The sequence below is a fragment of the Haemorhous mexicanus genome, chromosome 2 (assembly GCF_027477595.1).
Source record: "Haemorhous mexicanus isolate bHaeMex1 chromosome 2, bHaeMex1.pri, whole genome shotgun sequence".
Lineage (NCBI taxonomy): Eukaryota > Metazoa > Chordata > Aves > Passeriformes > Fringillidae > Haemorhous > Haemorhous mexicanus.
The window spans coordinates 47,798,425-47,866,791 of record NC_082342.1 but is presented as its reverse complement, the minus strand read 5'-3'; the positions used below and the strand labels follow the sequence as shown (position 1 = coordinate 47,866,791).

General features: G+C 41.3%; 1 protein-coding gene across 1 annotated transcript; it reads right to left on the bottom strand.

The window, feature by feature from the left end:
• Positions 1 to 19,989: 19,989 nt before the first annotated feature.
• Positions 19,990 to 58,803, bottom strand: ZC3H12C (zinc finger CCCH-type containing 12C). The gene is made up of 6 exons (XM_059838674.1): positions 58,690 to 58,803; positions 38,626 to 39,392; positions 27,125 to 27,264; positions 24,194 to 24,428; positions 23,213 to 23,319; positions 19,990 to 22,466 (listed from the first exon to the last, which is right to left on the bottom strand). Exons 2-6 carry the CDS (start codon positions 39,318 to 39,320, stop codon positions 21,070 to 21,072), a joined length of 2,574 nt encoding a protein of 857 aa, XP_059694657.1. The 5' UTR covers positions 39,321 to 39,392; positions 58,690 to 58,803; the 3' UTR covers positions 19,990 to 21,069.
• Between the last annotated feature and the right edge of the window lie 9,564 nt (positions 58,804 to 68,367).

Sequence of the window (68,367 nt, the reverse complement as noted above, 5' to 3'; positions counted from 1 at the left end):
GGTAATTTGGCCATATAAGAGCTCTGTGGGTAATGTAAGAACTTTCAATCACTGCCTACGTATTTCTTAGCCCCAGGTTAAGTGAAATTTAGTTTAATGGGTCAATATCTTAATTATTGTTAAACCTTGATCTCTTTCTGTTTTGTGGTTTTTTTTGATACTGTTCTTATAGTAGACAGTGCTGTCAAACACATGCATGGCCACGTGTTTTAAACAACGGCAAGTTAATGGGCTTTTTCATTTCTCTAATACACTTGATAAAGACAGGAACAGTCCCATGTAAATAGGTGTACAAATAACCTGCTAAAATGTTCTCACATAAATTAGACCTTCTCTCAGGTGCCATTCCATTCTCTCTTGAATTTGTTTGGCCTTGCACTCAGTACAAGCACATTACCTTATCTGTTGCTCCATAGGGCAGAATTGCCGTGAGGAATTAAAACTTGGTACTTGTAAATGTGCATATATCTAGTTTGATACTTCCCTCTTGTTGGAGCCCCTCCTGCTGAAGCCTTAGCTCTGAGGTTTCTCACTTGTTAGAGAGGTTTGAGAGCTTCTGCATAGGTATGTAGTTTCCCAGTAGTGTGGTTGAAAGGGGAGGCAAGTGCTTTGAAAGATTATTTTTTCAAAAATATGCTTTTGAGTTGGAGAGAAAAAGATGCAAAATAGAGCTGCTATTTACAGACTATTACAATCAAATAGAATGCCTCATTGTGCAAGATGTTCTGTCTTCTTGAAGTAGTCCGTTCTACAAATCCAAACCTACATTTTCTGTCACTTGTACCAGTTTGAAAAACATTATAGTGCTTTTGCATCTTAAAACATGTTATCTAGGGTTTTTCGAATTACCTGCTTTTAGCACCTCTGAGGAAAAAGGAGGTTTGTTCTAAATGAGGTATTTCAAACTTCTGAATAAAAAGTACCACAAATATTTGCTCTAAATTTTTAATGAAAATAGAGACATTAAAATAATTAATTAAAACCTTTTGCTTTTGAAGAGGAACTTTTATGCAAACATTTTCCATGTCTGTTTACTTATGGATAATCTAAAAAGTTGTTCTGCCCAAGACGTCAGAGGTTTTAACAACGATGATGTATCCAAGTGGGCTGAGGTAGTTGATCCTGGTGTTTGTAAATATACTTAGAGTAAAAGTGGCAACATGAAATTGAAAGCTTCCTTACAAAAGAGCAAAGTTCACTTATTAGTAGAAGTTGTCTCATACACATAATTCAATTTATCTTGGCTGGGAGATAAGATTTTCCTGGAAAATATAATACGTGTCAATGTATCAGCATACAAGCTGTGGTTATTTCTTTGACCCCCTTGGGGCACATTCTGCTGTTTCTGCTTGTAGGTGGAGGGTACATGCTTCCCAGTGGCAATGCTCTGCTGCCTGGGTGGCTGAGGAGATGCTTCTGGCTGATGGCCATGAGCACCTGCCAAGCGCTGTGTCCCACTGCTTTGTTCCCAAGCAGCACAGTCCAGTGCCTTTCCTCCCCACAAAATTGGTCTGCAGGCAGGGGAGTTCTGCCTGGCTGCTCCTTTTCCCAGTTTGAGGACCCAGTCAGCAGCAAGGGGCAACTTAAAGGTGAAGGGCTGGTGTGATGGTAGAGGGCTCAGAGTGTGGAGGACTCCTTTTCAGTATAGTCCTGTGGCAGGTGTGTGACCAATAATCTACTTAGCAATATTAGCAGTCAGTTTTCTGGAGCAAGTTGTACTTTTCATTTCACTGAGCTGAGTCTTGATCCATAGGCATAGGCCAGTTGCCTGATTTTGTTTTGATTCATGGAGTTTGTCACTTGTGTTCGCTTTACTGTCTGAATTGAACTGCCACTTTCGAGTGCTATTAAAGAAGCTTTGCTTTGCTTTTTTTTTTTGTCTTCTTCCTTCCACCCAAAAGATTGCTGCCATATTAAATGTATATGTTTTGTTCAGTGTGAATGAAGTGGATTCACCAAGCCCAAAAGACTTTCTCACCAAGCTATCAAATTTTTTCAGAAGGGACCACAACACTTGCAGCAGTGCCTCAGGAAGGGACAGATTATGACCAGATAGCTCACAGTTTAGGGAACGACAAAGTTAGCAGGAGGAAACAGAGCATTTTGAATTGCTGGTATTCCATGAGGTATTTATATTGGCTTTTGTAAATAATATGTCAAGAGTGTTTCTGTTCACAGCAGTAGGCTTTAGGCAGCAGAAGAAACGAGGGGAGATGGAAATGCACATCAAAGGAGGCGGCCTGGTTGGTGCAAATGTTCCTAATGCACGTGTGCATAAGAGTTAATGTTTCCTGTGCTCTGGATAAGTGGATCAGGTGAAAAGAGATCAAGCTCAGAGGTAGGACAATTGCACTGCTTTTTGTGCTTATTTGTTTTTCTTTTGTGGTTTTATTTTTTTGTTGTTGTTTTATTTCTTGGTTTGCTTTTAAGGTACTTTATTTACAGAGGAGGAGTTGCCATTATTTGAAGACTTTTAGAAAGCCTGCTGCCCAGCACTAAAAGGTCTTGGAGTTCTTAAGGCCATGTGCTCCCAGCCTGGCCTCTGTGTTATAATTCAAACTTCCTCTGCAGCGTGGTAATTTCGCCCCAGCACATTTCTGCAAGGCCAGGAGCGGTGCACATGCAGGGTTCTGCTGCCCCACTGCTTGTTGCAGCAACGCGAAACCCATGTGGGCCCCTGTGAAACAGTAATCGCTCCACAGCCTGCAGCTGCCTGCACTCAGCTCAGGGGGATCTTGTATCCACAGCTCCCTACAGCCTCAGCTTTCACAGCTCCTATTCACCCTCGATTTCTTCTTTAAACTTGATACAGTATTTAACTTCTTAATCTGTGGCATCAGTAACATTCTGCTAGACTAAGTTTATGGTGAATGGTTGGCTACTGTGTCAAATGCTTTCTTAAAATATATCAATGAGCCGCAGTTTTATTCAAATAGCACTTCTGATTAATTAATAATCTCTGTGAATATGGTAATTGCAGTTGTGTTGCCAGAAAGAGATTCATTTGCATTGAGACCGAGGCACAAAACTTTTCTGCCGAGTGCAATTTAGTCTTCAGCAAAGTTGAGAAATAACATCCAGAATACACAGATGAGTCCATCCTGATCCCAACTGCCTTTATTGCTGGGAACAGATTCATTTACATCCAAGTGAGCAGATTCAGTGTTTGAGATTCAGGTAACTTTGTTCACACATTTTTAGAGAAAAGAATCTAAAAATTTAAGAAATCTTCACACCATTAATCAGCACTCCACTGTTTGCTTCATGTCCTTGATAGTGTTTCTTCAGTTTAATTCACCTTTTGAATTCTTGGATCTCTTCTGGGCATCTGTCTCACTGCTCAGTGCCAATTGTACTTTTCCATACCATTTGGAAACGCAGCTCTTTCTTCTTTTGCATTTGGGATCTTAGTGTTGTTTTCAGCAAAGCCAGTGAAATCATCTTCAAATTTAGAAGTATTACTGCTGCTTCTCAAAATAGTCTTTGGATTAATTTTGTGTGCATGTTCTCTTACCAGACATGCATATGCCACCTTATAGCATCAATAATTGTATTGATTAGTTAATAATTGCTGGTAGCTTTCTGGAGAAAATGTCAGAAAACAAATATGTTAATGTAGAATCTGAATCAGGGTGTTTATACCCATGAGGTTCAGCTTTGAGCCTAGCTCTGCTCACATGCACAAGGGAGTATGCAGGAGAGAAAGAAATTCTGTGCTTTCATTGTGTAGCTGATCTGGCTGTCTGGACTAGGCAGGAGAAGGCACTGGAGCAGGATGGTTATTCCCACTCAAACAGCAGAGCTGTCAGGCACAACTGCATGGTGCTGCAGCTTTGTTTTTCTGCACAACAGGTGTCCTGGATGTAAAAATCAAAAAAAAAAAAAAAAAAAAAAAAAAAAAAAAAAAAAAAAAAAAGCAGCCGTGAAATAGTTGGCTTTTCCTGTGGAGTCCTAATTAAGGCTTATTTATTGTTATATTCCTGTCTGGCTTGAACCTTCTCTGCAGGTCATTCTTGTAAAAGCTGAACTCCTCTATAGCATAAGCTCAGATACCTGAGAGCAGGAGTCAGGAAATCCCATGGTTCTTCAATCTGCCCTGTTGTCCTGATTTAGGCCAAATCTGGGAGAAAACCTCCAAAGGGGTTCCTCTAGAAAGCAAATTTAAGTGGCCCCTCCCCCAGCTGGTTTGGGAAAATATTTCCTTGGAGAAGTGGAGAAAACTGTTTTAACAGGCAAAGCATTCACCAGCACAAAAAAAAGAGAACAATATTAAACAATAAAATCTGTCACCATTCCCAAGAGATGACAAACTCAGAAAGTCCCCTTTGTGGGCTGTAGCTCACTAGCTAAAACTAACTAAAAAGCAACAGGAGAGCTCTGTCCCACTGTCTGTCTGTCTGTCCGCAGACAACCTAGTCCAGGAACAGGAATGTGGAGTGAGTGCAGCTTCGGAAAATAAACTGCACACTTCTTCTCTCCCCCAGCTTCACATTCAGAACCAGTCTTAAAAGTGCACAACTTATTTCTGGGCTAAACAGACAAGTGGGGATACGAGCACCACAAAGTCACCCCAGGACACCTGTCTGTAAAAAACAGTGGCTGATGTGGGGGAAAAATACCTGTCTCTGTTTCTTTGTTCCTTGTAATACAGGGCCATGAAAGGAAATTCTGGAATTCTGCTTCTTTCTAGCAGTGGCTTCTGTATGCTTTGGGATGGTTGTTTCATATGTTCTTCTCCCAGTCTTCTTTGAACTGTTTCTTGCATCTCACTTCTCTTTGCTGCTTTACTGCTTGGTTTTGGTTTGGGCTTGTCTTTGTTTTGTTGTTTTCTTTTTTTTTTTTTTTTTTCTTCTTGCTAACATGTCATGCCTTTAATTTCATCTGAAGAACAGATTTCAGTTTACATCACTGACAGTTTCAATGCAATTAAATACCTTTGTTTCAATATGAGAATGTAAATTACGACAGGGAAGGAAGATGTTGCATAATTATTAGTTTAAAAACATTGTGAGGGTAAGTTTAAGCCTGCAGTCCTAGCAAAAAAAAAAAGGTACACTTAGCTAACTAATTAGACCTTAGACTCAAGGTGAAAAATGGAGGCAGACAGCTAGGTATGGACTTCTCAAACTAAATTCACGATAGAAAAGTACTTTGGTAAAAATCACGTAGCTTTTTATTTATTTGCACTTGCTGGATTATTTTGAGAGCACTGGAGAAGAAAATATTGAATAATTCTTCAGTCATATTTCCCTTGATTACTTCTGTTGTGTCTTATTCCACCAATTTAAGAGTAAAAAGGCTTTTTTTTCCTCTCCAGCAATTTTGTAAAATTCTGTTCGGCCTATGACACTGAAATTATTTTTGCAATCTGTAGCTTAATGGAAGAAACTATTTTCTGAGGGAGAGGTATCATGATTTGTTTTGTGTTTAACTGAGCTTGATAATTTATATGTATGTATATATATGCACATATATATTAAAATACATAGCATGGTTAAACTGGAGATTTCTAATACAGCATGTGGCATCAGGCCTTGTAATGGCTGTATTACAGTGAAATGTACAAGTTGCTACTTACAGGAACTTTGTTCTTGAATAGTTTTAAAAATTAAGACTTTTTAAAACTGTCTTTAAAATACAATTTAAAAAAATATCACAGCAGAAAGAGTGTACATGGTTCAGTTTTGTTCTTGATCTCAGAATCAAATCTACTTATCTGCGTGTTTGATTTTAGCCACCTGTGAAGGCCAGCTGTTCCTGGGGATCTCTTAGTACCAGGAAACATTTCACTGGTTTCAGTGGTGCCTTCCCAGCCTACGGTTTCACTCACTGACAGAAACTTGTGTCTTCTCCCCACCCATGTCCAGGAATTGCTGTCAGACTTTTAAAACACCCGTCTTAACCACATGCCTTATTTGCTTACGGTCAAGCCCTGGAAGTTCTTGCTGACTTTCTGTGCCAGAAAATTATCTGTGAGGGAAACAGGCTGTGGTATAGAATTTTGATGTTCCTACACGTTACATGCTGTACCTGCACTCATAAATGAAAAAAAAAATTCTATTGAAGGCTTCATTGTTTTGAATAGATGCTTATTCCCCATGCTTACTAATATCAAAGAAAATTTGGTTATTTACTGTTTTTCCTGATTAATTTTGAAGTATTATGATATATTGCTTCTTACCGCTGAAGTGTTTCTTTCTCTAAAACAATCAGAACGAGATGTTCACAACAAAGGAAGGTTCACATAGGAAGGTTGAATATAAAATACTGGTTATTCTTTGCCTAGTCATAATATATTTAAGGGAGTCATTCTCTGAAAGGAAAACAATTTTCAAGGTACTTCAACAGTGTTTTTCTCTACATGGAAAATATAAATTTTTGAAATGTGTCTCCACTCAAGTAAGTTTTGACTCATTGTAAAGATTTCCAGCAGAAAACTTTAGGAGAGAAATAAATTTGAGAGAGATTTTTTTATGCTGTCCTCACCTTTTTCTCCAAAAGGCTCATGCAAAGGAGCAAACAGAATAAACGCCAGAGCTTACACAGCAACCAGCTCGTGTGCTGTGCTAAAAGGAAAATATGTCTGAAATCATACTGGCTGTGATTGAATGTTCTACAAATATGTCCTGTATTTGGTGCATTTGTGCACAGGCATTTTATTTCAGCCATTTTTGGGAGCAGTTTTAACACAATCTGTGTTGCACTCACATGGGGTTTGTGTTACCTGCAAGAGCGGATTGGTCCTTTAAAAGTACCCCCTGGGTAGATTTTCAGTTAGGTTCTTTGTGATGCTTAAATTTGGTACCAAAACTGAACTGCTTTGTGCAAAAATTTGGCATAGAAGAGTACATAGTGAGTTGGACATGCTCTTCAAGCTGAAAGCCTGTGAAGGTGGGTTCTGGGTGTCCCTGGGTGCCTTGGCCACAAGAATCATGTGTTTCTGAAGTCACTGTGTTTCTGATGTTCCCTCGTTCTGCTGACACCTTAGGAAAAAAGTTCAGTCAGGAGTTAAATATGGAATAGCTGCAGGAAGTGAAGTATGGCTCATATGATGTTGCTGCATATTTCTGTCTATTTTTTAGTATCTTTTTGCTAAATCTATTTGATCTTTCTGTGTCTTTCTGTGCAGGTTACAAAAGTACGATCTCTTGCAACCCTTAGGATAGGAGCAAGGTAAAGATCTGCAGAAGACCTGGGGTCTGCCAAGGCCTGCTATTGCACTTCTGTAAATCTGGACAGTGTACAGTGCTTTAACTTAGGTGCCTGGTCTGTGAAGAATTTTTGGAAGGACCAGGAAGTGCTGTTACAACATTTCATTAGTGTTTGATTCTCTCATGGTCTCTAAATCTTTCCTTTGTTGTCTTTTCCCAGGAGAAAATTAGCTATTTGAAATATTTAAGCTGTTGTTCTTTCCAGGAAAACAGGAAATAATACTCATGTGTTAATCTTTAATTTGTAATGGGATGTGCTAGAGTAATGTGACCTTCCAGAGTGCTTGGGGCATCCTGTAGGCTTTGTCCACAAGTGATGTAGTGTGGGAAGCCTGACTTATATCCAGCCTGGGTAAAGTGAAATGACAGTAGATACTTTCCAAGTTTTATTGGTTTTCTAAAAAATTTCTAATAGCCTTGATGATACCTGAACAGTGTCAGATAATTTTCTAATGTAAAAATCCCAGTTTAATATGTCTGTATATACATTCCCAGTGTAAGCACCCCGTTGCTCCTTGCCTTTTTGTATGCTGTCAGGATGTGCATACTGTGTATACATAATTGCTGGACTGTGCACCCTGCACAAAAGCCTGAATAAATGGGTTTTAACATTCATCCAAAGAATCACTATTCATTTGATGATCAGTGGTGCTAGTGGATTTTCTTTCACTTCTCGGAGAAGGTTTAATTCATTCTGTAGCACCGATCCAAAGTGGAGTTTCCAGGTAAATATCTGGTGCTATGACCAGGTAAGCCAATAAGAGGCTTTATTTACAAAGAATGGATTTCTCTTGAAGGAAAAGACAGCTGATATATAAGGAAGCTGTTAACTGAGTAGACAGACATCCAAATTATTCTCAAATCCAGCTAGCAGCCCCGGGAATATACCTTGGTATATTCCTCAGAATGAACTTTGTGTTCCTTTCAATGCCTTCTTGCACAATGGCCTCCTGCACTGAGAGCTGTCCCAGCTGATCCCTCAGAGGACTTGGATCCAAAGCAGCAGCTGCCAAAGCCTCCAGCATGTGCCCAAAATCATTGGATGATAACTGCCCAAGGAGGAAGCTGCCCCGGGGCTCTGCAAGCATCCCATGCACCTGGGACCTGTCTTGGAGCTGCTGCTGTGCCTCCTGTAGGCAGCACCTCTGGCAGCAGCCCTCCAGCTTGGCTGAGGGAGGAGGGGCTCTGTGCCCTGGGCCCTCCATCCTGCCAGGGTTGGAAGCCACATCCCCCACACCTCAGGGCTGCAGGTGGGTAGGGTGGGCAATGGGTTGTGGCCAACCTCCTGCTGAAACCCTTGCAGAGACAGGGGCTGTCGAGAAGGAAGACTCCCTTGCCTCTGACTGGGACACCAGCACACCACCAGCTGAAGCAAGGCCCTGGCTCAGCCCTTGGAAGACAAAGTTTGGGTTTAGGATGCCAAGAGGAACATAAAATCCAAAGCTGTGGAGTTTTCAGGGTCTGATTTGCACACATAAGCCAGCACTGGGGTCTTGGGACTGGCTTGCTCAGCATGTGAGTTATTATTTAAAATTGTTTCTGCAGCCTTCCTCTCCCTGCATGACCCATGTAGGGGCTCAGAGATGTTTCTGCTGCTCAGGGGACCAAGGCACAGTGGCCTCCATGAGTTTCATGTCTAGCAAGTGTTTCTGCATTAGCTGCTGCTTGGAGCAGCCTTCATTAGGACTGTGCTTGCTTCAGGTACCAACAGTTAAAGGTAGTAAAACCCTTTTGTGCAAGTATTTCTTTAGTACCATCACAAAATGTTCCTGAGGATTTTGTCTAGTGCTGCCCTGGCTGCTTAGGATGCTTTTTAGCTTCTCTAGTCAGCGCTGAAGTTCTCTGGTGGATGTCTTGCAGAGGGGGAATTGGGCAAGAGGAAGTGTACCTTAACAGCAGCAGTTTAAAACCAGAAGCATGAAAATAGAATTTCTGATACAAGGAAAGCTCTGGGCTCCCTCTCACTCTTGATTGTAGCGTTGCTCAAGCTGGCCTGCTTGGGCTCTGACAGGTGGGATTGGCAGCTCATTAGCTGGAACACGCAGGTTCGCACAGGCTGCTAGCTGCCAGCAGGAGCTGGTCTGGGAAGGGGTGGCAGCTCTCCCCTGGCAGCTGCTGGAGGATCCAGCCTGGGAACAGCGCTTGCCCTGCTGCAGCAGCCACTTTGGATGAGCCGGAATGGCCAGAAATGGCCACAGTCTGCCCTGCGAGGGAAGGGGAACGGGGGCGCGGTTCTGCCTCTGGTCAGACAGAGGAGCCTTTTCAGTCACCTCCGCGGCAGTCGGGATTTTGCCCTGGTGAGGATGTTGTTGGAATTGCAGATTGGTATTTACCTGTAGGTAAAGGTCTGTCTGAAATGTTGTAGCAGAATTGTACGATGAAAAATGCCATCCAGCAGAGCAAGAGAGAGCGAATTCAATCATGCCTGTGAATGGCTGGCACCAAGGAGCGGTGCCTGGTCTGTAAGGCAGGAAGCAACTTGATTGCCACTTGAAACGGTCCTGTCCTTCCTTGTCCCTCTCTCCTCCATGTTATTTCCACACTTGATGGCAGGCCAGCAGCTTTGCTTCTCCTTGTAGTTCATCCTGGGTCTTTCTTCTAAATTCACCAGTGGTCTTTGCATCTGTGCCTGCAGCAGGATTTGGATTTGGAAGCAGCCGGGCTGCAGGTGACCCTGGCCAGGTGGGCAAGCAATAGAGTGCAGACATCCCGCGTCTCACAGCTGAGCCACCTCACTGCCCTGACTGCAGTGGGCAATGTTATAAACCTGCAACCATCTGGGGGCTTCTTCCCAGTTTCTGTTCATGGTCTGGCTGAAGTTCTGCTGCTGCTTGGCTTTCCATGGTTGATGTGCACCGAGGAGTTAGAGAGTGGAAGCCTGCCTGCCTCCTACGGCAGCACTTGCTGGCCCTCAGCTGGGGGCGGGTGTTCCATTCAATTGGTTTTAAATGGTAAAAGGTGGGGTGAACAAGTTAACTTTCATTAAAAGTCTGATCCAGGTTTAGAATAGGGTAGCAGCCCCATTTCCAGGCAGCGCATGGCACACTGACACTTTCCATTTTTATCATGCTGACGTTTTCCTTTTTCTGAAATCATTCTATAGATGTAGGCCGTGCCAGCCGTGAGCAGCTTTGCCGCATCCCGTGTGCGCAGTTTCAGCATTAATTAAATCACTTTGTCGCAGAGGAACCAAGGAAAGCTCATTTAATCAGGTAATACATAAACGAACAAACAAACATAAGGTCATTCCTCTCTGGAGTTTCTGGAGCTCTCCTCGCCATCGTGACCATGATGAGACCAGGGCAGAACATTGGGGGCAGCTGAGTACTGAGGATCCCCATGGTCTGTATCTCCCAAAAACCCCGAAATGTTTAACTGGGTTTGAGCCCCAGCAGCTCTGTGCTTATAGGCACTCTGCAAACATGTGACTCATGCCAGAGTCCCCAACAACTGCTGGGGGTGGCTGCAGTGGGAGAGCAGGTAGCAAAACATTGCCTGAGACAGGCAGTTCTGTCACTGAATTCAGTTCACTTTTTTTTCCCCCGCTAGGGAAAATAGACTTGCTATTCCTGAAATTGGTAAAACATAAGTTAAAATCCAGGTCTGTGCATGCCTGAAAGTTTTGTAGAGCTGGATGAAACCCAAAAATTCCTTCTCCCAGGTACCCTGGCCAGACCCCTATGCAATTTTCCCCCTTTCAAGCCACTTCGTGAGGGTTGGAATGTTGGGTAGCCCAAACCACCGCTGCAGCTCTGTTTCCAGGGTGCAGCTGGGGATCTCTGTAAGGTGAGCCTGGCTGGCGTAAGGAACCTGCCTGGAGAACATTGCCAGCTCCTTATCCCCCACACTCCTCTTGCTTACGCTTCACCCAGCTCATGTAAATTAATAGCAGCGTTGAATTTCTGTCATATCTACCTGCTGCTCCTGGCAGTTCAGCTGGGAAAGAAAAAGCCTGACTGTTGCTATGGGGACCATCAGATGGAGTGGCACCAGAACATCTTCTGCACCACTGCCACCGAGTGCTCACCTGTGTCCCAGCACCTGACTGGTGGCCATCCTGGGAGAGGGACACCCCTGCTCCTCGAGCCACCCCTGTCCTACCCTGCAGAACCCCAGGGAGGACTGATCTCCTGGGTTTCCTACAAGCTGGATTTTATGCAGGTCTTCTTTAGTGTGACGCTTCTCCCAAGCTCTCCTTGAACAGGCTTGTGGGTTGGACATGTCCCCAGGGATGGGCAGGGAAATGCAGGGCAGCAGCTCCTTCCTGGTGCTGATTGTAGGACTGTGGGAGCCTGCTGCGAAGGCTGAGTGAAACAGGGTGTGTGACAAAGCTGGTTGGTAGAGGCAGCTACAACCATTTCCAACACTTGTGCTGCTGGCTCTACCAGGCCAGGTGTCCCAGGAGTGGGTGCCAAGGTTACTGAACACAGGTCCTCTGCTGTGACACTGAGGAGCAGGGTGATGGTGGTGTTTAATGCATGTGCTCATAATGGGCCCAGTTCTGTGCCAGCTTTTTCTTTGCAGTTACAGCAAAGGGGACACTTTATGCAGCAGGACACCAAACCTCTTAATGTCCCTTCCATTTCTTCAGCGCAGAATGAGCTCAAAGATCCTGTGAGGCTGAAGGATGCTGCCCAGAGCAGCCCAAGTGGCACTTTGTCCTGCTTGAAAATGGTGTTTCAGGGGGCATCCCTGTGTATTTGTACAGCAGCCTTTCCCTAGCTTCTCCAGACAAGGTCATGCAGGTTGTCAAGTTCAGGTTTCAGCTCCAGGATGAGTGACAGAGCCCTTTCATCTCCAGTGTCACAACACTTCAACCTGCATCAGGGGCTGCTGTGATGCCTGCTAGGCTCATGGGCATTCTGTTAAAGCTTTTGCAAGAGAAATTGGTAAACTGGTGACAGGGTCTCTAGGCCTGCCCTGCAGGTGATGTAGGCAGATCTCATGGGATTTAGAGAATTTACTGAATTGGGGTAACTCACGATCCTTGATCAGCCCAAGGGAGAAAGCAGAGCTACAGAGGAGGAGCCTCAGGTGGTAGTAGGAGCACTGTCTAAAGAGACCAAAACAGATTATACAAACACCAGCAGCTTGATGTCCTGAGGGGAAAAAAAAAAAAAAAAAAAAAAAAAAAAAAAAAAAAAAAAAAAAAAAGAGGCTGTATTTGGCATTCTTGAAGCAATCTGAAAAACTGAAATCTCACCTGTGCCAGCAAATCACCTATGAAGAAACCAGCATGTTTAGGGACATGGCAAATCAGAAATGCGCCTTTATAACTCGTAATTATTCAGCACACCAGTTTCTTCCAAAATGAGGAATGAGTGTAAGGGTGGTAGTGGCTGTGAGGTCTCACTGAAGACAAGAGTTACAGCTGGAATACAGATATTTAAAACAGTTCATTGGTCAAGATCAGCCGCAGCACTTCTACTGCCCTTCCCTCAGTGTTTAACGCTGCTGCTGCTGCTGCTGCTGCTGCTGCTGCTGCTGAACACCCTGTGTGGAACAGAGTGGGTAGATCTTTACAAACACTTGTGGCTGGAAGCTGGGCTCTGGGGGTGCTTGGCCCCCTCGCAGGAGAGAGAAGCATGATGGTCAGCCAGCATCCCACAGCTCGAACTGGAGCCTCCTACAGCTGAGAGTCAGGTAAGTGAGCAGCTACTTTTTAGAAAATAACTTCAGTGTGCAAAACAACTTAGTAACAGAGAATATAATATCAGATGATAATCTGTTCATTCCATCTTGCACTGGTTTTACAGTCCAAACTCAGGACATGGCGCAGGCCCTGCTACCTCTCACTCTTTGCAGAGACAATGAGCTGATGGCTATTGCTGGTTATCCACTCAACCCCACCATCTGCTCCTCAGCTCTCAGGAGTTACAGCTCTGAGCTTTGGAACAGCACAGTGTCAGCAGTACTGTCAGTTTCTTCTGCATCTGAAACTGATGATGTGTGTCCTTTTCTTTTGCCCTAAGCTATGCCTTTGAGAGAATAGGGACTTGCAGGGAAAGGAACACATCTACTTAACTTGCTGGAGTGGAGGCTGCAGAGCAAGTGGAGCAGGACAGAGCATCATGAGACGTGTATGGCCTTGGGATAGCTCTGCTCAGCCTGGAAATGCAGCAGAAGCGATTCATAGCTCTGAGCCCATAAAGTGAACCCATCCTTTACTTGTGATTTGAGGGATTTTCGCCCTCTGAAATTACATTTTCTTGCCAGGTGAATAATACGACTTTTAAAATTATAAGGAATTAAAGGATACACAGGAGACGTTATTTGATTTTCTTATCTACTGCAAATAAAAGGTTTCTGGATCCATCATGCAGAGGCACAACAAAAATACTTTAGAGACTTTAAGCACCTGGCCAAAGGAACCAGCAGCTCTGGGCTGTGCAGATCAGCAGCCAAGGAAATCTCACCTCAAACCATCGATCCATCTCTTTCCACCAGAGATGTGATCATCCACTCAGATTCCTTTCTGCTGAAGCTCCAAGCACTGATTTAATGAAAAGTAGCTATGACAATTCATACATGGTAATTCAGAAAAAATTATGTGTTTCCATGTGGAGAATATAAGGGCTCAGCTGAGCTGGAGGTAGTGGAAACACCTGGGCCAGCACTGCCCCAGCCTAAATTCTGACAAGAAGGCAATAGAGGTAGTCAGTGTCCAGCAGCAGATCAGAAAAATGCAATCTTTGCACTAACTAGACTAGCTCTTAACCTTTCTATTCTAAATTCTATTCTGTTCTATTTACTCCTGCAGTGTCCAGAGCTAGTCCACACTAACAATTATGCAGTGGAAGACAAGTAAATATGGAGGAGTACCTAAGAGGAGAGTAGGTACACTGGCACAGTGTCTAAGTCCAAAATTTGCTACTATAAATGAGTGATGTGTCTTCTTGACCTCAGAGCCTTTTTTCTTGGTAAGCAAAATGAAGGGAAAGAGCCTAGTAAGTACAAATTACTACATTAAAAATGAACTGATAATCTATAATCATATATGTTTATGTATGGTCCCATGTACCACTCTTCACTGTCAATTAGAGAGATGTGTATTTGATGGCTGGTCGTTTCAGGGGATAAGGAATTGGCTGGATTGGTGCAGCCAGAGGTTTGTGGTCAATGTCCAGGTGGAGGCTGGTGATGGGTGGTGCCCCTCATGGCTCTGTCCTGGGACTGGTGCTGTTTAAGATCTTGACAGCACCCTCAGCATGTTTGCATGTGGCACCACACTGGTTTGTACAGCTGACATACCTGGAGGATAGGAGGCCATCCAGAGGGAAGTTCAACAAGTCCAGGTGCAAGGCAGGTCAGAGCCACCTTAGACATGAGTACAGACCAGGAGAACTTATTGAAAGAAGCCCTGTGGAGATCTGGGGTTTCTTGTGGATGAAAAGCCGGACATGAGTCAACAACGTGGCCTCATAGCCCAGAAAGCCCCTTGTATCCTGCCTGTGGCCAGCCGGGTGATGGAGGGAATCCCGCCCCCGTGAGACCCCACCTGCAATGCTGCTGCATCCAGCTCTGGGGTCCTCAGCTCGAGAAAGATGAGCAGGTGCAGAGGGTCACAGAGATGATCAGAGGGCTGCAGCACCTCCCCTGTGAAGACAGTCTAGAGAGCTGGGTTTGTTCAGCCTGCAGAAGAGGCTCCCCGGAGGCCTTACAGCACCTTCTAGGATCCTAAGGGGGATTACAGAAAGGAGGGAATTGGACTCTTTGTATGGGCAGACAGGACAAGGGGCAATGGTTTTGAACTAAAAGAAAATATGTTTAGATTAGATGTTAGGAAGAAATTCTTCACTTTGACAGTGGTGAGGCACTAGAATGGGCTGCCCAGGGAAGCTGTAGATGTTCCATCCCTGCTGATGTCCAAGGCCAGGCTGACCAGACCAGTGAAAGGTGTCTCTGCCCATGGAAAGGGTGTTGGGACTGGATGATCTCTGAGGCCCCTTCTACACCAAATCTTTCTTTGATTAAATTTTTGAAAATGTTCCAGTTTACTCAAAGTGAGCAGTTTTGTTGCAGGTAGGAACACAAAGCTGGCTATAACTCACTGCTAACTGCTCTAGAGATTTTTTTTTATGAGACAAAACCAGCCCATCAATGAGGAAAATGAATCTTTATTTTTTTTCTCTAAAAGCAGAATCCATGTACATGGTTATTTGTATGGTTTAGAGGTGGTTTTAAGATGTGAATAGTCACATCACAGAAACAATACAGAACAACCAGTGAAGGAATGAAGAGCCAATTTGACAATTGCTTTATCAAGTAGCCCAAACATTATTTTTAGCTAATGGTTTTGCCACAGTGGACTTCAGGACAATATTAAAATCTCACCTACTCAACACAAATACAGAGATAACGAGTGGGAAAAGAGCTACAAAATACAATTATTGCTGCTGTATCTGCATTGCTTCCTCACAGGATACTCTACTGTATGCTGGGAAAGCAGTTCTTAAATTTCAGTTTCATTAAGAATGTCATTTAGATAAATAAAAAGTAATGAACCAGTCAACCTCACATGGTTAAATTATCTGAGACCAAAAGAAAATGGGTTGTTCTACAAAAAAAAGCAGAGAGGTTTTGTTTTATAAGGCGAAGAGTAGATTGTTATGCTTTGAAAAAGAGAGGATGGATGTGCTTAAATATCTAAGTAAATTGGGTTTGTAGGTGCTCCTAAAGCCTGCAAAGGGCAATCCTGGCCGAATGACCTGTCAGCACCCGTGAGATCTCCCCTGTGCTTGGGAGGAGGCGGCTCTCAGCTGTGCTCCTCAAGGTCCCAGCCCAGCTGCACACACGCCAGTCTGACTCAGGTTCTCTCATGCCACTGAACCAGCCCACACCTCTGCTTCTGCTGGTCAGGTGTAGGTGTTGGTGTTTGGGAGACGGGGCCCTCCCATGGCTATCGAGTGTGTGAGGGAACAAGAACTACTAAAATCATTTAGCTTAAAGGGTAGACAGAGCGATAAACGCTCCAAGCACAAGTTATGACAACCCTTTAAGACCTGAAAATGGAAGGTGGAAAATTATTTCAAACACTGATAACTACGAACCCCACATGGTATTTGGTAGTGCCTCTATAAACATCTGTGAGAGACTTGATGTGCACCAGTACATTTCCCTGTACTGCACAGCAAGGAAAACCCAGCACTCTGCAGGATGCTTCCCATGCAAATGTGCATTTCCCATGTGATTGGGTGCCTAGGTCAGCAGCTTCTGATGAAGCCTTGAGCAATGTATTCTAGAACGTCTAAAGATGAAATGTGAACATCTCTCATGTTACCGAGCAAAAGGTTAGCCGGAAAAAACATTTAATACAGGTGATTCTAGGTTCAGTTACATGATCAACCTAAACAATGTGCCCAATATTTAATTTGAACAAAATTCTTAAACTATGCCTCTCTAAAATTTACAAAGTATATAAAACATGTTATTTGACATTTATAAAACCTCAGCCCTTTTACAGAAAGCAAAACAAGGCCATAGAATTTTAAGTTTAAATCTATTGGTTTTTCTTCTCAGCAGTTTTAGTTCCTATGATAAAAAACTTCAACAAACAGCATTCCACCATGGCCTTATAATGCAAGGAATAAATTAGCAAGTCACACTGTAAATAAAAATAAATAATTTCTAAGTTTTTTTTTTTAACGGTCTTTTTAATTGCACAGTATTTTAAATTTTCAGTAGCAATGAAAAGTCAGTTGGGTATTTTTCTAAATGCTCCAGAGAGCAGGAAAGCATTGTGTCTCATTTTTCAAGCTTTACACTTTGAAAATACCTTGGTCAAACCATCAACTGATAAAGCTGGTAAATGTTTTGGTAGTCTCTTACTGTGGCAAGACGCTGCAGTATCTCTCCCCCAAGGCATTCAGTCCCCCGGCGCTCACCCTGCTGGGGCAAACGCCCCCAGTGTCCCCTTCCAAGTGAGGTACTCTGGTTTACACTGGCAGCTTTGATATTTTTGGGAAGGTGTTCACGGTTAGCTACAACGTTCACAGCAGAAGTTCATCAACATCTCAGCTACAGTCCGCACCCGCCGAGGCTGCAGGAGTCTCCTTCGAGGGCTTCCCCAGCCCCGCACGCCTTCTCTTTTTGGGGTGTCACAACAACACATCAGGCTTTTGGCTCTCCCCAGAGCTACTCTGCAACGGAGGACCAAGCTACAATTCAGACATACCAAAGAAAATGGGACACCTGGGAAGGCATGATCTTACCTCAGACCATTAGCAGTATCTTAGACCCACTTGCCAAATATATGTGTGTATATATACAAATATATATATATATATATAACACATATTTGAAAAAATAAAAAAACCAAAGTGATTAACACTGTCATAGCCTGGGTATATTTAGGTCAAAGTTAGTTATCTACAGGACATACTTAAAAAATTCTTAAATATTTGCAACGTTATTGTATTGAAAACAGTTGTGGGGAGATGCCTAATGTATGTGCATTAAAAATACTGCATATCTACATACTATTACTGATGCAGTTGTAACAGCTTGGAATTTTATCTAAAAATACATAGTTTCTGCTATATATCAAAACAACTCTCAGGTACTGAAGACAGAGGGAAGTTTTGCCTTCTTCTTAGATGAGGGACAGCTCAAACCTGAAGGTATTAAATCCTTCATTGCATCTCTGGCACTCAGCTGGGGCCAAGACAGTATCACTGAATTACCTCTGCTATTTAAGGATCATGGGAGGTTACAGCTCAGTTATTTGCATCAATGCAATTACACAGACAAAGTGTATTTGACCAGTATCACTGCATCCATGTTTGTTACTGGTATACTCTTTAGAAGTTGTTACATATACAGACTGATCTCATTATGGAGATGTTCACACACAAATCCTTCATCTGTTACCACAGTAAAACAAAAGGAAGTATCAAGGCAAACATTTTGTCCACAGTAAATTTCCTTTACCCAACATAAGCGAGTCTAAGGGGAGCTAGCTCATCATTGCACAACATTAAAATCCACCAAATTACTCCTGCTCTTCTATTTTTAAAGCCTTTTCAGAGCTTGGGTGCAAAGCACAGAACCTATCACAAGAATTCCCTAGCGATCACCACCCTTTGGGGATTCAGTACTGCCCTGGCTGTGTGCAGAGGCAGTGGACACTGGTAACTCAGGCCTGGGCCGTGCAGCTCCTCACACGGATATCCCAGTGGCTAAGCCTGCAGAGCCCCTGCTCCAGGCCAGACTGTGACATGTGCAGGGCAGGAGCAGCCTGGTGCCCACACCACAGGAAAAACCACAAAACACTTCCATTACATATGCACGTTTCAGTTCATACTTAAAGGAATTGAACTTTTGGCAGAAGTAAATACCTACATAAAAAATAAACGTAGAAACCCATTAAAACCACAAACACAATAACTGCATTATTAAAACAGCTGCATCTACACTATGGTGTAGTACTTCAGTGTAATTCAGTTTAACCAAATCTTAGCATACAGCTAAGATGAGACCCATTTCCCAGTCCAAACCTCAGCGTCAGCGCTGCATCAATCTCTCTCTCTACATTAAAACATGCTCTACAGATGGCGACCAACCAAATCCAGGGAAAAACTGTTGCCACAGGTGAAGAGGTCTTCTCCCTGAACAGACAACGCAGGACAGATGGTGTAGAGCCCCTCTGGCCATGCCATGGGGACAGGCAATGGCAGAACCTGCAGCGCTCCAGCAGTGGAAGCTGCAGGAGCACCACGTCCTGAATTGGTTTGCTGAACATGGTTCAGATTATTGGATATGTCTATAGCACAATGCTCTTTAGAAGCATTTACTGTATACCCAAACCCTACTTGCTGCAACACATGGTGTCACACAAGTAGTGAAAATGTCTTCGTATTCAAAGGTGCTTGGACATCATTTTCAGGCAGCATTTTACCTTTATTTTAGCGAGTTCCCACTACAAAGATTTAGAAGGAAGAAGATGCCAATAGTCTATTTTTTCATTTCAGTATGTGAAATTGAGACAGACACCCAAATAAATACCTACTTTTACTTGCCTAAATCTATTCTATGTCTGAAATCTCTAATTTTTAAATAAGGGATAAAATGTTGCCCAAAAGACTAGTTATAATTTGTGTTTCTAATCTACAAATCAAAATAGTTCTCAGTTAAAAAGATACAATTTGTATCAACAGTAAAAGGTACTTTCTGGTTCTTCAGGGCCTTACTTAAAACTCCAGCAAGTGTACCAAAATTATCCGCTGTAATAGTGTAAACAAGTGACCTTTTTTTTTAACACTGAACATCACTGCAATGGATGGAAACCTAAAACTGTCGGCAACTGATCATGTCATGGAAGTACATCTGACATCAATTGCAAAAACTATTTCTATTTTTCATATATATATATATAAAAGCTTAAGAGGTGCTAGTAAAACCCATGACTTTAAACCAGAAATATCCCTTACTAATGCTAAAACAGACTTGGCTTGTCTGTTTCTAAAACTACACTATTTGTGGCAAGAATCAGGCCTACACAATGCAAAAAGCGAAAAACTAACTCCAGGAACACAAATGGTATCTTCTCTCCCCCCAACCCTCCCCTCCCCAGCAAAAAAAAAAAAAAAAAAAGAAAAAAAAAAAAGAAAAAAAAAAAAGAAGTTTAAGTTAATATTTTGAGCTACAATATCATTACCATAGTGCAGATAATAAATGTTGCATATCCTGAACACACAAAACCTTTTCAGGCCAGCCTTGATAAATAGCAAGAAAAATCAAACAGTATCTTAAATACAAAACTTGCATTGAGATAATTAAATTCATTTAAAAACAGGTAAATACTTTATGAAAAGCATATTTTATCCAGTACAGTTGTGCAGCAATACAAAAGAAAAACATATAAAACAACTAAACAGGGCCCTATGATTTCAGGTCCCCATCTACTGACCAGAGATACACAGAGCTGGGTAACAACACACGGGAACTGAAAAAGGGCAGCCTGGCTTGGGGTCATTCTGAGCATTTGCAGTTTCTCTTAGCTTCCAAGGGGGCTGCAAATTCTCAGTACCTCTGAAAATCAGGCAATAAGGCTTTTTAACACATCCATAAATAAGTAAAAAAAAAAAAAAATTTCCTCCTCTGTTTGCGTCTGATCTTATTAATTGACTGCATCAACAAAAATATGTAACTATTTAAGCAAAACAAAGAAAGCAATGAAAAGTGCCATACTATAAATTACCAATATATTGTTACCCATTTCACTGTTAACTGGTAACTCAATTATTTGTTTCAAAAAATGAAGTCAGTGCTGTAGGAAATCTTTGTTTTCTACAAACAGGTGATTACAGCACAAAAAAGCTCACAAAAGCAAACAAACATACATCAGACATACTCGTGGCGGTTTAAAAAGTTCAGAAACTTGGCTTGAAAATTGGCTTGAAAATTGCCTGCCAGAAGTAGCAAAATCCTCATTCTGGAGGTTAATATCTCACAGCCCAAGGATAAGCATCCAGCACGTTAAAAAATGAAACCAGAAATCCCAACAAAATGTAACAATGATAAGAAAGTGCTGCATATAAACCCCTGATGCACCAAAGATTATAACCAGAGACCACAGATTTTTTTTTTAATATATATATATATATATTAATTTAAACTGGAACATACTCCAGATGTGAAAATAGCCATTTAAAAATTTTCAAACTAGAACACAAAACTTATCTGGTACTTCCAATGCATGGGGCTATACATACAGACTCCATGATACAGTATTTCACATAAACGGATTACTATATAACCTCCTTGCTGAGAAGGAGATCCCAAATGCTATTGTAGCAAACCTCCCTCAGCCTTAGAGCTGAGCTGAAAACTAGGAGACACCACAAAGATGCGTCATCTCTCAATACCCTAGCTGAGATTTCTCCACTAAGATGGCAGCGGCGAGCTGCTGAGCGTCCGTCACGTGAGGGTTCTTCTTCATCACCATCCTCACGAGATCGGGGGGGAAGATGTTGCAGAGGTTAATGTAAACCTTCTCCCGGGTGTCTTGGAGCCTTGGGGGGTCTTGCGGGATTCCACAGTAAGGTACGCGCCAGGGCTGCTCCTGCTGCTCGGGAAGGCTTTGGAAGGCGAACTGCTCGTAGCATGGCTGCGTGGGGTTGCTGGGCAAGGAGTACGTCTGGCGGTAGCCGTAGGCATCCATCCCGTAACTCTGCCTATCCCAACCTCCCAGCCCTTCCTGGCCAGAGTAAGGCTTCCTGTGTCTTAAGGGAGAGTTTTCGTACAAGCGCGAGTCTGAGATGCTGTCTATTCTCGTGGACACCAGGGCTCTCCCCAGATGCAGCGCCTTCAAATGAGACGAGCTCTGAGGTGCGGAGTAGTCATTGGGACAGCTGGAACGAGCACTGACTGCTGGGTGCTGCAGATGCCCAGCCATGTACGGAATGGGAGATTTGTGGTGATGCTTTGGTTCTTCGTGGCTGTAGCTCTGCACTCGAGCCAGGGGCTCGTGGTAGCTCTGTAGGAAGGGCTGAGCGTTAAGGCGGCCGTGGGCGTGCATGTGCTGGCACTTCAAGTTCTCCTCCAGCTGTGGGTCGGGCGAACTCATGTAGGAGCGGTCGCTGTAACCCACGTAGGAATCGCTGCTGCCACAGCTGACGCTCCCCTCGCTGCTGCAGTCGGAAGCCACGGAGCTAATCCGATAATCAGTGTCCAAGGAGAAGCGCCTCTCGGGACTACGCGGTCCAGACATGCTGAGATTTGAATATGCACTCAGCATAGAGTAATACCCTACGTCCACCGGAGACTCACATTTTGGATACTGGTCATAAGGCATTGGTGTTCCATGATTTTTGGTTGCCATCATCACTGTAGGAAACTGTCCCTGTGGTCTTTGATCCTGAGGTGGGAAGTGAACTCCGGATGGAAGGCCGTTAGTTAAAGGTGCAGTACTTTGGGGTTTTCCAGCAGAGGAACTTGGTATGCTAACTAAAGAAGGTACAGACCTGGTTTCCAATTTGTTTTTGGTGGGAAGCTTTTCCTCCAAGTCTTGATAGACTTGAGTCCTTATACTAGGATCCGATTGCCTCTTTGGAGCAGCGCGCTTCAGCTCTGAAGTGCCCTCGCTTTTAGTGCTACAGGGAACGCTATTGCTTTTTACCAGTCCTCCTTCACTTGTAGTTTTGGCAGCTGTGCTCCTAGACATGGCACGAAGTTCATCAGCTACGGATCGCTGAGGCTGATTTCCTCTTTCTGGATGATAGTATTTGCATTTGTGTCCATAGGTACATTTCTTCCCTATTAATACAAACATAATCAGATTTTAAAAACTCCAAACAAAGTCTGTTAGCCATCAAATAACAGAAATGCCCCTCATTTGAAGTTTAACTGTTGGTTTGAAAGATCTTGCAAACAAGATTGGTTTTGTCCAACACAGGGTGTGCTCTAAGAGCTCCTCTCCTGTTATGTGGGGAAAAAAGAGGCGGTGGTAGTGTCCTGCAGCTCTGGGAATGCAGACCAACACTACCAGCCATGTTTTGAGCTGGATATGGCACTGCCAGGGAGGCTGTACACACCTGCTGTGTTGAGCCAAGGCAATATAGAGGGAGAAAATTTATTTGGGAAGTCCCACAGACATAAGACCAGCAGGTTTCAGCTCCGTCAAGATGCCTGTAGGAGTGCTCAGTACCTAAATTTCAGATAGCTCAATTAATTCTCTAGAAGAAAACCCCAATATCTCATGACACTAGAAAAGGGTTTCTGAAACCTGCAGGATTTAGGGGCTGATTTGGATTTATTCTAATGAATGATTAATTAAGTTGCTCCTTTAGTTCAACTAGTAGACAGAAATGTTTTTTAAGTAGCACATGAAAAAATTGCTTCAGTTTCCACCATCAGCTCAGCATTTCAACCCATCTCAGGCTAAGACAACAAGATTAAAACCACTGTTAAAGGTTTTTAAATAGTTTTGGCAGTGTTAAAATAGAGCAGGATCTTGGTCCCCAGTCCCAGTACATAAAAATTAATGGGTTAAATCAAATTACCATATGGACATGGTTGCTTCTTATGCTCTGGCACAATAGGCTTCTTCCTAAGAAAATTGTCCAGACTTGGACCATGGCGGCCAAGAGGATCATCAGGAGGCATAAATCTATAAAGAAAGAACAAAGTATTATGGAGGCAAACAAGCCTTTTCATACTTCTCATGCAATGACCAAGAACCTCATGCTTTGCTACAACATAACCTGCCATCCTGTAGTTTTTAAATCTGGGAACCTCAAGAGCAGGTTTGGAAGGCCATTTTTCTGCTGCAGGTACTGCCTTAGAGGTAGGTCACAGGAGCAGACTGTGTGGACACCTCTAGACTGCTACAGACACCTTTGGTCCAGCTCAGCTGATGCTTTGTGGCAAAGCAGGGCTGCAAATAACCCATCCTGAATTCAAAAGTAAGGGCTGCAATACAGGCAGTCCTTTCTTAAAGCACCACTACTAGCTTTGCAAAACTGCGCTGATGGCCTAGGATTCTTGCATCAGCATTCAGGCACCTCAACACAAGTGCCTGCTTAGGGGAGGGACACAAAGCCACCAGCAGTAACTGCAGTGGATCTGTAGGCTGGGGTACAGTTATTATAGATGGATCTAATCAGACAGTTGAATTAGAGACCCCCTGAAATTCATTCCAATTTGGGTTTTTCTATGACTCTAGGACTTAGGAGTCTAACCACAGGCATTCAGAAATGTTGGTTCAGTATATCAACAGAGCTGGAATATTACACCATAAAATACATCAAATATACATTGGCATACACCAAAGAGGAAAAAATAGCATAAAAAGACATAAAAATGTTGCTACAAAAACAGTTTCAAACACTTCTAATCAGAAGATCAAATTTATGATTGACTATTCCTCCTGTTTTCCTTCATATACTTAATGATCTGGGTGTAAGATGAAAAATTTGTACAAATCTTCAAACCATCCTTTCCTCAGTTATTTCAGTGGCATATGTAAAGACACCATGACTTACTTGTCATTAACAAAAGAATACATCAACAAGCGTTCATCTATGAACTTCTTCCATTCTGGCTTTTCATTAGCTAGATCCCTGTAGTTATCATTAGAGACAATGATGCCGTCTGACTCGAAGGCCAGCTTCACTATAAATCGGTCATCGTAGCACACCACCCTCCTGCCCTGCACGCGCCGGGACGGAGTGAACACGAGAATCTTCTCCTTCTCTAATTTACGTAAGATTTCTTGATCTACAAGGAATAGGAATCAAAAGGCAAACAAGAAAGAAAAGAAAAAAGTTTCTTTAGCCTCTAAAAATATTAGACTCAAGGAAGAAAATCCAAGCATTTAGGACTAAAAATGTCTTATAGTTCACATATGATATCTGAACTTATAGTCAGAAGTCAGCTTCCAATACTTTCAAAAAACCCTAAAAACAAATCAAAGCCTCCTGCTCCACACCATTTCTCTAAGACTAACACAGGGGACCTTGTTCATGTTCCTGTGGCTCAAAAGAAGAACCATTTTATCAAAATACCTGTGCAAAACTTCTCTGGCTGAAGGGGGCATTTTAAACACTACTGAATACGAAGACTATACCCAAGTACAGCCACGGTTTTCCCATAACTGAGATCCTTGGCAGAGCCAGCAAGAAACATCTTTTGAAAGAATTCCAGTAGCTCATATTAATGGGACTGTCTCATGAAAGTCTCTGCCCATCAACAGAAGGGGTACCCACAAAGACTAGAAAACCCACATTCTGTACAGGCATTCAGGTTCTCCACAAATACCAACAGCATTCCCCAGAAAGGCATCTGATGTAATTTTGTAACCAACAGCAAAAATGGTGGTCGTTTGTTTTGGTTTGGTTTTTTTGTTAACACCAGTAATAGTTTAGATTTTATCTTTCCTTGAATGGTTTACACATGTATATGTAAGTTCTTATCAAAGCCAGACAGATTTCTGTTCAATCCTTCTAAATAAACATATTTAGCATTTTATGTAGCTCCTTCTTGTTCTACACAATCTGTCACTCACATATCCCAAAAGTATTTTATTTTCCCTTTTTTCTGTGTAGAACCTGGAGTTCCCAAGGAGCTTTGAAAGACAGACCTCAGGCTATGAAGGAAGTTGTACCCAGTACTGGGCACCTACCCCTTATGTTGATTCTCCTACCTATCACTCTCCTTGGAGCAGTGATAGGAGAAAATGAAAGCTATGAAGGGAGAATACACGAATAAACTAGGCAACATATAAAACAGCAGAAGATGCTTGCATAGTGAATATGAGTCATGGCTAATAGCAATGTTTAAAATCTCAACTCAACTGTTTTGTAGCATAAGAAACTTGACAGGGAACATGTTCCATCTGGGAAAAAAAATATTCCAACAGGGAGAAATACAGCATTAATTTTACATATAAGCAATATATTTAATACATGCATTTATTTGCTTAGTAGAACAAGCACAAGATTGTAAATGAAATACAACCTTTTTGTATTCAACCCCCCACAATGAGTGAGAGTGAGATGGAAGGTGATTTTTTTTTTCCCTGCTAAGAAAGAATAAAAAAAAATCTGCCATGTGATTACTGGTGGGCACTGGTAAGAAGGATGAGGCTGTTGTTCAGTCCAAGAGGCTTCTCATGGTAATGCTGACAGTCTAGAATCATCCCCATGTTAGTCATCCAGAGCTTTTTCAAAACTCCAGCTGGCCGGGTATTTTAGGTGCATATCTCTGGAAACAGAGTGTTAGCACCAGGTATTTTACATGCCTGGTAGCACACAGGTTTCCTGCATCCTTAGAGGAAAACAGAAGATGCAATATTTTTACAGAAGATACAATAACCTACTCTGATCTTGCTACCATTTTCAGAGTCCATGATGACACATGGAAAATTGATTTCTAGGTCAATTCTAGCCTTGCTGCTTTCTTGAAACACCTTTTGGGGCATTTAGCCCTACACACACTTCAAGTAGATGTCACAATTAGAAATGGTCAAATTTTCATTACTTAGCCAATGCTCTTCTCACATCCCAAACACCAGTACAGCAAAAGAGAATGGCTTCAAGAGGAAGGCTCCACACTGCCAGTGCCGACAGGGTAACAGCAGCTTTCCAAATGTTTCCTTGTGTTAACATGCTATATTCTAGTAGCAATCAAGCAAATGGAATGAAGTGTTGAGAGGATCTTTCCAGATATTTGAAAATGCACATGGCAATCAAAACATGCTTCTGTATTCTTTGAGAAGCTACGGCTATTAGTCTCAAAAGCTTCCCCTCCATTAATGGTAGCTGTGTTGCCCCCTCCTGCTAAAATAAACAAACCCTTCCTCCTCTCTAACTTCTAGGGTTTTTTTAATCCCCAATTCCTTTCTATCTCAACTTTAGGGCAGTTGGAGGATGTCTCTCCAACCTCCACAAAGAACCTGGTAATTTGATGAAGGAATAAATACCTCTACATCAGATTTTTTTCTAGATAAACACATTCGAAATTAAAATTTTCAAAAGTTGTCTATTTGCTAATAGTAATGACAAAGAGGGAAGCCATTCCCTTTCTGTCTGGATAATTCCCATAACCCAAAGCATGGGCAGTGACAGGCCAGCCTGGCAGAATCTGCTCACTACAAGAAATAATCCCCAGCAAATTAATAACTTCAAACCTCTTTGCTACTAATGCTGCACGGACATGGAAGATTTTAAAAAAGGCAATTACATTCTTCAAGAAGTAAGCAGCAATCGTATGGGAACTTAAGCAGATGATCAGAACAGAACAGGAGGACTTGGTGAGGGCATTGCTTTGTCTTTATCCTGCCTATAGATCACAATGAAATTACTGCACCAAAGATACTTTCTGTTACAGCCTTTCATTGCTGAAGGTTTGTTCATTTGAGCAGTAGCACTCCTGCCAGGCAAAGCACTGAACAAACAAGCGAAGATAGAGCTTACCTGTTATAAGAGCATCTGGTCTCGACTGTTCTTTCCTCCACGCTGGCACAAACACAGTAACATCCTTGTGGCCTCTTTCCAAAAACCAATCTACTGCCAATTTGATTCCTCGACAAGAAAATACTTCTTTGTTCCCATGGCTGAAACACACACATTGAAATTCTTTATTAGATGACTTTTCCTATGACCATAAATGGAGCTCAGTAAAATGCAGATGTCATAGCCACGCTCTTCACTTGCTCTATGGTTTCTGAAGGCAGCTGGGAGTCTGTCTGAGCTTTGCCCAAACACAGCCATCATTTCCAAAACGGTGTGGGAGAGTTTCCAAACATATTTATAACCTGTACACAGATTTGATGAGCAAAGAAAAATATAAGTAGGGGTTTTCAAAAGTCCTCATAGCCCAACTAAGAGTATGGGGTGTAACAGGCAGCTGAAAGACTTGGTGAGGGAAATCAGGAGGTCCAAAATATCAACATGAGAGTGCACTGTGCTTAGGATACGGCAGCAGATGAGCATAGGTGTGCACAGCAGCAAGGGAAGGGACAGCAAAGCCAGCTGCTGCAGGAGCTCCACAAGGTCCTGTGTGAACAGGGAATGAGAGAGGAGAAGGCCTCCAAGCCCAAGGGGATGGCAGGCACTCAACAGGACAAATTAGGCAAGCTGGAGAGACTGTCCAAAATCAACATTGGCAAAACTAAGAATGTGCTTAGTATGTACTTCAGAAGGAGAAATTAACGTGTATTTAAAACACTGGGTAGAGACAATTAATTGTGATCAGACAAAAGCAAAACAAAATATGTGTCTGTTGTGCAATAACTGTCTGCGGTAAGGCAAGAGACGCAATGATGTCATTTTCTAAAGGCAGACAAGTCCTTGCCCTACTTCTACATCCAGTTTCAGGCATGACATTATAAAAGACATAGATGAAATGGAAAGGATTCAAAAGAAAGTAAAAGGAGACCTACAGGGAAAGGCTGAATGAAGCACATTTAGCTAATCTGGAAAAAAAACAAGCAGCTTATGGAAGAACAAACCAATCTTCCATGTATAGGAAGTAACTGAAATGGAGGGCAGCAATCAACCAATGGGTGTCCACAGAAAGGTTCTGGGAACAGGGAGCTGCAGGATGGTTGCTGTGAGAAAAATCTGGGATTGTCGCATGATGGGCACACCCAGCTCTAGCCAGCTCCACAGCACAGGAGATAGGAATGAGGGATCAGCATGGCATGAGGATGAGGAGCTGCTTCATGAGGAGCAGGTACACCCCCAGAGGGACGTGCACACTAGAGAACAGGGAAAGTGCAAGCAGGAAGGAGCAACAGAGAAAAACTGTGACATTCTGACCCCAGTCCCCTGCACTGCTCACAGCTGCTCTGAAAGGACTGACTGCCACCTGCAGCTGTGACAAGGTGTAAGAGTGATGCTGTGGTGACGTAGTGAGAAGGACACGCTTGGAATGAAGCAAGCCTGGAAAAGGGGAGACAGTCTTTCCCCTAAATATTTTAATGTTTGTCTTTTTTGTTTCCCAATACCTGATTTGGAATTAAATATTTATATCAACTGGCTATAAATTAAATTGAATTCCCCAAGCTGAGTCTGCCTGACATAAAAAATTACATGATGAAGGATCTCCCTGTCATTATTTTGAGCCATGGGTTTTCTTGCTTCTGCTCCTCCCGTTTTCTCTCCCATTCTGCTGGGAGGCGAGCCACAGCCAATCCACTACAGTGCCACTGGATAAGGACAGAAAAGTCCTTAACCAGAGCTTGGAAGAGTTAGCACTATGTTAGCAAAAGCTTTCTCCCTGATCTGTGGGACAGTGTGGCCATGGATTTTGGGATCTCCTCATTGGACACTTTGCAGAACAAGGTAGACAGCTCCTCTGAGGCCTCTAGGTTCTCCGTGCACAGGAGACAAACAACTTTTGTGACATCCCTCCCAACCCTGCAGCTCTGTGTAGCAGAAGAAACATGGAAAGAAGTATGGGGCATGAAAGAAGCCATCACCTTTCACTTGGCTGGCTTGTCATGTCTAGCAGGTATGCCACAATCTGCTTTCCAGAAGGGTAAAAGACAATTCTTTGTCTATGATTAGTGAAGGGGACAATATCATGACAGATAGCCACAAGGGAATTTAGAAGTCCCTTTCTCCTTGCATGTCTTTGGGGAAATAAAACACCAGAAAGTTATTTTAAAACTTTTCCCCCCTCAGTAGGAAAGCAAGTACCTATTTTTTCCACTTTTCTAAACCATAGCACTGCTGTGTCTTTCTTGACACTGTGGGAGCTTGAGTAATTGTGCAATAGACAAAGTGCCAAAGAAAAAGTGAGAAAACTTTTGCAAAAATGTTCCGATTTCAGAAGCCTGAGAAGGAGGTGGTGTACACTTGCCCCTGAGTCAAGAGAGAATGAGTCATGGCTAGCACTTCTTACAAAGCATCATTCTCAGCAAAGGCTAGGTTGAACGTCACAGGTCCCAAACAAAAGGAGACAAAAAAAAATTATAGGAAAAAGGAAAAGAAGAGCCCACTACCATTAACTGGATTTAAGCGAGGAAGTGCCCCACTTCGTCTTGTAATGAAACTGGAGACAGTACCTATAAACATAAGCATATACTCTGATATTGCAATTGTTGCCAGCCATAATGATCAACGCTTGTAGATTTTAGCTGCCATGGGGCACTCAAAGGATAGTTTAAGCCCATCTTTTGTGCCTTTAGAGCTACACTAGGAACATTGTCAGAAACAATTTATCTATGTACCTCAATATCCCAGCTATAGTTATAGGCCTCTGCAGTAACACATTCCCTGTTTTCTATGATCACATCACACAATATTGTCTTACATCATAACAACACTGTAATAATAGAACACAGAGCAGTATTTCTTTCTAGGCATTGTTTTATACTATACAACTCTTCTCATGCTTGTTTGGCTGCAAGAGTAGTATCTCTGTGTATTTCAAAACTTACCAGGAATAGGAAACCAAACCACATATGGATGTTACACACTTAAAGTGCACATGCACACAATGCATAGCAAAAATGGCCAATAGTATTTCATCCATGGTCTAATTCCATCTTCCCTTGACAACACAAGATTGGGACACTTGGTGCACATTCCATGCCCAGGGGGCAGCCATAAGGCCTCCTTTGCAAAGCCTGAGAATAGAGGTTACTGCTCATGCTATCAGAAGGCTGTGTGCAATCATAAACATATTGTAATCCATTTTAAAACAGTCAGGAAGATCTTGTCCCAGCTATGAAATTCCACTGGAATCACTGTACTGTGATTACTCTAAACAATCTCCATGGTTTCAAGCAGATAAACCCACTTTTCACTCCTGACAATGCAAAAGCAGTGTGTTAAACTACATTTTAGCAGCACTATGTTTCTTTTGCAAATCTGAGAAATAATTTCAGGAAAAAAAATCCTGGATTCTTGGAAAAAAAAGGATGTTCTTGTCTATTGCTTTCCATCAGGTTGTAGTTCAGGCCATGCTTTTAAAGGCAAAGGGAGGACCAGGCAGTTCAGCTCCTTAGTTTTCTATTGCATAGTACAGACTATTAAAATTCTTTCATCCAGAACAGAAGTTTTAAATATACTTAAACTGCATGAAACACAAGTGGGGAATGCATTACAATGCATATCAGCTATTCTGCACTGCTGAGCAAGTGAATTTCTAACTTGTATAAATCTTCACTGTTTATTCTGCCCCTTCTCAGACACATGCCTAAGCTCAGATCTGAGTGGATACAAATTCCAAGGAATTGAAATAATTAGTGAGAAAGTCTGTGAAAGAGATGTGCAATTAAAATTTGTTCTTTTGTTTTGTTGTTAGGCAGATTTGATGCTCTTCCTTGTGTGATCTTTGTGCTTCATCAGCTTTATGATACATCATATGGTGAAAAGACTGAAACCATGCTGCTGCTTCTGACTTATTTTCCTTCTTAGTTGTGAAAAAGATAAATGTTTGTACTTCTTTGTCAAGAAACTTCCTTTTAAAAATCTCTTTCCAATCATTAGGAATATGAGAAAGCTCAGACCAGTAAGTTGACAGCTGTAGCCCTGGGTGAGATACGGGTTGACAGTACTTTGGTTCTAATTGCTGACTATGTTTCATCTACCACTCTCAGTTGCAATATAAAGTTTATTCCTTTAGAAGTACCTATTTCTTTTTCATATCATGTATGAACGATTCTTTTAACCATCACATTTATATTTGGTCTGCTGATAGTTGTAATTTTATTTTTAAATGAAAGAAAATAAAGTAGCATGTCTCCTCAGCAAAAAAATCAATCAAGCATTTTTTAAGTTAGGAGTATTAGTAAAAAGTGTAAAACTTCTGATGAGAACACTTCACTTTCATTTTCTCTGTTACCTTCCTAGACCCCAAATTAGATTTCTTACTGACTTTCTTGAAAAGTATTGTGGTATACATGCTTAAAAGACTATTTAGAATACTTGCAAGACTTCTAGTGTCCTCCAATACAACATCCAAACCCACACTCAGATTCTGAAAGCTACAGAAAACATGCACATTGATGGCAAGAGGTGAGGTCTACAATAATGTCTGCTGCATACAGGTCTTTATACAACTGTAATCTGGACACATCCACACACCTATCATGTAAAAGCATATTGACTAAAAGCAAGGACAAAACCAAAACACATACCTGACCATTACAAGTTATTACAGAGTTACCAAAATATTTTCTGCTATCATATCATGGGAGGAAGAGTGTTCAGTCCACAGCACAGAAAGAGAAGAATTTCCATCTTGTATCATATCAGTGACTCATAACCCTGGCAGCCTGGATTTGTAACTAGCCTCATCCCTTTTTAATTACTTTTTTTAAAGCTCCTAATTCCATAATCACATGAATCATTTGTCCCAAACCATTTCTCATTAACCTGAGCCTTCTATCAGTCCTGCATTTGCTCCCTCTATATAAGTATATTTTGGTGCTGACATGAAGCAGATAGAACAGGTGCCAAATGTTTTTTTTTTTTCCATTAGCCCAAATGACTTCAATGCCTTGAGGTGTTTCAAAGAAAAAAGCCTTGGAAGCTGTCACATATTTCAAGATACCTTTTGCCTGTAGGGTTTCCAAGGCTGGAGCACTCTTCAAGTGCAGCAGGTGCTGTCTCCAGCCAGAACTGCACAGGGGTCTCTGTCAGAGCACGAACCACACACTCAGCACTTGAGGTCAAAACAGGCAAAGAGAAGCTACACTCAAAGCTGCCAGTGACAAGCTCCTATCCATGTGATTGTTACTTGCTGGAAAAATATTTTTATCTATTCCTTAAAGTGACTTCTCAAAATAAACCAAAAAAATAGATAGACAGTAGTACTGAAAGATGAATGTCTGAATCAAGGTACCAAGATACAACCACATCTACCAAACTCAGCAACACAATTTGAAGAGAAGATAATGCAGCAACACTGTTAGTTTGTTAAAATAAATGAGCAATTAAACTGTCACATGAAAACTCCATGTGGCATAGACAAGACAACTGAGCCATCATCCTGACACAAAGGATGCAGTTGTGGAGAACCTTCTGTGTCAGTAGGATATCAGTGAACCTTTCACTACAGCCAAATTACCTGCCTCAGGGTTAACACCCAGGACCAAGGCTCAGTTGTTGGAACAGAGATGCCTAACACTGGTTAGACATCCCAGTGACACCTTCTCCAGCTGAATGCCACTCCTGAATGGCACTGGGGGCTCTACCCATGACTGTCAGGCTTGGGTGTATGTTTCTGGTGCCACCAAGCACCTACAACACCCACAGCTGGTAGGGTGGCTGGGCATGAAAGCTAGAAGAAAATTGTAAAATACCTGTCTTAAAAAGAGGACTGTACTTAACTAAAAACCAACTCCCCAAATCAGCACCTTCCTCTTCCCAAACAAAAATGAGTACACTGTTTATCTCATGCTATGTTTTCCCTTGTGCAATGATGCACAATCAAGGACCACTTAAATACACAAGCCAAGGTTTTCCAGGAAGGGAAGCTGAAATGCATCACCTCCATGGCCTGAGAATCCCAAGGGTAAAGTTTTCAGAGGAATCTAATTGACCAAAACAAGATCAATTGATTTCAATCTGCAAATCAAATCAACATGATCAAAATACTTTGATTTCTTTGCCCATAAACTTCTGAAAGTTGTTGTCTAAAACTAATAATAAAGCAAGTAAAGTAATCAAATAATTTTACATCATGTTATCTTCATGTTGCACTCTCTGTAGGCAAAGCAAACTTATTTTCTTCCAGTCAGTTTTCAGCATAAATTTTTATATATATTTGAAACATTCTTTTTACAGTCAGCAAAGAAAGTCTGAAGGCACCCAGTACACCCAGTGAAAACTATCAAGGTCCACAATAGCTTTGGGGATTATCTAATTTGTTGTTCAGCTCTGATTTTAAGTTTATATACACAAAAAAATTCAGTCTCATCTATAAGAGCATTCTAACAAAAAACCTTTATGTTTAAGGCTTAAACTGTGGGCATCTTTCCTCTTCTGAAAAAAATTAACAACACCAAGAAAGGTAGAATAACAAAACAAGACCAGATCTGAAGTATCCTATAGGAAGCTAAATAGCAATTCTTCAAGTCATAGCTTGCAAAAGTCTGCTTTCTGCTATTCAGTTGATAGAGGGCATTTTCTTTGTTTTTAAAACTTCAGCTAATTCATATTATTTAGACCATATTGTAGCTTTAAACTTGATATACACAAGATGCATTTGATGACTCATTTACAGTTTAATGCACAAATGACAAGCAGTGTCATAGGAAAGTTTAAGGAAAGCTTTCAAAATGTTACCAAAAGGCAGAAAAAAAGACTGTTGGGTTTTTCTGAATCTACAGTTTGCTAAAACAGCTTGTCTGTAACAGGAGTAGTCACCAGACGACTGGCATACATGCAGGCTCTGGCTTGCCAGAGTAAGTTGTTCTGACCCAAGCTGCCTTCTGTGCTGCTCAAAGGGAATTCATGAATCCATCCGTTCATGAGATGCAACTAGTTCCACAAATATGAACCTCCAGTCACATAATCAGACATATCCTTCCCCCTTTGTGTTGGATTGAGTTCTTCTCCCAGTGACAAAAACATCAAGTTATATTAGCATGTTGAATGGAAAAATAATCCTTCCTGATTCCCCCTGCTCTCTGAATTAGGAAGGTGAATCAACTCATTTTGCAGCTGCCCAGTCACTAGATGAGATGCAGACAGAAAAGCATCCCTGGCAATGGGATAGAGGCAAGCCTAAAAGTAAATCACTCTGTGTCACTCACTGGATGTTTTGTGAAACTACATCCTTGATTAGTCATGGAATGGAAACACAGGGTAGCACAGTGTTTGATCCTTCCAGAAGAGGAGAGCTGTCTCATCCTACTTGAATTACTGGACATCAGTCACCTCAACCTTCTCCACAAAACTTTCCCTCCCTGTCAAATACCTCTTTTAAATGAAAATTAGTAGCTCTTATCTAGAATAATTCTAATAGTAAATGTTATCATCAAGTATGTGCATTACAACAATATGGGAGTAAGAACATAGATCACAGTTTAACCATTCCTGTGATAATGTGTGAGAAAGCTTCCAAGAACACCTCTCAAAAGACTATCTATAGTCTTGCTTAGGGCACAGGCCCATTTTCCTTCAGCAATTCCAGAGTGAACTCATTGGCCACAGCTTGGAAGAGCAAAGACAAAACCGTGACAATTTGTAGCTACACATAACAGGACCCTGGACATTTACATATAGAAACCCGAAGAAGATTGAACTGCAAGTGAACTCCTGTCTCGCCTGCATGTAAAAGCTGAAATCTTTCCACTGTTTGAAGTGCTTAGTTACTAGTACCTATTTTTGTGAAGGGAAAAAGACAGATCCTGTGGGCAAACAAGTGGTTGCAATACTGGCGCCAGCAGCTGAGACACATCTTTTACATGCATGGGACCGGCTTTCCTAATCAAGGACTGATTTCTAGAAAAAGGTGGGATGCACTGGACCAACCAGCTAGTTGGCAAAGATGCTTTTGTTCTGACCAACGCAGCAAGGCATCAGTAATCCAGGAAGTTTCTGGAGTGCTTTTGCAGTAACTTCTTAACAAGGGTGCCTGAGTACCTAATAAGTGCACCAGCTGGGCCTCATACTTAGAAACAAGAGAGAAGGAGACTGAAATGGAAAGGTCAGGGGCAGCCTCTGCTGCAGAGACCATGAGAGGCAGATCCTGCGAAGAAAGAACAAGGCAAAAAGCAGATTACAAGATCAGAATTCTGGAGAGCAGATTTTGGCCTACTGAGGAGAATCCCGTGCAGAGAAGAGTGCACAGGAGAGATGGCGGATTTTTCAAGGATGAGAGCTTGCTCATGCCAAGCTCATGACTGGCCCACAGCAATGTGCAGGAAGTTGGGCCAAAGTAACAGAACAAGACTTTCCCTCAGCTGACTTTTGGGAACATCGAAATAGGATATTGCCAGGCTGCTGGGCCCTGGCTGAAGGGTGTTAAGGGAGCTGACTCATGACATTGTATGGCCTCTCCTGGAAATTTTTGAAAGGTTGTGGTGACTGGGGATATTCCTAATGTCTAGAAAAGAGCAAATATCCCTTCCATTTTAAAGGGGGTAAAAAAGGGTAATTCAGGGACCTACAAAGCTAGTCAGCCTCACCCTGATCCCTGCAAAGGTGATGGAGCAAATTGTCCTGCAAACCATTTCTGCAGGTAGATTGGATGAAGATGACTGGGAACAGTCAGCATGGATTTATGAAGAAGAAATATGCTTGAGCAGCCTCACAGCCTTTTATGGTAAGATGACTTGTTCAGTGGATGAGGACAGCAGTGGACACACTGTTTATTGTGGCTTTAACAAAGCTTCTGACAGCTTTGTTCCTGTAGCAGCCTTCTCTTACCACAGCCTCACTGACAAATTAGGGAAGTAGGGGCAAGGTTAGAGGGCAGAGTTGGAATATGACTGAACTGCTGCACTCAAAGGTGATTAGTGGCAACAAGTCCAGTTGAAGGTCAATCGGTATCTGTGTACTCTAGGGACTGGCACGGGGGAATGCATTGCTTAACATCTTCATAATGACCTAGATAACAGAACAAAGTCCACCCTCAGCAAGTTTGCAGAGGATGCTCAGCTGGGAGGAGAACACCAGATGGGTGTACTGTCATTCAGAGGGACCCTGGTCAGGGTAGAGCAACAGGCCAACACGTACCTCAGCCAACCTAACAGAGGGAAATGCCAGTCCTCCAGCTGCAGAGGTCTAGTGCTAATCATCAGTACAGGCTGGGGGCTGATCACCTGGAAAACAACTCTGAAGTGAAGGACATTGGGGTTCTGGTGAACACCAAGCTGATCATGAGGCGCCAATGTGCATTTGCAGCACAGAAGGCCAACAGCCTCCCAGGCTTCATTAGGAAAAGCGCTGCCAGCATGTCAAGGGAGGGGATCCTTCTCTACTTATGGATATGGAGTGCTGGGCTCAGTTCTGGGCTCCCCCATACAAAACAGACATAGACAACACTGGAGAAAGGCCAGTGAAGCACAACAAAATTAATCAAGGGACTGGAGCACCTTTCATACAAGGAGGAGGGGCTGAGAGATCTAGGACTGTGTAGCCTAGAGAGGAGAGGGCTTGGGAAGATCTTATCCATGTGTCTAAATACCCAATTGGAAAAAACAAAGGGAACAGAAACTGATTTCTCACTGGTGTCCAGTGACAGAACAAGAGGCAATGGACACAAAATAGAATACAAGAAATATTGCTTTAACATAAAATAAGGAAACTTTCTTACAATAAGGGCATTCAAACACTTCCCAGAGAGTACGCTGAGTCTCCATCTCCTTGGAGACATTTAAAACCCAACTGGACATGGCCTTGAAATGACACAGCTCTGTGTACAGATCTCCATAGGCTCCTTCCAAATGGAATGATTCTGTGATTACATTTGGTAGAAAACAAGTTACAACCTGTTAAATTTGATTCTTCTGTACAGAACAACCATTCTATGAATAGATTTAATCTATTTATTAAGGTCCTGCAGCATGCATCACATACATTCATAGTTGGTTCATTTGATGCAGGTAGTCAAGAAAGTAAATTGAACATACGAAGGCAGATCCTAAATATTTATGCTAATAGCTGAATAAACATTAAGGAAAAATTACAGATCTGGAGCTAATTCTGGAATGTGTTCAGTACAGTTTGTAGGAGAAGTTGAACCTAAGTCCACCCACCAAGTCTGAGCCATGCTAACTAGCTAACACACAGCCATTTTGGATTTATGTGAAGTACAATAAAAACCCATTTTAGAAGTCACTGGATAACTTCCTGGTTGAGTGCCACAATCGTGTTTGTTCAACTGGACATGCCTCCTCTACACCTCAAGTTGAACCAAGAGATAAGGAATGACACATCCAGCAAAAAGAACTCACAGGAATATACCATATTAAAAATGTAATATCCTTGCCTTATGTGCTAACTCCTCTACTTAAAAAAACAAACCCCATCATATTGGCATAAATAAGTGGTATATTTAAATTTCATTTTAAAAAGCTTCATTTAAAGGGAATTGACTTAATTAAAAGTTAAAAAAAGTCCCATGGAAATGCCAGGGGTTTTCTTTAGCCCAGGAAAGTCTTGCATTAACTTTTATTCCTAAGGTAATGAAAACCACATTAAGTCATCAGAAAACTAAAACTGACCTCCTAAACCTTGCTGTTAGTAATCACAGAATCCTGATGATTTACTGAAACAGTTACCAATCAATTTATCATTTAATCATTTATATTGCCATAAAATTCTAATTTCTCAGCATGTCTCTCTGCCATTTCTTTCTCTCTTTAATCACTGATGAAGCATCAACCTCTCACCATCACAGCCAAGTTTCTTGTTATGCACCCAGATGACTGGGTCAGGATCAGTGAACACTGCAGGTAAATGTGCTAGCCGTGGGCATGTAAGTGAAAGTCGTCTTTCACACACTAATCTCAACAATTAGTGGCAATAAAACCTAACTCCAAAACTGACAACCAAGACCAATGTTATGGGCAGATGAGTTTTTACAGATTAGCCAACTAAGAAGTCTCCCTTAAGCTGTTTAATTCCACATCACTATTTTATAATCTTAAGGAATCTCATATTTGCTGTAACTTTTTGTATGTAACTCCATTCAGCAATTGCCTGTAGCAATGTTGACTACCAAAAATTAAGGACTAGAGTGGTAGTGAGAAGGAGAGATATGCTATCTGCCTACAAAGGGACAATGGCATTAACCTCTGGTTGTTCTAACAGCGAGGAATATACCACTCAGGTCCTAGAGACCTGTAGCCTGATTGCAGTATCAGCACACTGTGTGGTTGACAAAGACACTCATAAGAGACCCTGAATACAGTTCAAGGCAGTCACACCAAACATCAGTGCTTGAACTGAGGGTCAAGAACTTTCTGTTTCCATTTAAATAGAAAAGCAAAACCTTCATTGTCACATACCTCATTGCAACATTGCTGCCATCAATAACTATTGGCCTCAGGTTGTCTCCATCCTCTGTCACATCCTCCTGCAGTGGAGACTCTGACCTCTGAGACTCTATGGAAGACGCTTCACGCATTACACTAGTGTTAGCATTAGTTACAGTCTGATCAGTCTCAGTTTTATTCCCAAGTTTGACAAGTTCTCCCAAAATATCATTTATTAAAGCATCAGTACCAAGTTTATTTAGTACAAGTTGAACCTGCTCTTCAGAGTAACCCAACTTAAGTGCAAACTCCAGTTTGGTTTGATATTCTTTCACCACATCAGGAGGCTTTTTGACTTCCTTAGGTACTATCTGAGCCTCTTCTATCCTAAAGTCTTGCAAGATTTCATTTCTTTTTAGTATATGAGGCTCTAAGCAAGGAGATCGGCACAGCTGTCGATGAGTCTTAGGCAATAAATGTGACTCTGATGCAGAATTATTCAGTCTCTCTGAATCATTATCAGAATTTGTGCTTTCTTCGGAGTCACAGCTGGAGCTTCCAGAAGTGTCTTCAGATGTCTCCTTTTCTCTGTCTTCTTTCCTAGAATTGACCTTATCCATTGTTGGCTTCTCTGCCATTGACCAAGGTACAATTGCATTTATTTGTGTGCCAGTGCTCCCCACATAAAGGTGGCCTAAGTCATGCCCCAGATGATCCTTCAAGCCCATGAAGCTGCTGCATGCACTTGACTCCACTTTGCTGTTTTTCTTGTATTCCTGAATATAAAGTGTTCCGTATTCCTAAAGAGAAAACAAAAATGTTGCAACTGGTTACACGCATTACTTGTTTTCTGTTTTCTTGCTGCTTCCTCAGAACTGAATTTATTCTCTTGCAGCTGAGCAATAGAACTTCTTTCTTTTTTTAAACATGGAAGGCTTTTTTGTGGAAAAAACTCTTCCTAAGGAATATCTCTAGCTAAGTGGATAAATAACTAACCGCCTGTCTTCTGAATGTATCAAATGTTTTACTTATACATTTATAGAAATGGATTTATAAAAGAATATGAAACCAAAGACTCCAAGTTTACCTACTGTAATGTAGAGACAGGAGTAAAGTAATTATTTAAAAACAATGAGATATTTCTTCTAGCACTAGAAAATGTTTTCAAACTAAATACCTTACAGTATGTTGAACAGAAAGAAATTAGCATAGTGCTAGATTCTCTGGCTTATTAGTAACAGAAAACATGATTAAATAAAAACCTATTGGCCCTGAAAGACACTATCAGCTCAACTGAATACACTCAAACTATTTCTGAATTCCCTTATAAAGTGATAATTAAGTCAAGAAAGACTAATTGCTCTCAACAGAGTGTTGTACTACTAACACATACAGCATTTAGGGACGTGGATTGATCTAATGGCCAATAAAACCAATGGAAGTCTTTGCACTAATTCCAACAGACCATTCATCAAGCCAACAAGGCAACAAAATTAAAAGCTGTTTTCAGCTTCTGCATTAGACTTTTGCAAGCCTTTTGATAAATCAAAACTATACATGTATAGATATGAGTCATTCAGGAAGAATGGAAGAAAAAAGTTGCAGTTTTCTGGACTTCATATACTCGCCATATCATATTTTCTTGAGGAATTTTGAATAGCAGTAGTTATACAGAAGTTAGTTACCCATTTAATCACAAACATTACTTCAACAACCTACATTTAAAGGCAGATTTCTACCTCTTTCCCTTACTTTGTTCTTCGAAACAGCAATCTTTGCTAACTGCTTCAATAAAGAAAATAAAACATAAATTATTTCTCATAAATAAAAATGGACCATATGCACCAATTGTACTGCAAGGTTACCATAAAAAAGAAGAATTTAAATTAAGGAAAGACTATGAAACAAAGAGTTCTTTCACATTTCCATCTTGTAAGGCAGAATATAAAGCAAGATATAGAGACAAAGGACTTCACTTGAACTTAAATTTCTGTCAGCAAATATACTAACTCTCCCATTCCCTCACAGGTGAGCATTTAAGATTGGAGTGGTATTTTTAATATACAGAGTACTTTCCTCTTCTTGCGATAAAGATTTGAGAGTGTGCGCCAGAGAAATTAATCCAGGTGTAAGATTAGAGAGAATCAAACAAGCATTCCAATCCATAGCTCAGTAAAAGTAGATTCTATAGGCAGGGAGTGCCAAGACATCACCATTGTGGTAGAGCGTTCTGGTTATGGGGCACAAAAATCTTACTTTACCTGAACATTTCTAGTTAACATAAATAAATCTTATCTATCCTCAGTGCTTTCATCTCCAACACCTTAATCCTAGCAAGGTCGATAAGGAAGAAAACAAAGTTTTATTTAGATCCTATCTTGTTAGATGGCAGTAGGGCTGTAATTCTCAGGCAGTGTATTAATGAATATTGCCTTCTCTTAAAGCAAAGCTTTAGGATTTCTACCAACCCAGAGATAAAACACAACAAGAATTTAGGAAATGGACCTTTTCACACGGTGATTTATTAACTAAGATAATACACTTGGATAGCACAGATGTAGTAACAAATCACAATATTCCAATAAAAAGATACAGTTAAAAAACCAACACTGTGGCCTTCACAGGACTGACACACACACAGAGACACAAATTAAAACAAATCGCAAACAAGCAGCCCCTATTGGAAGCCAGGCTGCCTAGCAACCAGCCTCTAGTTGCTAGGATGCGCTCCTTTAACATACCATCATGAATACTAGCACAGCCAAAGAATAATTTGGTATGAACAAAAGCCCATGAAAGAGAGCGGGACTTAAGTGCGTCTGGTTTCCCCTCGGAGAACAATGCAGCTGCCAAACCAATCTGGAAGCCCCGACATCATTGTTCCACCAACCCCACAATCTGCTCTGACTCGAGGAAGTCTAGTTAATGGGCAATACTTTTAAGCTGGACTGAAAAGTTGAGCTGGCTCATGTACCGCTGCTGCAGAATACAGGGAGATAATGGGTCACTGCCTAAATCCGTGTACTGTGAAATGCCATTTTAGTATTGAACTAAAAGTGAAGGGAGGGTTTTTTTGGAAGGGGGGGAAGAAGAGTTTGCATATTAACAGCATCAAATACTAAATGCCTGAAGTGCATAGATTAGAAAGAGGAGTTTTTTTTTTTTTTAGTGTTAGTTAAAATAATACTTAAGTCATTCTCCAATCACTTCTTTCTTGAAGTTTAAGTGCTTTACAGCAACTACAATCATAACACCCTCCAGTGCGATTCAAAGAAGTCACTAGCATATGAATGTGTCTGAAGATCAGGCATTATATGAAACCTACTTTAGATGATTTGCACATCAACTGCATATGAAAAATGACCATAGCCTGAGCTTGGTCCATTGTTAGGAATATATACATAATCAGCCTCACATCTATCTGCTTTAATTTTCCTGTCAATCTCCATCATGCTTCAATATATAATTGCTTGTTTTGCAAAGAACTCTACCGTTTGTCAGAAACTATTTAAAGAACAGAATAATAGAAGGAGCAGCTTTAACATCTCCCACAGATAATATACAGTCATTATACTATTGCTTTAAAAGCATAGTTAAAATTGTATTTGTACTGTAAATCCAAAGCTAAATATTTCTGAAATAGTTTTGCATAAGCAGTACACTATTCCTGGCATTTGGCCAAAACCTTGCATGCAAATTGCACTTATTTTCAGACAAATTTTTACAGTGCCTGGAAACTTTATATATCGTATTTGTGGGCAGTAGCATGTCTTAGAAACATTACACTTTGGAGCTCTCATCATGATGTCCTTTATGAGATTCACTGACTAGAACCATGAAAATCAGATGTCACTATTGAATGCTGCTGATTATTTTGTCTTGGTTTGGTTAGCGAAGAGCAACATGCCAGGCAATTTGAATGAATTTGTATTCCAAATAAACACTAGTGTACCTATATACAGGACAACAAAGCTCATGAAAACCAGAAAAGGTCACATTTATCTAAGGAGCAAAAGCAGCTAAGAATTCCTTTATTCACAAGGAGCTTTTATTATACACATATGGTTTTAAAGTATGCTGACTGATAGAACACAAAATAGCTAAGAGAAGCATCTACTATGAATTCTGACTTAAATGAAAGATAAACAAACAAAAATAATCCCAAAAATTCCAGTCATGAAAGTCTTCCCCTTTTGGTTATGCTCACCACAGCTCAGTAAAAGAATTTGTATTTATGAAAAGGTTAATAAAACGGGTAACTCCCAATTTAGACATACCTATGATAAGTTTTAAACTGTAGCCCGTTTGAAATGACAGTATCTCACACCGTGTTCACTGTTAAAGGCTTAAAGTACTGCACATACATTTATCAGATATAAATATAACAATCCAGATGAGCACTTCATTTTAGAAGTATAATATTTTACCACTTCCTAGAAGTTGCCACTATTTTCCACTAATCAGCCCATCGGTTCACCTCCACACAAAACAGAAATATTTCTCAAAGGGACATGGGCTAGTAGATCATCTAATCTCTTACTTGAATTCAGAATACTTTCCACTTACAGTTGAGCATAAAAGAAGTAATTTAATGCAAATTTAGTTCACAAAGGAAAATAACAGAGTAAAGTAGTGTCATGTGGCACAGTATAACAGAAAATGTGTATTTGCAAAAGACCATCAACAAGTTTCTGAAGATACAGTCTACAAGGAAAGAGTTCAACATGTTTTCACACAGGCAGACTTTTTCTAAGTCTCCTAAACACAAAATGTAAAATATTGAAATCATTTTCTTGAAACATTCACTGCTTGTCACAAACAGAAGTGCAGAGTTGATCAGAAAAGAGAAAAAAAGAACGTATCTGTGACCCAAATGATAAAGATACTGCAACAATGCAAATAAAATAATGAATATGTAATAAATACCTACTGCTGTAGTTTCTATGTCTTTAATTACCATTGTATTTGAGCGAGTGCTGTTGTCTGCATCATTCCATCCAACAAAGGAGGGATGTCCCATTGAACAGATTGGTTAATGCTCTGGGGCAACAGATGTCTACTGGAACTGCAGGAGACCAGCAACTGGTGGCCTGCCCATCTTCTGAAAACTTTCAATAGACTCATGCATATGTTCACACAATAGGGCATGTGGTAGAAATGCAAACCTCTTTTTAACCCTTTTATATGCTCTCTTTCTCCCTCAACTGATATATGAAGGTCTTTGTTTTGGACTCTTTTTTTTTTTACAGGACCCTTGGAACATAGGCTCATGTGTGAGCACAAAGTGTTTGTTCTTAGCCTAACATCTAAACTCAAAATATAAACCAAAACAGATTAGAAACTTTATAAAAACAGCTGGACTAGATCTGACATACCGATAACTGGTTTTAAAAACTTCAAACCTTTGACTGTAACACATTCCTATCTGAGAGCACCCTCATGTTCAATCTTACATGTCAGTCTCTTCAGATAGCCTATAATGGAGCTCTTCCTACTTCCACAAACATGGAAATGGCAAATTTCCATGGCAAATTTCGCTCACAGTGTGGTATAATGGAAAAGGTGTCCAATTCTGTTTTTCTTTCTAAGAGCTTTTTCTACTACTCACAATTTAAATAACAGCTTATTTGCAAAAAAGGGTAAATACCTGTAACTTAGAAGTTGAAACCTCTCCTTCTCCCCACTGGACTAGAGAATTCATTCTGTTGATGGCTACTCCTACCGTTTTCAAATTCTGGGAAATGCACCATTACTGATGCTTTCAAAAGTTCCTTAATAGAATGCAGTGTGAGTCAATGCTCTTTAATATACTTAATCTTAGCACATAACTGTTTTTCTATCCGCTTTTTCCAAGAGACACCCAAAGTGTGCAAATCTCAGCCGACACGCAGGCTAGCTCGTTGTCCAAATGCAAACTGATAAGGCTGCAACGCCAGAAAGGTGAACCATCCCGTTTGTGCAGAGAGAAGCCCCCATACTTACGTTGGCTGGAAAACACACAGACATTGGTTTCTCTTAGCTGCTCCAGAAGCAACTCCTTAACACGATTTCAGCTGCAGACTTCAGGCAAGCAAGCAGAACAATGAATGGACGAACAGATGGACCCGCGATGTCTTTGCTTAACCTACTACTGAGCGGCCGCGGAGCCAATCACGGCCGGCAGAGCTCACAATTAGTTGGCTGGGCAGATGCAAGGCAACCTCCCCATCCTGCATCAGGTTCGGAGGTTTCTAAGATAAGCAAGTTGATGTCATTCTCAGGGTCTGCCCCGGGCAGCATGTGTATTAACGAGGGGTGTGCAGCAACAATAGGCCATACAAAAGAGACTAGCAGGCAGCTGCTGTATGAGAGCCAGAGTCATTAGGGAGCAGGCTGCCAACAAGAAACACCTGGCTTGGGCAGACTTCAGCTTCTCTTCATTGTTTCTAATTCATGAAACAAAGAAAAGAACTATTTTTTAAGTAGTAAAAATTGTGAGTTTCCATTAAAATATATCAGTCTGAAGGAATATAATCCCTTCTATTATGGAAACAAAATGTTCTTTGTCAGGAATAATATTAAAGAAAAATAAATCTATCAGGAGCTATTGTAGTCCCCTTTTCTTGTTAGCAAAATTAATCATAGTGGTATAAAGCACAAGGAGGTATGAAAGGAGCCCACACTAAACACTGAAATGCATTCAGAAACTGCTTTCTGAATTTTCTGACACTTTTCTACATTAGTCAATAATTGCAACAAACATGCATTTACACACAACTCTGAGAGTACTTGTGGGTAATTTCAATGGAGGGGGTGAAAGCCTTTAAACTAAAACCACATAATATTAATATATGGAATAATGGATATTTTGAAGCAGTTGAAACATTAGAGCACTTGACAGAAAGGAACTACAAACCACTCTTTTGTTCTGGAGTCCCTTACATTTGTTTGCAACACAACTGCTTTACTCTTTTATTTTTTCACAGATCTGTTCTAGATGCCAAGATCTTTCCATCTCTCTTCTTGATGAGAGAATATTTGAAGAGAAGTCTGGAGCTAGGCTATAGCCAACTCTTTATTGTTTTTATTTTCAATTGAAGTAATCCACATAGAAACACAAACTCCAGTCCACATGTCCCCTCGCTGCCCAACATTTCCATTGCCCAACACAAACATTTAGCAACATAATTGTAGCAAGGTTTTATGCTTGATAAAAAAAGGTAGCGCACTGTGGACTTTCCAATAAGAATTTGCCACTGCTGATAACTTCAACTGAAGACAGGTCAACACACAGAAGGAAGAGATTCTGCATTTGCAAATGTTCATCTGAATGACTACTAGAAAAGCATATTTACTGAACTTCAGCATCATTACATGACTAAAAGCAATAACGAGAACCACAGAGGCAGTTGTCCTCCTCTGCTTGTGAGGACAGGCAAACTGCTGGGAAATATCTACTGTGATTTAACAGAAGGAAAGAATGAGAGTAGGTCTGTTAGAACTGTTTCAAGTAACTTTCCAAGCTTTATGTAGATATTAAGGCAATTCAACACAGTAAATGAAATTGCATACTGTCATGCTATTACACTGATGCACTTATCAGGTGCCCAGATATTAAACTTCAAAGAAGAAACCCCAACTATAGTTTCTCCACACTGTCCATTAAACACTCCCAAAAACAACTACTAACACCACAATTTTTGAAGCTTTTAAGTCGGAGGCAGGAGGAGACTCCACACTAATTTCTGCCACTGTGAACACAAAGACTGAGAGAAAGCTACCCACGAGCACAGTGGGATGCCTGATCCCCAGCACTGGATTAAGCCTCTTTGCAAACAGCAAATAAAAGCAGTGATCTGAAAAAGCTAATCAGTCCCTGCTGTGGTATTTAGACTACCTCAGTTGCCGGTATTGGATAAAGTTAAGCATATTAAAACTTCTGTAGGCAAAATTGGAAGCCAGTCCAGTTCACCTATGTCCAAGAACTGCACTTAAATGCAAGCAGGATCACTTGCTAGTCATTTGTTATCTCCCTGATTAGAGCCAGGCATTTCTTTTGCAATACATAGATGCTTGCTTTGCAGAGACACATATGATACCCTTTATATACATCTATAACAGAGAACTCTGTGGCAGAGAAGTGCTGTACTTATGGCTCTACAACCACAACTAGTGCAAGTGTATTACCCAGCTTAGAAAACTGCCTTAAAAATAATTCTGTTAAGAAGTTCACTTGAAAAACCTGCCCCCTCCATGTCTTCTGCAGTAACAATAAGAATACCACCCTGTTTCATGTATCCCCAAACTCTCTGCATACCAAGTGCATGTCTTCAGGGAACCAGGGATAAACTTCAGTTGCAGATTAAAGTTAATGCAAACACCATGCTGCAGCACTATGACCAAAATGATAATGGATGCAGTGTGAAGACTTACACTATACTGTTAAATTCACAGAAAATATTCTAGTAAGCTATAGTGGGGTGAATTAAGAAGACTTTTTCTAATTCTATCTTGTGCACAACATCAGTTACTTAAACCAGATGCCCCTTCTGGAAGCATCTTCTCAGCTCTTCCCTAAAAGAAGTCGGGTTGTTGAAGGTTTACAAGGTGTCAGATCACCCTATTAAATTATGCTTGTATGCTTGTGATGACAGAAAAGCATTCATATTAAGGCTTAGCAAGTACATGAGGCTTTCTTTTGGGAATGATGAGCTCACCTGCATGAAAGACACTGTATGAAACAGTGGGGCTGTGCCATCACATCTGTGAAAGGCAGATGTGCCTAAGAGCATCACCAGAAGGCACAAAGCAAGCACAAGGTACACAGCACAAAGGGACAAAGCAAGTTCTACTTTCTGTGCTAAAACCTCCAAATCCAATAATGAGTTCAACAGCTTCCTATTACGATACTCAAAATACAAAGAGGTAGTAAATTAAATCCAGACACAGCAAATGTAATAGCTCCTTCAAAATTCTGTTCTTGCAAGATGAGTATGCTATAAAAACCTGTTTTTGTGACTGCTAGATATGGGACATTTTGTACAGTGCTTATCAGGTCCTTAGTGCCACTTGATTAAACAGCAGGCCAGCACAAAATCCTGAATTGCCTAGAGGTGATGGGCTTGGAGACTCCATGGTGGAAGGAGATTTCAGAATGGCACAGTGGAAGGGGATGGGATGCTGCAGGGAGACACAGACCAGGGTGTCTCTTGGTTTGGGCGAGGGGGGGGAAGGAGAGCATCCCTTTTACCTTCCCCCCCACTGCCCAGTGTGGTGTGAAAAGCACACATGGAAGGGCCAGAGAGACCAAAGTGGGGAGAGCTGGAGCATCTGGGAAATTTAGACAGCAGAGGCTGAAGATACTACGGAAGCAATACTATAAGGCAGAAAAAAACCTCTAAAAACCCTCCCAAAAAGCTGCTAGCTCCAGCCAAATCTTGTTGTTTCAAACACATTGAAACTAAAGCCTTATTTTAAAAGAAAATATTTTATGCAAGCATACAAAATGGTCATTCTGTAACTCCAGTGGTATTATTGCAGCAATCAGAAAGACAATTTGTCCCATTAACATGTTTAATTATCTTTTATTTTACAACTTTGTGCTAAGCCTCCTGTAATAAATGATGTTCTCTGCAAGAACACACTGCACAAGTTAAATGAATTTATGCACGCATTTATGAAATAGAAATTAAGGTTATAGGCTACAGACAAAACTCAGCCCAAAAAAAAGGTGAAAAATTTATGTTTACTCTTGGACTTGGGAGCTGCAAGGGAGATTCTTATCTTTAAAATTACAAGGTGGCAGTACAAAAAAAATATTCTTTTCAAGTTATACGAAGAGACAGACTATCTTAAGGAGACCACTTGAAAGAAGTTCACCTAGTTTTGAGGAGTGGTAAGTGGTGCTGTAGACTGGATCTACTCACAGTCAAAACCAGACGAAAATCACTACTCTACAGCCATACAAAGGACTGAATTAAATGACCTGTAAAGAGTGCCTAGAATTCAGAAAAAGAACTGATAGTATGATAGAGTAATGTTTTGCCTAGAGAATGACTAACCTTTCAAAACCACTGTATTTTAAAATAAGGTTTAACTGTATTTTCAAATGCAGTGCAATTGCTCTGTAGAAAAATATGCACTTTCAAATGCATTAAAACAAAGTGCTGAAAAGTTCTTTCACTCTTTGAAAAAGACTCATCTCTCTCTAGTTATCCTTAAAATTGAAAAAGCAGAGATGCATTTTCTAGCAGGGCATCATCTTAAAAGAAGGCCAGAATGTCTACAGTTTCTGGTATAATCCCATTAGATCATCAGTCTATTGGCTGCATGCAAGACCTGAGCAAACCATTGCAACACTTATCAGGATGTCCTCTGAGGTTTTGAAGAGAAGCAGAAAACCCCAAGTGTTATCATACGTAGCGATTACTTTTTTGCTAACCATGGGTAAAACAGATCCAGTCTTCGTTATTCTGTTGGTAGACAAAGCCAGTGACCATGAGCTGCTCATCACAATATGACAAGGCACCAGCCTGCAGCTGCACAGTTTGCTGACATGAGGAGCCCAAGAGGCTTGAGCCACACCAGCCAGCTACACAGAAAGTATAAAGCAGCATTCTGCGACACCAAAAAACACTGGCATCACCCATCATTTCAGATGCTACATCTCAGTAGCACCCTCACACCCTAGTAGTGAGGGTGCTACTGAGATGTAGCATCTGAAATGAAATACATTTTCTGAAGCAGACTTTAATTTTAAAAATAAATAGTTTTGATCATGTGACAAAAAAGCCCTCCACTGTTTACCTAAGAGGATGATGATTTCCTCAGTACTGTAACTTACACATATTCACTGTAGGCATGGATTCCTAAGATGTGCTCCTTTCACAGCGTCACAGAATGGCTTAAGTTGGAAGAGACTTCTGTAGGACATAAGGTCCAACTCCCCAGCTCCAGCAGGGCTACCAAGAGCCAGGTGCTAGACCCTGTCCAGACAGCATCTGAATATCTCCAAGAATGGACACTCCACCTCCCTGGGCAGCTGTCAGTGCTTGGTCATCCTCACTGAAAAAGTGCATTTCCTAATGTTCAGAAGGAAGAGTCTGCGCCCACTGCTTCTGGTCCTGTCCATTGGCACCACTGAAAAGAGGCTGGCTCTGTTTGCTTTTCACACACCCTTCAGGTATTTATATGCATTAATAAGAAACCACAAGTCTCTTTTCCAGGCAGAACAGCCCCAGCTCTCTCAGCCTTCCCTCCTAGAGGAGATGCTCCACTCCCTTCATCATTTTTCTGGCCCTTCATTAGATTTGCTCCATAACTCCATGTCTTTCTTCTACCGGAGGGCTCAGATTTATCTCACCAGTGCCAAGCAGAGGGGAACAATCACCTCCCCTGCCCTGCTACACAGCCCCTCCTAATACAACCAGGCCACTGCTGGCTGCCTCCAGCACAATGACATACAGCAGGCTCAAGGATTTCCCATCTTTAAGTGGATGCTCCAACTCAAATGTGGCTAACATACAAGCCACTGTAACTACACCTGCACAAGCACACCAGGGCGTGCACACAGATGAACAATCCCAGAAGTTTTGTTTCCAAGGGCAGTAAGTCACATGGCCAGAAATTCTTGGGGGTCTTTTTTGGGAATAGACACAAAGCTCTGCTGGAAAGTATTCAGGGGTTTGCAAGCCAGAAAGCACTGAAACCCCCTTTTACACACTAAGGTGGCTGTTGGGCAACTGCTCTCATCAACACCATCTCATAAACTTCAAGTGTGAAATGCACTGTCCATTTCTGCAACAAATGGGGAACAGTGCTTACTTTAAGATTGCAAGTGTTTATTTTATTTTTTAGTTTTATTATTTATGAATTGAATGAGACACTGAGCTACAAAGTGTTCAAGAGAAAAAAAAAGTTTCCACTAATACATACATGTTAGATTCGATCTCCTCCCACTTCCAGAAAGAGTCACGTTGTCTGCATGCTTTCTGAGCTTGAAAATTTGAACTTCTAATTAACTTTCCCTGTGACAATACTGGGCGGCCAGACAATGCCTACAACTGTACAAAGTGTATACCATCATGCTTAGCAAAGTACTTTTATTCAAATTTGTTCTGTCAGAAGAAAATCCTCTTACAAAACTAACATGGTTATGTGAAAAAAAAAAAAGTATTCTCTTCATTTAAATACACTTAGCTAGTCAACTTGATATCTTTCATCTGTGCCACAGACTATTGTTAAGAATTTGAAAGGTTTGTCAGAGGAAAATAGGCTTCTCAAACTGTCTAGAGACATGGCCAGGTTGTGTTTCAGGCCATGTTGCTGGCAATAGAGCCCCATAATCTCCAGGGTTCCTGGACACAGTTCAAGGTGTTGGTTGGACTCTGTGTCGCCCTAAATGGCTTCACAGTGTTATGCTTATTTGAGACACAATTCCTATGCCTGTACCACACGGCTGCAGTTGTCTTTTTGGCCTGGAGCCTTCTGCAAGAGAGCTGCCAGCAGCGGATTTTCTGCACGACTTTCAGCCTTGCCATTTACTCTCTACTGGGATGAAAGACTCACAGAACATGTTAAGGTTCAATTTTTTACCCAGATTTTGTAAGCTAACAATCAGAGAAGACAGAGATGATCATGGGGTTTGTCAAGACACACTTAGCACATAACTGTTTCTTACTTTCTGAGGAAGCTTTTAATAGACCTCACAAGTGGCAACAGTAGCCAGATCTTACACAAAGTGGGTTACTGTAGCTGCAAATCAAAGTTCAAAATGAATTTGGATTCTTGGAATGAAAGAAAATAGCTGCACAGAGGTCTATCTTATTACCTGTAATATAAGTATAGCTTCTCTTCAGATTTACTGTATTCCTGAACTCAGGAAAGACCATCAGAAAGTCTCCACACTGAGCTACATACAGGCTTTGAAATCCTAGTATTTTACATGTTAATAAACAGGTTGCTCATGTTTAATAACCTAATACATCACAGAGAGACAAACTGTGTTAGTGATTTCACATAATTTTTCTAGCTATTTGTAGTCTCAGAGTCATTCTGGGCTCAGAAGTTTGCAGCTTTTAAAGTAGTAATTAATATTGCTGACCAAAGTTTCTTGCATTTAGTTGAAAAGTCAGCTAGATTTTAGTCCTGTGAATTCATGCACACATTTCTTTAATAATCCTGAATCCTTCAATTCTGGGTTCAATTCTGAACCCTTCTGAGTCCCCAGTGCTCATACTTTGCTTTTCCGAGTCCTTGTCTGATGAAGTTAGATCTGATAAAGACATGCAAATGGGAATACTTTATTCAGAGCTGGTGAAGCTTTAACATTTAGTAATAAATAATTTAGTTTGGAAGGAATCTCTGGAGGTCAACTAGTCCAACAAACCCCCACTTAACACAGGGTCAGCTACAGTTGGTTGCTCTGTGTCTTCTCCTTTCGAGCATTTCCAAGGCTGGAGACTCCACAACTTCCCCAAACACCTGCCCCAGTGTGTTAAGTATTCTCATGGTGACATTTTTCTTCATCTTCAGCCAGAATTTCTTACTATACCTTGCCAACTGCTGCCTCTTATCCTTTTGTTACATGCCTCCAAATAGAGTACTTTTTTGACTTCTCCAAACATGTTACAGAGCTGAAGACGGTTGAAGGCAATCAGATCCCCCTTTGTCTTTTCTTAAATAAGGCTGAACAAACTCAGCTCTCCTGGTGTCTCTCCTTGTTACACAATGTACTCCAAACTCCTAATCAACCTGGTTGACATCCACTAGACTGGTAAGGTAGTGTTTTCTCTTGCCCTTTAGAGATCAAAACTGGACTCAGTGCTCCAAATACAATCTCACCAGTGCCAAAAAGAGGTAAATGATCACTCCACTTGGCCCAATGGCGATCCTCTTCCTAATATGCCCTATTTAACCTTATTATCTATTTCTGCAACATCATCTTACACTCATCAAGGGACGAGGCTTTATGGCCCACAAAAGGATCCCATGTCAGCAGATGAACTAAACCCTATTTACAATGCCCACTGGAGTTGTCTGTTTTTAGTCTGCCCACTAAAACATTTTCTCATCAGAGATCTCACAGGCATAACGATAAGTGCATTCAAGCTGCAGATGAACAATTCAAACTGCTCACAGAAGTAGCAACAAAGATCAACTTTAATGTGATGATGCTTATTTCACACTAACAAGTTTGCTTATCTGAGTCTCTCTTGCAACGTATGTATATATCAAAACCAAACTGATTTGTAACATACTAATGTCCAAAATTTATGAAGGCATTACATACATATAGTCCTACCACAGCCTTCTAAACTTGGAGCAGTCAGTTTTATGAACAAATCAGGTGGCAGACTACCACCAAATACTGTACAAAACCTTAGGGAGAGACCATGCACTCTACCAACACCACTAAAACTTATCAAAGAACAATTATTCTCACTCCTGAAAAATACTGGCTGCATAATTTCACAATGCAAATACACGCTAAATCTCAGTGAGATCTGTAGTTTAGCTTCTCCTAAATGATGAGGCAAGGGTGGTTTACCAAGCTTCACTTAAAAGCAAAGCTCAATTCAGAGAAGATGGCAAAGAGCTCACACAAAACTCATGCCTTCAAATGAGTCCTGGCAGTAAGATCAAGCTCCAGGAAGTGAACACTACCTAAACACATTTAGCCACACAGTCTTTTGCTAGAACCAGATTAAATTCCCATCAATGTATGCATGATACCAGATGTTATTTTCTTCCACACAACAGCTAGAGTAAAAAGCAATGAAAAGAAACGTGAACAAGTGGCTGGGGAAACAGTAGCTGAAGCAGAAAACTCTGATTTAATCTTTCACCAGAAAGCATGGGCTGTAGCTCAAAAACTTCAAGAAGCCCAGACTGTAATCCCAACAGTGACAGTTCCAGTAACTCTAATGAGTCCAGCTCCCAGCTCGGCAAGGATGGCAAAAGCCTAGCTGGCAACCCAGCAAGAAAGCACAAAGCCCAGAAGCTGCTGCTACAGAGACTTGTGAACCCAGCTGCACAGCCCTGGGCACTTGTGCATCACAGTCCTTCCCTAGCCAGAACAAACCATTTCTAGAGGTGTATCTGGCATTACAAATAGCATGTATTAGAATTATTGCTGAAGGAAAAATCATCTGAGGCTTCCAAATCAGTTGAATGTTTTAAGGCAGAAAAGCCTTAGGGGATGTTGCTGCAAGTTATGAGGCTCTAAGGCTCCCCACTAAGATAAAGTTGAGGTCTCCATGTAATGGAGTTTATGGTACTTCTTGTAACAGAACTGTCTCTCATCAATAATGAAGCCATGTATCGAATCTGGAAAGATAGATAACTCAGCAATTCAAATATTAGCTTTACAGATAACAAAGGATTGAAGAGACCTGTTGAGAGTCAAGGTACCAACTGCAATGGTAACTATTAGAGCAGAGATATGAAGAATGAAATACCAGCTACTTACGTTAACAGTTTAAAGAACAAAAGTAGACTAGGAAAGTAGCTTCTGCCAAAAGACAAGCAATTTGTCCCTTTTCCAAACAACCTCTGCCAAACCACCAAATTTCATTAATCCTAAGATAAAAGGTCTAAGTCATAGGAACACTGAAATTTTCAGTTCATCACAAAACTTCAAAGCTTCATGGGACTGATTCATTGATTTCACAACTTAGCACGTTCTTTTTTACAGCTCATAGGGGAGCATGGCTCACACAAATGGTCATTTAGGAATTATCATGTGAGTTTCTGTCAAGCAGTAAAGGGCTCAAGGATTGTACTCTTTAAGATGCTTTCTAGACTCTAAACTTTACCTACTCAAAAAAAAAAGCAAAATACTTTTCAGGTATTTGCAATAACCTGTGTCACATTTACTGAACACCTCCAGCTTCACTGATTCTCCAATCTCTGGCACTCCTCTGCAATTTTCAACCTCCTCCCAAGACATTCCTTTCATACCAAAAGAAGCTACTCTATTTCTTCCATTGGGAGGATTAATAACATCCATTAAACTTTTCTGCACTCCCATCCATTGAATGTCTTGCCCCTCCCTCCTCTCTACCCACTCTTTTCTCAAAATACCAACCTCTCATAAAGTAAAATCCCTCTTTCTTAACAAAGCTTTAGTTTCCTCATTATCCACCCCGAAGAAAACTGTAATTTTAAGCAAGAATACATTTTAAATACTTTGTATAATACTGCAGAAATTTTATGCAAAGAACATCTTTATCCTGAAAGAATTTAGAACCAAATCACTTTGGCATAAAACAGAGGTATTAGGAGGTATTTATAAGCACATAGAAGGTTTCTGCATTTAAAGGACAGCAGAACCTGGGATGGTCTAGCATTCTATTCTGTATCCATCTACATGTACACTCACATGTACATATAAATATATAAATAGACACCCACACTCCCAGGGAGGAGGATTATGTGTATCAAATTTTCAAGTGTTACACTGGTATCATAAATCAAGCAAATATTACCTAAAAATGGTCAAGCCATCAGGACAGGGAGTCTGGTGCTCACTATGACATAAGCCTGGAAGAATGATGAATCTCACAGTTGCAAAGGGTGAGCTACGTTTCCCCAGGGGAAACTTTGAAAACATCTCATCTGGACCTTTTGAGTTGGGAGAGTAGAGATTAAAGTCTAAAAACTGAGGTATGCTCTCAAAGCATTCTCATTCTGCAGCTATAACTCAAGAATGAATGGAGCTTGAGTTTACCAAAGCCCTAAAATAATTCTCTTATGGGCAGTACAGCACCCTAGCAGAATGTGAAGAGTCAGTGTCAAATGTCAAGCCCAGCACTTCATGCTAAGGAAAATGCAATTTGGATTTTTGGAAGTGCAAGCTAAGCTTTTTACATAAGACATGTGATCTAACCTGAAGTAATCAATCCTGATAGGTAAAAGAGAAATGCCTGGTTCATCTAAGCAGAAAGCCCCAAGGTTATGAAAACCTCTGTCAATTTCTACTCACCACTAAACAACTGGTAAGGAACATGCTTTTTGACAGAGCCTCAAGCTGTTACACAAAAACATTTAAAGATGAAGACCTTTTCAATGAAAAATCTCCTCTAGCTCTAGAGATCTGCCTATTCCACAAGAGGAAAAGACATACAGAGGAAAGACATACAGAGGAAAAAACACAGACAGTGAGAAAAAAAAAAAAAAGGATGAAGAAAAAGGAGTGGGGGAGAGGGGAAGAAGAGAGAGTGAAATGCCTCATAACTCTACCAGGAAGGCAATTATGAGCAGATTACAATTGATTTTCTATCTATTTTCTAACTGAAAATAACTACAGTTTGAGGCCAGGAAGCAAGAAAAATGACTCTGATTCTTATTACACCATCTCACCTTTGCTTTTTTTATAGTCTACTTTTAACATATAATTTAGCAATTAAAATGAAGTGTCAATTCTTTCAAGCATAAAAATATGGGCTTGTTCAATTAATGGGTTTCTTGATTCAAACATATGGTAGAAGTAGTACATTTATTGTAAATATTTAGCAAGCTTGGAGACAGGAGGCATTTTACACATAACTATACATGATAAGAGACATAAAGCATCACTCTACAACTTCAGTCCGAGGACAGAAACAGTTCAGTCTCTTCATAGAAACTCACTGCAGTTTTTGTACAACATCTGTTTCTTACAGTAGCTCAGACACAGTTTTCAGTACCCCAAGTGAAAAAACAAGGTGTAATCACCTCAACCACTAACAAGGCCGCTGGCTAGCTCCCATGGCAACAAACACTATGGAAATGACTGAATGATGAAATAATTCTTGAATAACTTAGAAAAACTCTTATCTATGACTACCTAGCTACATGTGAGACATTGCTTCAGAGAACAGCAAAAGCAGCAGAATAACAGTTCAGAAGAAGAAAAGCAGAAGTTTTACATCACACATTTTCTACCCTTCCTCCTAGTTATTATAAATCTCTCTCCCCATTATTTACTACTGTTACTCCCTCTGAAGCATTTCAGTTTTTAAGAATTATTTAAAATACAGATTATGAAGAGATTGATCATTGGAGGCTGAGGCTATCAAAATCCAGATTATGATCTGTTTTAATTAAAAAATAAATAAAGGCCAATTAGGGGGGAAAAAAGTAACAGACTCTTTAGTTCTCAAGGGCAGAAATTTTTCAATAACTGGTTCAAGACAGAAGTTAGGGAGATGATGCAGAAAATACTAAACAAGATTTTATGACTCCTGTAATGAAAGAAGTCAAACTAAATCACACATCTCTTTTCTACCAAATGGAGTTGCTTAGCTGTAGCCATTTTTGAGTACAACAAAAACTGACCTGAGCCAACTAAGTTCCTCATTTTACTTTGCACTGACTTTGAACTGCTTTTTCTCCAGCTTGCTTAAAGAGTACTTTCAAGTGCATGTAGCATGTATAAGACCTCACAAAATAAAATTTCGTAAGGTTTTTGATTTACCTATGTAAAACCGAGCAGTGAATATCTAGTCAATAGGTTTCATCAAATATCTGACTGCATCTCCAATCTTTTCAAGCCTCACCAACTGCAAGCCTAGTTTTCCTCAAAAGTATCAACAGCTCTGGAACTCCAACAGTGTTTTTAAAGGCTGGTAGAACCCAGAGAAGCAGGCAGTGAAATCACTGCAGCTGAATGCTGTTCAGCACAGCAGTCAGCATGAAATGAACAATCTGCACAGATGAGTCAAGTCTGGATAATCCCTTCATGCTCTGTCAGGTTGAGAGCATGAGGTTTGTTTTTAAATTGCATACCTTCAATAAACTCCACTTCTCTGCATTCACATTTTAAGACAATATTTTTCAATGCGTGTTTTGATTTGCAGATGTGTAAAAATACTGTTAGTGGAGTTCTGTCTATCAGGATCTTATAAATAATAACTGCCTTTTTAAAAGGATTGCAAATGGTAATGGTAATTGCAGCTCCCCTGGGTGACTGCTGCCCAGAAGTCTGGTGTAGTAATAAAGGTGTAATAATCATGGTAAGATTTGTAGAGAGATGAAATACTTTGAATTGGTTCAACTATATCCATTAGGAAAAAACAAAAAATAAGTTTTCGAATTTTCAAGAGTAAGTGGTCTAATTAATAAAGAAGAGGGAGCAGGGAGAGAGAAAACATAAAAATTTCCCCCTAATTCCCTAAAATTGTTGCAAATGTGTTACACTGACATAACAAATTCTCTTTAAAATGCCAACATGCTTGACTTCAGATTCATTAATGACAGATTACACTCTGTTGAAGTGTAGTATCACTCTGGAGCATCGCCAGTTAGAAAATTCTGTTCACTAAGATATATCTAATATAATCCCTGAAGAAGTCTTATTGTCAGCTCACTGGCTTGCTATATAGGCAAATGCTACATGGTAAGGAGACAGTGGAAGAGGAAGTACCCTGCCAGTTTGAAAACCCAGACATACTTGAATGGTTTATTTTCCTTCCAGATCAAAAGACCGTGCTACTGCTATCTTAAGTATGTTGTTAATTGCATAACCCTAAGAGCTGCAACTATGAGTTATGTCTCCGCTTTGCAAACACAGATCGAGAGGACAAGACACAGTAAACACGACATTTCAGTCATCTGTTGTTCAAGAAATGTAGCCTGCCGTTCAGCGGGATGCATTTACTTAACCCAACTTTTGGCAACACCATCGCTCTTTTCGCCCTGTCAGATGCACCAAACCAGAGCCAGGCACGGGAGTGTGAGACAGGGCCAGGTCCGGCTGCAGAAGGTGCTGCACAAGCACAGCCCGGCGGAGTTTCCTCCCCCGGGGGCATTATAAAATAGCGTCACCGCTCCACAAATACAACCCTACACGCCCGGCGCTACTCAGACATGCCTGCAGAATTACGCCCAAAACACACAGGTGATTGAAAATTAATTTTTACGAGAAATTACGGCTTAGAAGCCACAGCCAGATCTGAGAATGGTGAAACCAACACATATTGCGGTTCGGTTAGAGCAAGCCAAATTATGCAGCCTGTCCTCTCACACAAAGCAGAGGGAATAAATCTACACCCTCCTCACAGAATTATTAAAAACAAAACAACCACAAAAACAACCTCAAAAGTTAGAAGCAGGGGAACGGCAGGGTAGGTAGAGTACCTGGAACAAGTTTTAAATTCCTTGTCAGGCTCCCGGTGCGCTCGGGTACGGGTGTCCCCCGGGCCGGCCGCAGCTCCGGCACGGCCGCGGGCGGGGCGCGGCGCAGCGGGCGGGCCAGCCCGGCGCTGCCGAGGGGGCACGGCCGCCCCCGCCGCCGCGGCCAGCGGCTTCTGCCGGGGTCGGCAGCGAACAGGTCGGGGAAAACTTTCCGGAGGGACGGGGCCTGCCGAGGCGCGGGGCGACCCCGCCGGCCCCTCGGGGCAGAGCGCCGGGGCTGTCTCCTCCCTCACCGGGAAGCGCCGCCGCGCCGCGGCCTCCGCCGCCCGGGCGACCTCCACCGGGCGACCTCGGGGAGGCGCCGGGGGCAGGGCCGGCGCGTGTGTCAACACGGGGCCGCGACGCCGGCCCGGCCCCGGCTATGGGCGGCGCCGGGGCGGGAGCGCGGCAGCCTCGGCCCGGCGCTCACCCGCCGCCATCGCCGGGGCCCGCCCGGGGCCGCCGAGCCCCGCGGCCCCACAGCCACCCACCTGCGGCCCGCCGGCAGCCGCCGCTGCGGGCGGGAGGAGCGGCCGCAAGGTCGCTTTCACCTCGCCCGCCGCGGCGCCGCCGCCCGCATCCCCGCGGTGCTGCGGGCGGCGCTCCGCGGGGCCCCGCCGGGCCGCCCCTCGCCGCTCTCGCCCCGCACCGGGGGTCACCCGGTGCGAGGGCTCCACGAAACCCGGCGGGGGAACGGCCCGGGTCGGCCTCAGTGGGTGGCGGGCAGGCGAGACACGGCTCGCCCCCAGCGCCGCGGGTTCCCGCCGTGAATTCCGAAGGTTGCCGCGGTGCTCCCCTCCCTAAACCCCCCTACGTTACCGGTTGGGGCCAGCGGGGAGGGCCTGGGCGGCGCGGCCTGGGCAGCTGGTCCTCCGGCCCGGCAAAGGTCCTGCCGCCATCGGAGAAAACCTCCGGGTGTTCACGGGCGCTCGCTGTGCAAGTGTCCCTGTGCCCCACCGCCCCGGCTGTGCAGGTGGAGAGAGGGCGGTCGGAAAGCTTTTCGCCAAGGATCACGAACTCCCTTTGTGGCAGAGTTCGCAGAGACCTTAATTTCCGTCCCGTGTTCTAATTACGAGATGTTTCCTCCCACCCCGCAGTTACTTTTGTGCAGTTGAAGTAATCTACCTCTCACCATCCCACCCAGCCTTCTGTGCTTCTGCCGAGGCGGCTGAGCGCCAGGAGCTGCTTAGAAGATATGAATGAAAGTCTGGTGTTGTGATTACGGCTTGTAGCTGATGGAGCATATCGTATACAAGATAAGACACACAGCCATTGCTACTCACAAGCTGCAAATGTGTCTGTGTGTATATATATATATATATATATATATATATATATATATATATATGCTATTTTACTATTGGAATTTATAAAAACCTCTTCTGATACCCATCAGAAAATGGGCTAATTTTAAAAAAAATTGCATCCAATTTACACAAATTCTACATAGAAATGTGAGCCCAACGTGCCACTTTGAAGGGATTGCTTTTTTCAATAAAATGTGATAGATTTGCCTTAACAAAAGACTGTGGAGGCACAGGGCTATGTTGCTTTCCTGTATGTTTCGACAAACCGTCCCTCTTAGAGCTGACATAGCTTGTAGAATGACGTCATGATTTTGTTCGTTTGACTCATTCATTAGAAAGTCTGTTGAATTTTTTCAGTGGATCTCATCCCCATCCTAGACACGAGTTTGGGGGGTTCAGTTCATGATGCAAAACGCCACCTCTCTCCCCTGGTTAGTTTACTTAGCTGTACAAAAAATATTTGAGGCCTCTGCTTAAGAAATTAAAATGCTTGTTCCCTCAGTCCCATATGCTGATGCTGTTTCAGAACCAGAGTGGTGTCCAAATGTGACTGTGAATATTAATTTGATAGAGGAAATTGGTGAAAGCAAGACAAAGAATGAGACACTTGTAGTGCTATTTTGCTGCTTATTATGGAAGCCTTTGCTAGTGATTGAGGAGCATATGAGTCAGTTAAGAGCACTGCAGTGCTGGAGAAAATGATTCTCAATCATCAGAATAAGAGAGAACAGAGCAATATGGAATTGATTTTGAAACTATTAAAAATCATGAGAATTTCACATTAACTTTTTTCCTGAGTTTGTGTAAAGGGTCTTTTTGACCTTGTCTCCCATTTAGAAGACCTTGTGATTCTATAAACCTACAGTACATTGTGAGTGATTAAAACATGCCACTCATAGGCATGAGTTACGTCTGCTCAAATGGGAGGGCTTCTCAAAATGAAGAGAGCTGCTTGATGTCACTGCCCTGCTCATTGGTAAAACCTCATTTCCTCCTTATTGCCTTAGGAAACAACTTGCTTCTCAATTAAAATAGATACAGGATTCTGACTTGGGAGTCAGAAACCAGGATTTTTCTGATCTGTGACGACACACCCACAATATGGTAGTAGTTCTTTTGAAGGAGGGATTGTAAGTGTTAAAAGACTTTCTCGGGGTAGGACAGTCAGAGGCTGGGGATTTATATGCCTTCAGAACTTCCCACATCTCTTTCTTCCTTCCCCATTGTATGTCCCCAGTCATTCCTACATCATGGTTCTTCAGGTTTTACTGAAACTCAGGATTTCCATGACTTCTTTGGGACTTTCACAACACTTTCCTGGTCAGATAATGAAACAAAAAGTTGTTAATAAATGAGAATGTACTCACAGGATTAGTCACTACTTAAAAGCAAGAAAAGGGAAAGCGGGAGCAGCTGCCTTCTTTGGAAACCAGAACCTCCTTTGTTTCCAGAATCTGTATTGGCATAACTACAATGTAATATAGAATAGCAAAAGTTTATAAACAATACTTTTTCTGTAAAACTGATCTCCGGTATGTGTTAACTTTAATTTCCCTTGTCTTCCTTATCAATCTCTGTCAAGTCAAACTTCCATTAACAGCTCTACATCAGTGATCTCTCTTTTTAGTGTAAGAAATGCACATTCATATTTTCAGAATTTCTTCTCAATTGCTGTGCACTTTAGCTATTTTCCATTACTTGAATATTTTCTGCCTCAGAAGGGAATGGCTCTTATTTCTTCAGTTGTCCAATGCACTGGCCATCCCTTCTAATTGAACCTACTCCTCACCCTCTCAGGCTGGGAAACCTGGGTTTTGTGCTTCTATCCACAACAACCTGCTTCTAAGGCAACCCCCCAAACTCTCTTGATCCCCCTTGTGCTTGAGACGATCAGATATGCCAGAGCAGATGACTGATTTCAGCATAATGTCATCAGTATCTGTGCCTGTTGCTTTTGTCTTCTTAAATAACTGCTGCTTTATTTGAAGACCCTGAACATTAATTGTATTTTTTGTTGGCTTTCTGCACTGGTTGTTTGAATACCTTTGGTAGGTAGACAGTTATCCTTTCCTTCAACTGAACCACAATTATGGTGCCTGATTCCAAACTGACATCCTTGAAATATCCAGATGGTTTGTCAGCTCTTTGTTTAGCCTTCACCTGGCATTTTTTTACCTTTTTTAGCCATCACATTTTATCCAGATATTTTTTCATCTGAGAATCTTGTGCTGCTTCTGCCATTATTTGTGTGGAAAAGCCTACGTACTTATATGACAATGCTGCTACAACAATGTACATTTTGTTAATTTATGTTGCCACAGCAACTGAGTCATGCAAAAATGTAGTGTTTCATTGTTTGGTATTGCACTTTGGCATTCTGATAAAAAGCTAGGGGAACATAGTCTGTGTGCAGCTGCTATGGAGCTGGGCCTTAACTAGGTAGATAACCATGCCTATCGACTAGGTATCAATAGCAGCTGTCAAAATGGGCTTACCAGCTAGGATCCTGTAGGAATCTAAATCCAGTTCTGTTTAGTTTTATGAGAAATTGCAGGCATGCTGGAAGAAGGGATTAGGATTTTGACATGTAGAAAACTGGTCTAGAAAACATAAAACACAGGTTGGGGGAACAAAAGCAGTGAGCATAGCTGGGTATAAAAAATTGCACAAATTCAGGAAATGAACAAGAGGTGAAAAAGTAACCTTCCAGAAAGGAATCTGGAGTCTACAATAAGCCACAAGGTGAGTATGAGTCAGCAATATGTTTTCCTTGCAAAAAGCGGTAAACATTCCAGAAAGGTATAGATGTGGGGAGAAATCTGTGCGCTCTATGCAATATTGGTAGGACATTAGTGGAAGGGCTAATTTTGTGCACCACAGCTCAAGAACGATGTGAGCCAACAGGAGTCAGTGCAGGGTGGAGAGAGGACTGGGAAGACTGAGGAAGCTGGAGTTGTTGAGGCTAGAGAAAAGAAGGCAGAAATCTGACATGCTAAGACTCTTCATAGACATCAAAGGCCATTGCAAAGAGAAGGGGAATAATCTATTCTGGTAGGTAGGGTAAGATGTAATGGACTTAAATTGCTTCAAGGAGGAAAAGCTTTTCTAATGGTAACATTAGTGAGGCACAGCTTTATATCACAGGGTATAATGGTGTCTCTGTTACCGGATGTCTTTAAGTATGTACTGGACAAATATTAAGTACTATTGATCTGGCATTGGAGTTGGAGGATGGACTAAGTGACTAATCAAGCTCTGTAACAGACCTTTTTCTGTGATTACATATAATCTGAGGCTTCTCATTAATCATTGTTTCTTTATCCAGTCCCATTGTAAATTCTGTTTTCTTTTCAAGTCAGATCCCTGGTTGTCTCTCGGTTCTCTGAGGGACAAAAGAATATTTTGTCCCTTTTTTCTTTCTGTGTAGTTAAAGGCCAAAGCTTTTCTCATTTTTTTGGTAGTCCACTATAGACACAAACTGATGAGTTATATTGCATTTTACTGCTGAGATAACTATTATAATTACACATGAGTCAAACACGCAATAAAAATTATTTAGATGAATGTTGTCAATCTGTTCAGACATGTTCTACATAAACTGTACAAAATTTTAACATAAATCTGAGATTCTCTGGTCATATTCTAGAAAAAATTACTCAATTCATAAAATGTTACTGTGTTCCAGACTGATCTACTGCACATAATCCCAAATTCGCTGATCTGCACTGACAGGAACCCATAAAAGTTTTTAATGTAAACTGTACTACGTTACTAATTTTTAAGAATGATTTAGTTTTGAAAAATCTTGTATATTAAAAAAATTCCATTCAGTTCTACATTTCAGTTTAAAATAAGTAGCTTATACCAAGAATAATTGGCATTTGTTTACTTGGCAGATCTGTTCAATGGACAACATTCCTGATAGGTTTTCTGGGATTTTTTTTTTTTCCTGATCATGTTTTCTAAGTAGGTATTACTTTTTTCTAAAAGCTTTTGTGTTTATAGCCTTAAATCAGCATCTCTGTCAGAGCAGACTCATGTGTGTTTTGGGCATAAAAAAAGCTGTTGCAATAAATGCCACTGCTAAATACTTTATTTGCTGAGCTTGTAAAGTGAATGCCCATCAAAAGTTTAAACCTACTCTTTCAATTTAAGGACAACTTCTCATCTGTACAGTCATTTTATCCTGCCAGACAATGAGAATTTTCTTTCTGTAATGATTTTTTTTCTGAAAGATTAATAGAGCTTTTCTACACAGAGCATGTATCGCCCATGTACCTGTGCTGATGCATATATTCATAGGTGATGGGGAAGAAATAGGTGGGGGAAAAGGTGACAAAATATCTCTATAATACTGGATTTCTCAAGGTCATAAAAACTAAAATCTAAAATGAAGAACCATTGACTTCATGTAAGGCCAAGGATATCTGAATTGTAATGAAAATGTCAATGTGCTGAAAGAAATGCATATTAAGAAAAGAATAGGAAACATACAGTATCATTATGCCCTTATTTGTGCTGCTCTGGGTTTTAATGCCACAAGCAGCTCTTGCCTTTATATCTCAGAAGAGATACAGTAGAACCAGAAAAAAGTAATATGGATAATCAGGGATTTGGGACATCTTTTCCATGAAGTGTGACTGAACAGACAGATTCTTTAGCCTGAGAGAGGGTATGACACAGATCTCTAAACCATGGATGGCACAAACCCCATGAAGTGAGTATTTGTCACAAGACTGCCACAACATGGCTTCCTCCACACCTTTCTGCTTGGCTCCAGTCTCTGCCCAAAACTGCTTTTACTGCTCCTCCTAGGGTTAGGGTTATGCCTAGGTTTAGGGTTCAACAAATCAAAAACATCAGAGCTCCAAGCACACTGCAGCTGTAAAGTCATGCCAAGGGGAACACAGAACTGCCACAACACGGCTGCCTCCACACCTTTCTGCTTGGTTCCACCCTCATCCCATCACTGCCTTTACTGCTCCACCTAGTGTTAAAGTTACACCTAGGGTTAGGGTTCAGAAAAGCGCAAAACCCAGTGCTCCAGGGACTCTGCAGCTGCCAAAGTCATGTCAAGTGGAACACAGGTCTTCCACAACATATTTCCTCTGTCTTTATATTGGAGCTTTGGAGCATAAAATAAAATTGTCAGATGCAGTTTTCACCAATAGAAAAGGAGAAATTCCCCGAATCTATTTTATTTTTCAGAAAGCAAGTATATATGCCCATGGAATAAAAATCCAGCTAGATCTGTTAAAATCTGAAGTGTAGAGATCTGTGCTTCAGTATGTCCCCAAGGCAGCCCCAGCTTCCAACCTTGCTTGAGCCTTTACACATTTGTTTAATTCCTGTGTTTGGCAAAAGGCATCTTCATCTGGCCACTGTCAGAGAGAGATTGTGGGCTGGACTTAGACATGTGCCCCAGTGTGAGCATTCTTACTTTGTTGTTAATTTGCCTGCTGACTGAGAAGTCTCTGACACCCTTTGAATTTTGTGAGCCTGTGCTTCTACAACCTTAAAGCACTGCAGGAGACACAGCCTGGGAAGTGATCAAAAGAATAAGCAGGAGGCAGGAATCTGCCTTTGATATGTAATTTTTTTTAAGTAAACTAAAAAAAAGAAAAATAGAAAAAAAAGAGATTACTTCTCACATCCTTGGACACAGTCAAGCATGGACAGATGCCTGACTCCATTATCACCTTCTCCTGCATCCTGATAAAGCCAAGCAAACTCTTAAGGCACTTTAGGGCCACAAAAAGGGTTAATAATGCTGGGAGTAGAGGAAAGAGTGAAGAAATTCCCTTGCTGTGCCTTCTAGAGAGTGAATTAGGTGGATGCAAAACTACTTTCTGGGGCTGGGAGACATCACAGGGCATCCCTGAAGTGGGTCAGGGCAGGGGTCGTGCTCACTGTTATCAAAATTTTCAGGGCATCAGCAAGAAGGAAAAGTATCCATTGCCATCATATCTAGTGGTATGATTGAAAGCTAGCATGGGAGTCTTCTTCACTGCAGAACCAGGAAAGTATGAATTTGATGCTTGAAAAAGTCTGACTGACAGGAATATTAAGCAGCTTTCAATTAGCAGCATGTGTATGTGTTTGCTTCTGGAGATCAGGAAGGGTGTAAGTCACCTCAAGTAGCAGCTTACTGGGAAACTGTGAGACTGTACAGGCAGAGGGAGCATGACAGTGCTGAGGCATTCTTCATACCTGTGGAGAGTGATGGAGTAACCCAGCAGTAAAAAAACAGTTTAAGGAGGTCTTTATTTACCCCATATATTTCATCTGTTGTCACTGTCATGCTGTGGTTTAGTGAATAAGGAGAGAAGGCTATGGGAGTGTAAAATGACCTCATAGCATGTATTTAGTATAGGTTACTTGTAGTTTAAAGCAATGAAGAAAATTCAAGCAAAAGTAGTTGCTACAGCATTTCAAATTTTGAAACAAAAACCTAAAAAATATTTAGCAGTTTTGTATTAATACATTTTACAGAATTTTTGTTAAGTAAAAAATGTGTGCTTCCATCTTTAATTGGGGATTTGACTCCTTGCTTAGGAAGAAATTTTCACTGAAATTTCCTTTAGTTTATCTGAAAATATTTTAAATGCTAAAGATTCAAGAGCACCTGGGAGATAATTTTCAGATACTCAAATGTTTTATTTTCTTCACAGCTGGCAAAAATTGGCAGAGAGTTACAGAGGAACAAGCTCTTTTCTGTTCTTCTGCAACAAATATGACTCTTAGTCTCATTCTGCTGTTTCACCTGACAGTATTTTTATTATAAGTTTTGTACCTCAGTATTGCGAGAAGTTGGTGTTTCTTTAAGGTGAAGTGATACCATTTTGTTTCCTTCATTCTGGTAAAATCTGATCTTACTGATGCAAACCCCCCCCACCCCCCCCAAATGCTTGTGCTTTTTTTCTTCCTGGAGGGGGTTAGTGTTATTTTCTCTAGAGTTCTATTTCATAATGGCTCAGAAATGAACATAACAATTACCACAAATGAACAAAATGGCTTTTGGTTGCAACGAAAATATGTTTTTTTTCAGGAACGTGCAATTTGCTCAAAAGCTGCTAACAATATGCTACCATTTTCTTAGTGGTTTTGCATGTCATTAATGAGAAAGCAGTCGTATCTTCTCTCCTAATGATTGCTGTTCCTTATACCTCATCTCCTTGGAGATGAGAATCCCTACTTTCTTTATTCCCTCCATTTATATCATTTTCTGCCCTTTTGTTTTGAACGAAGACCTGAAGCAAGCAAATTCAAGACAATTGAATTGTCTCAGTATTTATTAATTCATTATATTTGAGATAGAAATGCTATGATAGTTGAGACTGAGCATCCATGTCATCAGACTTTGTTTACTTTGATTTCTTTAACATTTTTTGAACCAACAGAAGAGTTTCCACTGTTGGTATTTTAGTTGAGGGGCAATATTGACTTTAGACACTTACCTTCACTCTGCTCCAGTCTTTGAGTCTCTTTTGGAGCCTTTTCCCCCCATTCCTGGCCACCTTTGTATGTCCTTTACTGTGACAGTGGTGAGGCACTGGCACATGTTGCCCAGAGAAGTTGCGGGTGCCCCATCCTTGGAAGTGTTCAAGGTGAGGTTTGATGGAACCTGGTCTGGTGGAACGTGTCCCTCCCACAACAGAGGGATTTGAAGTAGATGGTTTTGAAGGTCCCTTCCCACCCAAACCATTCTATGATTTTTTGATTATAAGCAGAATTGTAGAAATCATAGAAAGTACTATGAGAAGACACGTTATTCGGCTCATCATTATACTCCACGGCAGGATCATCTCCATGCAAATTTGTGATGAAGGTGTTTGTCCTACTCCTAGATAATGTGTGTTGATGGAGACACCATACACTCTGTAAGAAAAATTCTCTAGTACTGACTGGTCTGTACTGTTTTCCTAGTTTCACTGGGAAATGCCTTTCAAATAATCATAATGGGATTAATAATCTAATTGTACGTGTCTATAGGTATATATCTACACATACTGTAAGCTTCTAAGTTTCTGCTAGAAGAAGTGGAGATATGGATTGTTCTTCGTTTGTCTACAGTTGGGCCTTTAGACTTGTCTGAGATGGAAAGAACACTCCTAACGTCACATGTGTATTGAAAACCATTCCACTCTGTCTCATCTGTAGGACAGGGATGGAGTGCAATTTATTCCTTTCCTCCTTGTTGTGCCCTTTGCCCTTATTTTTTCATGTTGCTTTTCATCCTCTAAAGGCTAAACCAGTTGCTATTTCTTTAAACACTGTTTATTTCCAACTCATCCTTTTTGTTCCTCTTTTGAACCTTTCAGCTGGCTCACACAGT

What these genes read in the sequence shown, in the direction of transcription:
- ZC3H12C (XM_059838674.1), bottom strand. Translation starts at nt 39,320, where the DNA reads ATGGGCTTGAAGGATCATCTGGGGCATGACTTAGGCCACCTTTATGTG. An exon ending in ACCAGATGCTCTTATAACAG is followed by an intron (nt 24,429 to 27,124) that starts GTAAGCTCTATC and finishes TATTCCTTGTAG; the next exon opens with ATCAAGAAATCTTACGTAAA. An exon ending in TATTCTTTTGTTAATGACAA is followed by an intron (nt 23,320 to 24,193) that starts GTAAGTCATGGT and finishes CTTTCTTTATAG; the next exon opens with ATTTATGCCTCCTGATGATC.